Below are 52,789 nucleotides of genomic sequence, written 5' to 3' on the forward strand. Positions count from 1 at the left end.
GTAGTAAAGAAACAATCATGAAACCTTTACCATCATTGGTTATCGTATGTATGTAATCCTTCGTATGTGCAAGAATCATAAATGACTTATGGCATGGTTAACCATATAACCCTAATCCACCATTCATGTTGGTAATGATGTTTAATGGGGGTCATTGAAAATATCTTCTTCCTTGAGTCCATCTCGTCCTATACTAAGGGTGAATGATTTCTATCTTGACTAATCAATCACCTTCATGTACTTCTTGCAATATTCAAGCTAAGATTAATTTGAATCCCATGATAAGGGATTCATAGGCTATAGTTAAAATATAGCTGTCCATACACAAGATTTCTTTGGTGTCTTGGGTCTCAGGTCTTACATGATGATGATGTGAATCTATTAGACTGGTGTCTAGGTATATACCACTCAGGGATTCATATGGATCAATTTTATGAACTCTATCCCTGAATAACACTTTTAATATGCTTCCTAATCAAACCTTAAAGTGACTTCATTGTAGAATGATATTTATACTTTAATATTCATTCTTACCCTAAAATACTATTTTTCATAATTCATCATTTTTAGGAGAATCATCAAGAGAATAAATTATTTGATGAATTAAATCATAATGTGATCAAAATGATGAGAATTATCATCAGAATGATTTTTAGAAAAAAATATCTAAAGGAGATAATAAATTTTATTTCAGAATGGTAGCACTCATATGATTACTAAAATGCATCATCATGATATTCATAATTTCTTCCATATGAATATGAACTCATCTCATTATTAGAATATAATTGAAAGTATTAAGTGATTCAGCTTACTCTGACGTCCTTAATTAAATAATTTCGGAAGTCAATTTTTTTGAGAATGGACATAAATCACAAATTCACTAACTACATGTCATCTACTCCACAGATACAGAAACAAATAGTAAACCGGAAATTAAGATTAATTTATGTCATTTTAAGGCTTATGATTTATACAAAAACATTTATACTTTTTATTCCAAACACAGAGCAAGGGTTGAATCTATAGAGAGAAAGCTTTTAATAAATAAAATTTTACTTTAAATTTATTTTAGGATTTTTATAAATACTATCAAATTTATAAAAATCAAAGCTAGAGAAAATTAATCCAAGATAACTCTATGATGATGAAAAATATTAATCCTATGTAATGCAATTTATCCTAATTTTATAGAATGAATTTAGAAAAATTGGTTAAATTCTAGCAAGAAATGATAAGCATGTCTATTTAAATACCTTAGCTGACGCTTCATCAGCATTGGGTGATAGTTGGTGTTGATGGACTGAATAGAGTGGAGAAGATTAACGAAATACCAGCACTGACTGCGGTGGAAATGGTGCTGATATGCACTAGTCAGAGGAGGGCGGAAATGATGCGAATTTACCATCAATAGTGAGTCAAAGATGGAGGGGATACACACCGACAAGTATCAGAGCCAGTGGTGAAAACCTAGGCTATCCTCAATTATCATTACCGAAGAAAATGATAAAAATATGTGTTAAAATGAAGAAGATCACACAAATCTAATTGTGAAATCCCCAATGGGACAAGTAATGCTTTCTACTCGTGAGTCTTGACCACATCATCACTCCTTCAATCATTCACTCCCAAAGTGTAAGAATGAACCCAAACAAGATTTTAAATGAGAAAATCACTTTTTTGAATCTAATTATTAACAAAACTTAAGGGTGCCTTTTAAAAAATAATGGAGTGCCCTATTTGCATACCGAAGAGTATGGATGCATAGAGGGGTGAGAGCTAGAGCTACCCTCAAAATTTCAGCACAGAACTCTTTTTAGATCGTTAGATATCACGATTTTGAAGTTGATTTTCTCTCTTCTCTCTTCACTGTCTGAACATTTGAGATTTTACATGACCGTCTGATTTTCTCTCTTCTCCTTGATTCATGAGGCAGATTGCCAACATGGTACAATTTTTTTGAAAAACTGGAAAAATCACAATTATATATTCTAAAGTGTAAACTTATTTTGTTAATGAATTTCATGTCAAAAAATCTTCAAGATTATATAAATCAGAAAAAAATCATAATATCATTCTCTAAATATAATAAAAACCCATAAAGACTTAAATAAATCCAAAATTATATTTTTGGACTTTTAAAATTATTTTACTTTTGAATTTATTGTTAGGAAATTTTGACAAAAAATAGTATAGTATATTTAAGCTTAAAATGTTTTATTAAATTTTAAGGATGAAATCTTGATTTTTTTCCCCAAATTTATGGTATGCATGAAAAATATCCCATCATTTATGATGATCAGTGTACACGAAGAATGTGCTGAATTGAGTGATGATATTTCATGCCACCCGTTATACCAAAATCTATGGCATAAGCAGTGATGCATAAGGAGCTTGTAAATATAGTTTGCATTTTAGAAAAATATTTTTATTATATCTTATTTCACCATAAATCTTTGTGTTTACGGTACTCTGGTTAATATCCCAATATGAACTCTGATATTCTGGGCCCTAAAAATATGTGTGAATCATGTTCTAAGTTCAAACAAAATAGAAGGAATCTTTCAAATTTATGTGCATAATGTTCAAAATCTTCAGGATGATTCAAGTTTTGAACAGGTAAAATCTCATTAAATTAGAGGACATGCGGTTGCAGCCATAACATCTAATGGGAACTAAGATCCTGTAATTCACCCTGGGTTTTTAAAGTATATAAAAAAATGAATGGTATTTGTGTGTTTATATCTATGTAGATTCTGTCAACCCAAACGGTTAAAAAACAGGAAAAGTGACTGACAAGAAGTTTAAAGACTATCCACTTGTCCTGTACAGTACATATCCAGAAAGGGGGCAATTCATGATGGGTGACCATGTGGGAAGGTTGTTGACAAGACTCCACCAGTCCGAAAACTAGATAGATCATACAATGCACTAATATACCACTCCACAAGTAAAATCCCTTGTAAAAATGAATATCTTCAAGGAACCCAGAAAATTACAAAACATAAATCTAAAGAGGAAAGGATGCAATTCACGATGGGTAACCACGGTGTAAATTTGTCGATAGGACTGCAGCAGACTGAAAACTAGATAGATCACACTCAATGTACTAATATACAACTTCACAAGTAAAAGCCCGTGAAAATGAGTATCTTCAAGGAATCCACAAAATTTCAAAACAGAAGTCTAAAGGACGTAAGGAAGTTTGTTGACAGGACTCCAGCAGACCTAGACCCATATAGATCACAAAATGTAGTAATATACCTCCTTCACAAGTAAAAGCTCTTGGAAAAAAATGAGTATCTTCAAAGAAACCCAGAAATTTTCAAAATGCAAGTCTAAAGAGAAAAGGAAGTAGTTCAAGATGACTCTAGCAGACCAAACACTAGATAGATAATAGATGTACTAATGTACCACTTCACAAATAAAAGCTCTAGGAAAAATGAGTATCTTCAAGGAACCCACAAAATTTCAAAACAAATGTCTAAAGAGGAAGGGAAGCGATTCAGGATGGGTGACTGCATGGGAAGTTTATTGACAGGACTCTGGAAGACTGAAAACTAGACAGATCACAATGTACTAATGCACCACTTCACAAGTAAAAACTATGGGTAAAAGAGAGTATCTCCAAGGAACCCAGGAAAATTTCAAAACAAAAGTCTAAAGAGGAAAGGAAGCAATTCAACAGGACTCCACCAGACCTAAAAACTAGATAGATAATAAAATGCGCAAACACACCACTTCACTAGCAAAAACTCTGGGCAAAAATGAGTATCTCCAAGGAACCCAGGAAAATTTCAAAACAAATGTCTAAAAGAGGAAATGAAGCAATTTAACAGGACTCCACCAGACCTAAAAACTAGATAGATCGTAAAACGTACAAATACACCAATTGACAAGTAAAATCTCTGGGCAAAAATTAGCATCTCCAAGGAACCCAGGAAAAGTTCAAAACAAAAGTCTAATGAGGAATGGAAGCAATTGAACAGGACTCCACCAGACCTAAAAACTAGACAAATCATAAAATGCACAATACACCACTTGACAAGTAAAATCTCAGGGCAAAAATGAGTATTCTCCAAGGAACCCAGGAAAAAGTTCAAAACAAAAGTCTAAAGAGGAAATGAAGCAATTTAACAGGACTCCACCAGACCTAAAAACTAGATAGATAATAAAATGCACAAACATACCACTTCACAAGCAAAAACTCTGGGCAAAAATGAGTATCTCCAAGGAACCCAGATAAGTTCCTAATTAATGTCTAAAGAGGAAATCACCAAAACTTTCTAATTAATGTCTAGCTTACCCAAAACTCCTTTATAATCTAAGACAAATGTAACAAATGTCTACATATTTGAGACTACAGAGGCTCCTCCGATCGTCGTCTAGCTCGAGCTTCGGCCTGCAAGGCGATCGCGATGGGGGCGTCGGAAAACCCTAGGAGGAGGGTCGTGCTGGTGCTAATCGACGGGCTGGGCGACGTCTCCTTGCCGAGGCTGGGCCAGAGGACTCCTCTCCAGGCCGCCCGGCTGCCGAGCTTGGACGCCATCGCCGCGGCCGGCGTGAACGGGCTCATGGACCCCGTCGAACCGGGCCTTGCCTGCGGCAGCGACACCGCCCATCTCTCCCTTCTCGGCTACGATCCAAGAGTTTACTACCGCGGGCGAGGCGCCTTCGAGTCCATGGGCGCCGGCCTCGCCATGTCCCCCGGCGACATCGCCTTCAAGGTCGTCTACCTTCATCTTTCATCCTTATCTTTCCGGAAAACAGTGTGAAATCCTTCGCGCCGTCTTTGATCTTCATCCTGCCATGTCTTAGAAGATTTGCTCAATTATCGACACTGCATAGAGAAGGATTGTGCATTCTCTTTCATTGAATTTGGATTTATCTGTGTGGGATGAATATGGCGAATCGATATGTCATTGATTTCGGATGAATTTCAGGAAGATCAGTGAAAATGGTAAAATTGGTCTGAGCTAACACCATATTGTTAATGTGAGGCACTTGAAGAATTTTATGAGATTGAAATGATCTGGGTGTTCATGTGTCTTGTTCTTTAAGTAACTTTGCGACGGTAATATGAGATTTTGAATGACACCATATTGTTAATATGGTGTTATCGGTAATAACACCATATTGTTAATGTGAGGCACTTGAAGAATTTTATGAGATTGAAATGATATGGGTGTTCATGTGTCTTTTTCTTTAAGAAATTTTGAATGGTTGTGGTTTTTTGTTGAATTTTGTTGCAGTATAACTTTGCGACGGTAATATGAGATTTTGAATGACACCATATTGTTAATATGGTGTTATCGGTAATAACACCATATTATTAATGTGAGGCACTCGAAGAATTTTATGAAATTGAAATGATATGGGTGTTCATATGTCTTGTTTTTTAAGAAATTTTGAATGGTTGTGGTTTTTTGTTGAATTTTGTTGCAGTCTAACTTTGCGACGTTAGATGAAAAGACTGGGATTGTGACCAGCCGGAGGGCGGACCGGCACTTTGAGGAGGAAGGCCCTGTTTTATGTGAATCTCTGGATGGGATTAAGCTCCCTTCTTTCCCACAGTATCAAGTGAGGGTCAGGTAGGCAGACCTTTCTTATCCCACGTTGCCCTGAAAATTTCCTTGGTGACAAAAGAAGTAGAAAAATAATTGGCCGGTGTAAATAATTGGACGATCATATATAGCTAAAATGTATAGATATAGATTACATGTATAGTTGAATTGAGAGATAGATGGATGAAGGGATGCGTTTACAGGGTTAATGGGCACATAATGGTTGACTGGTAATCAGAAAAAAAGTACAAATCCATTGCTAGGGTAGAAAAACCACTGACAGGTAATAGACAGATGGATAGATAGATAAATACTTTCATAATTAGATAGAGAGATGGATAGGTCAATTGGACAAGCGTATGGAAGGCATAAAATGATAGATTAAATGTAGAGATGGATGCATGGTTGCATCAACAGGTCCGAGAGGCATATTATAGTCGACAGATGGACAGAAAAGTGCAAATTGATTGAAAAACAAACAGAAGGCAGAAAAACAAACAGATAGAAATTAGACAAGTAGATAGAGAGGTGGATAGATGAATGGATGCATTGCGAGAGAGACTATCAGATAGATAAATACATGGGTGGATGGATAGAGGGAGAGAGAGATACCTCCAGCAGTAAAATTCTCTGAAGCCAAAAGGAAACTCGTAGAAAAGGGTTAAGAGGAAAAGGGTAAGATATTTATTATCTTGGTTTTCTTATCCCTGAAATTGTACTGCGTCCACAGATATGCCACAGAGCACAGATGTGGTGTGGTGGTGAAGGGTCCAAACCTGAGTGGAAACATCTCTGGCACAGACCCTCTCAAAGACAACCGACCTCTTCTGCAAGCCGCCGCCCTCGACGACTCCGAAGAGGCCAAAAACACAGCAGCCGTGGTCAATCAACTCTCTGAGGAGATGTCTAAGCTTCTCATCGCCCATCCCCTCAACCATAAACGAGCCGCAGAGGGTAAAACCATTGCCAATGTTGTCCTTCTCCGAGGATGCGGAATCAGAATTGAGGTCAGTCTGTGATGACAACCAAAGATCCGAACCGTCCACTCAATCTATTACAAATCACCCAAATTAAGCATTGACCCAGAGTATTCCCTGGAAGAAAAAAAGAACATCAAAGCTATCTCTTGCCTTGATGACGATGAGGAAGAGCTGCCCTCATCATCGTCTGTGTCTAGGATGACGGATGAAACAGTCATTGCCATCCAAGCCACAGAAGAATGACGAGGTGGTTATTGACTCGTCATCTGAAAGAGTAAAAGTAAAGAAAGTGAAAGCAAACCCTGCTTGATTTGATATTTGCCTTTTGTTTAAGGTACCATCTTTTGTGGAGAAACATGGGTTGAGGCCATGCATGGTGGCTCCCACTAAAATCATAGCTGGCTTGGGCCTATCCCTGGGCATTGACATTCTTGAAGCACCTGGGGCCACTGGAGACTACCGCACTCTTCTCACCTCCAAGTCAACAGCCATTGCCCAAGCTCTCTCAGCTCCTCTGCAGCCGTGTCCACGTGTCTTTGTGCCGGGAGAGGACGAGTTAAAGCCCGGCTTCTCCGATGGATATGACTTTGGATTCCTTCACATCAAGGTAAAATGATCAATGGCATCTTTTCCTTTATCAGTTGCGCGTAGGATGGCTTTGCATGTCTTGACGATGTTCACAGCATACGATAGTGTTGACAGACGTTTGATTATTTGACAATGACACCATCAACGTCAAGGGGCGTTGATGTCAGTGTCAACTGTCCGTCCTCGTCAATGTCAACTACGTTGATTGATGTTGACGATAACAGAATTTGCCGGGTAGACAAATCCAGTCAACGTCGACATCATTGTCATCGACAGTAACCATTATCAATGTCAACGACTACATCAACCACCCCAAAAAGTGTCAATATTCTTGACAACGATGGGGGCAATATCGATGACGGTTGACGGATCCTAGTTGTGTATGTGGGATATTCATTCTAAGTCACATTATTTATCCGGTGCTTACCTCAGGCTGTGGATGATGCGGGCCATGACAAGGCTAGCTTGTACAAAGTCCGGGCCCTGGAAGCCGTGGACAGGGCGATAAGTCAGCTAGCAAAGTTCTTGTGGACAGCTGAATCTTCGGGGAGATTCGAGTATTATCTCTGTGTCACTGGAGATCACTCCACCCCTGTTGAGTATGGAGACCACAGCTTCGAGCCGGTTCCCTTCGCTCTGTGCCGTTTAGAGGACTTCGTCGGTGCCACCGGCGGCGAGGTGGCTGTGATGACCACCTCTCTTGATTGCTTCTCTCTTCCTTCTGTCAATGCTGGGGAAGAATTGGGAGAAGGTGGGCTGCTATTGCCTGCAGATCTGGGAGAGGAAAAGAAATCGTTTTCTTTCGACTCTGTTGGTGAGTTCAACGAGTTAGCTGCGGCCAGGGGCTGCCTTGGGCGATTCCCAGGGAGCGAGATGATGGGGGTGATTAAGAAATTCATGAAACAGAAAAATGAATAGACTGTGAATGAGCAATGTGGTGGTATGTAATAGTACATTGATCCTAAAAAAATAGGGCTTTTGCTGCCGAGATTCTGATTTATTCTCGTATATTTTACTGTTTTTTCAGGCCAGGTTGATATTCTTGTGGAAGCAAGAAATTTGTGATCTTTAAAAATGAATGGATTGTCGAGGAAGAAAAATTCGGTGGTTTAGTGATCATTTATCCTATTTTTTATGGGACCTTTGATGATGAGAATCTGAACATCTGCAGAGAATAAATCTACCCTTTTTATACTGTCTTTTCTATCAAACTTTGCAGTCTCATTGGAGAAAGAAATTTATGGAACAGAAAAATGAATAATTTGCAGGTACATTGATCCTAAAAAATTAGGACCGAAGAAGCAATGCCACTCGATTATTATCAAACTGACTGCAATCTCTTTGTTTCCTTGAACTAGATCACCAGAGCGCCTTCTACTTCTATTAGGCCATGAAATAGATCAGAATCATTCTCATCAAATCCAAATGAAGTAATACCATGTTCTTCATTGGGCCCAGGTGGAGACCAAAAATCTTGAGCAACCAATCCCGCAAAACAACTCAAAAGGTTAAGTATCATTAATTTCTTACGAAAGATAAATTATGGAAAAGTAAATAGATAGGAATGGAAAATGTTGTGATTTATTGTAGATCGATCCTAAAAACATAGGACCTTTGCTGCTGAGAATCAGAATATTGGCCAAGAATAAATCTCCGTTTCTATACAATACAGCCTGTTCTAGTTGCAGTCTCTTGGGAGCAACTAATAACTGAAACAGGAAAATGAACAATTATGGGTGGAAAATGTGGTGATTTGTTATACATTGATCCAAAATAGGTAGGACCTTCACTGCTGAGAATCGGAATATTGGCCCAAATTAAAACTTCATTTTTTATACTGCCTTTTCTAGCCATCTGGGCAGTCTCAGAGAGGCGTTCATGCCAAGTTTAGAGAGGAAGATTCCATAGAGAATGTGAAGTAGGAAAACCAGGATTCCACAGTTGATCATAAGCTGGTCACAATGAGAAAAACTTGATCAGATCTTACTCACGAAAGATCCAAAGTGGAACAAGGTTGTAACAAGATATTTACCAGGATCCCAAAAGTAACGTAGATTGCGTTCATGCTGGGGGCACTGATGCCGACTGACGCACACATGAATGCAATCGTTGCGTGCATGTTGATGGTGATCTAGATCTCAATAAATATACGATTTTACCAATCACATAAGATAAATGTACTTTTTTTACCAAAACATTTAGAGGGTTTATTTCATACCAAGGCTAGGATGTTTTCTCTGATCAGGAAAGAACTAATTAGGACAAAACCCACCGCGCCCAGGGCTCTAACCTGCAAAATTTATCAGAAATTAGGAAAAAAAGTGAATTCTAAAAACAAAAAAGACAATGTGTGCAACGTTGACAGGCAGTACAAGTGAGCATATCGCGATTGAGAGACCCCAGCTTGTCTGCATTCTGAGAGACAAGCAACGACCCTATCAGAATTCATAATTAATAATAAAGCTATAAAGAAAGCAGTAGAAGACGAAGGTAAGGCAGCCCACCTCCAAAGAGAACCCATGGCTAATCCAAGAAATCCATGCAAAAGCTGCAAGGTAGGGAAAATTTTAACATAGACGAATCCAGGACTGTAGAAAAGCCGCTTCTTGTTTAGGAATATTATTTCTAGAATTTTCTTTGTATAAAGACAATACAAGAGGTGGGGCAATAAAGATAGGGCACCATCTAGTTCCTCTGATAGGATCCTTGATAGAATCCTCAACCTATTTAGGGGTAGTTTTGTCATGTTAGCCCATAGGGGCATTTCAGTCATTTGGCAATTATGTATTTCCTTTAAAGAGGGACGCCCTTAATTTAGGAGGCCAACGAAGAAAGAAGAAGTCTCTTGTCTCCCCTCTCCAAGTCTAGGTTTGGTCTCCCTCTCTCCCTCAACGATCCCCTGCCCTCGTGATCGTCTCTTCTTCACCGCGTCTTCAGGCGGCTCGTCCTCGGCCGATCCCTACCCCCTCTGCTCGTCCTCCTCTCCAATCCTTCCCGTTTCACCTCTCTACCCCAGGAATTTCTACCTCTCCTCGTCCTCTACCATCCTTCCGATACGAGCCTAGATCCAGGTTCGTCAAGTCCTATCATCCTCCCTCTTGTTTCTTGACACGTTCCTGCCAAGGAACACATCGTGAACGAAGAGGATGGAGAAGGACTTGACGGAATGGACGACGCCGAGGAGGACGAGGACACAGGGGAAGTGGCTGAGTAGGCATCGCCAATGGGGTAGAGAGCAGACAGAGTGGACTTCGCCAGTGAGATCAAAATTACCAAAGCGAAAGACTTAATCAGACTTCATGCCCTGCCCTCCAGTGAGGAGGGCTAATATTTTTAAAGGGAAATGTGAAGAAAAAAATGCTCCTACGGAATAGATCGTAATATTTCTGCACTCGATCTCCTCCCCCATGGAACTTAACAGCTGAAAATCATTTTTTTCCATATTTCTCTTAGTTTTTTGTAACCAAAATCACAAATATACAGATGCTAATCATAATAAAAATATCATAGAAGAATACTCTGCGTACCAGATAAGTAGAAGCTTTCACTGGACCAGCCAATGTGAGCAATAAAACTGCGGTGGCAATCTAGTGGCGTTTCAAGATAGTAATTAATAAAAAAAATTATTCCGAAAAGAACAAGAGAATGAGGGTGGGCAGAAAAAAACCATTGTTTTCCTCCCAGCTGCGAGACCCCATCTCATTGACGAAATCACTATAGGCAGTGCGAAGAAAGAGCCAATATAATTCTGCAGATATAAGGTTCAATTCAGATGAGAGAGGTAAACGGTTTAAACACAAAAAAAACATTTTAAAAAACTTCCAATAGAGAAAATTCTCGTTTACAAGCTCAGTTACAAAATTCTCAAATTACAAGGCCATCCCATCGCACTCATAAATTGATACGGTCATATCTTGAACAACGATTTGATCCACAATGAGAATGCCAATTCCGTATCAAGAAACATGTAGCAGTTCAAGAACATCCAGATAGAGAGATACAGATCAAGAACGAGGGAGGTGAGAGATTGGTTAACTAGAAAGAGAAAGAGAGTTAAGATATGGAGATGCCATGGGGGAGATCCCCCCTTCTGGTCAGCAGGCCCGATCCTGCTGTACGGCCCAATGGTTGCTATGCATTTATCATATATTTATAGAAGAATAGGGATACTATTTCATATAGAGAGGCAATAGGGGAGTCAATTATTCTACAGAGCATGTAACTTTATTCAAATTTCCAAATTATAACATAAGAAACGGGGATTCTAAAACATGTTTTAGCTTTATAATTGAAAATACAAAGGAATAAGAAAAAGTTTGGATCTTGAGAGGTGGGCCAATAAATTCAGGTGTTGACTACCAGAGAACAAAGCAACGCGAACAGCACATTAAGTAAAACCAATTATTCAACCAGACCAGGTATATTTCCAAATTATAACAAAAGAAACAAAGATTCAAAAAACTGATTTTCAATTTACAATTGAAAAGAAAAAAAGAGGTTTCAGATACAGTTTGGGTTCTGGAAGATGGGACAATAAATACAGAGAACAAAACGAAGATCAGCCCTTCAACCACCAATGGAGAGTCGTCAAGGAAATTCATGATTTCATTATTTAACCAGAGCAGGCAAGTTCTATTCATACCATATTTCTCCAATTCATGATTTCATTACATAACCAAACAGAAAAAAAAAGTGTAAGACAAGATCAGGAAGCTGAAGAAATACATGTGAATGTATTAAAATCCCGGCGAAATTGAAGCCCAAACTAGTGAAAGCATTCCATCAGCTGACCTCAATGGCGAGCGAATTCCCCAAGAGGTAGGCTAGGGCAGAGACTGAAGCAAACATGGCGCACTCCACCAGCCGCAGCGTCTTCTTAAAAGTCTCCCCATCCCGCCCCAAATCAGCGGACTCAAATCGAAGCTCAGCGCCATCCCTTAGCACATTCTCAACCAATTCCTTCTCAGAAACATCTTCCTGGCCCTTACCGAGCGAAACCGACGGTCTTCGAAGGCGATAATTGAGTAGCCGGGGCGTTCCTCGAGGGGGAAGAAATCGAGACAGCGAAGAAATTGAAGAACGGCGAGAATTGGAGGATGAAGGGAGGGACGTGGGCGGGGGATTCGAGCCGAGTAGACGCAGAAAACTCATGCCAGCAGCACAGCGAGGAGACGAGGTTTAGGAATCGGGCGATGAGCAGACGACCATCTTCTTCTTCTTCTTCTTCCTCTTCCTCTTCTTCTTCTTCTTGAGCTTGGTTAAGCAGCAGTTTACTGTTTCTTTTTCTGTTATCACTAATCGAGGGTAGAATTTTCTTAATTACAAAGGTCGGCAGTTCTAAAGATTGGAATCTATATAATTCGATTGCAAGATTCGACTTTGGTCGAATTTTTTTTGGATGTATTCGATTTCTATATAGGGGTGGCCGCGAGGTTTGAAGTCGGTTGAGTGTGTGACCATAGGCCTAAATGGAATGGCTCAGACGTGACGGGACAGATGACGAGTGGTGATACAGGAAAGTGTGACTCCAAGTTTGTCGCGGCTCTAGTTCTGTCACGCGTCCTTGCATTTTGACAAAACCCGTCACAATTTTGTAACGGGTCATGGGCCTGCACATTCCATCCTCATCTTGGGGACGTGATAATCTCAATTTTAGGGTTTTAACTTGTCGTCGGTAATTGAGATTATTCAATGGATATATATACCAGTACTCACTTAGGAATATTTGGCTAGTGATGAGTATGCATCATCTACATAGGGAACGATGACTAGGGATTCAATATTCTCACTATAGTGATTATCTATATGAGAAGAGATAATGACGAGAAGATAACAGGCAAGATGGTGATATCGAGTCAAAGATTGTAGATAGTTGTAATTCATACTTGAAATTAGCAAAGAAAAGAGGAAATGAAAGAAGAATGATGTGAAGCGTTACATGAGTGAATTACAGAACGTGTTGGATATGATAATTATCGAGTGAGTGAATTATATGATGATAGAGAGACGAGATTATGGGGTTGTGGAGGTCGTGTGACAATGAAAGATTATCGTAGTATCGAATTATGCGACTGACGATGTTGGGACAAAGCAACGTAAGGCGAAGATGCATACCATAGATCCTTGTGTTTCGCCAGGATCACGGCGATTTTTAAGTGCCGGTGAGCTCCCCCTCTTCTCTACTTCTTCCCACACACCCAAGGCACCGAGAACACACTTGATGGATCTCAAAAACTCACTATCTTTCAATTATCCCACATGAGTAGGAAGCAAGTTCAATAATAAATTTCGCAGTAATCCAGGTCTCCATTTGTTTATCCGAGGGTATGGATAAAAAGAGGGAGGGGAGACAAAGCAATCCAGAAAATTTCACCTCAATTGAACCCGTACATCGTCAGATATCACAATTTGAATTTGGAGCAATCTTAGCCCTTAACTTTTTCTCTCCTCGTCATCGTCACTAATGCTTCTTCTTTTTCCATTTTGGTTGAGCTGTCAAATTGTCCATCTTCCATGTCGCCTCGTCTTTCGCGCTTGCACCTTCAAAGCTGTCACATGTACCTACAGGGGAAAAAGACAAAACAACACTTTTTATTATTACTTTATTATTCCGTAATGTGGAATCATGTCGTCGGGGCGCCAAGTCATGAAATATTATTCCCTTCTTCTCTTTTTATGCGAATGACGTACTGACATGTGTCATTCATGTCAAAGAAAAAGGGAAGATTTCCTTGTCAATGTCTGATGCGGCACATGTTTCAGCGACGCACGACAGCATTTTTTGTTTTTTTCTCTTTTTTAATGATTTGCGGTGGTACACGAACGCGCCACATGTACCATCGCAACTTTTGACTTTTATTTTATTATTATTTTTAGATTTTGCTTTCTCAATTCTCAGTAGCATTTATTGCGAGAAAAATGGCTCTTTTTTCATTAGGCTACATAGCCCCCTGCAACAAAACATGCGATCTGCGATTCCATGATTGTGCCTTTTCGCAATGATTAGTGCAGCTAATCATTGTGGAAGTGTGTGATTGGTCGCCATTCGACATATCAAATGGTGAGGCGACCACATTTTAAATCCAAAAAAATTTTAATAAATTAATTTAAAATGAATTCTAAGTCATAAAATATAATAAATATATATTTCAACTTTGAAAATTCATATCTCTTTGAATATGTCCAAAAACATTGTAAAAAATATATTCTGCATGGTAAAATTAATTTCTCTCAGAATATGACATCAGAAAAATCTTAAAAAATTCACTTAAATCCACAAAAATCAGAATATCAATCTTATATTAGATTTAAGTCTCTTAATCTTGATAACACACATATTTAATTATTTTAATGCATAAAACATGTAAATATCATAGAATTAAACTTCTAATTTGTTTGTTATGAGACCACCACCCTGTCACATGTGATCAAAGGACACGTGAGTATTTTTTACAGGTCTCTCTCTCTATTTCTCTCCCTCTTATTTCTCAAGGTCTCTCACTCCCTCTTATTTCTCTTGGTCTCTCTCTCCCTCTAATTTTTCTAGGTAGGTCTTTCCCTCTCATTTCTCTTGGTCTCTCTCTCCCCCGTATCTCTCTCATTCTCTCCCTCCCCGTCTTATTTCTCTCTGTCTCTCTCTGTCCGTCTTATATATCTGGGTGTTTCTCTCTCCCTCTTCTATCTCTCTGTCTCACTCTCGCTATCTTATTTATCTGGGTGTTTCTCTCTCCCTCTTCTCTCTCTGTCACTCTTTCTCTCCACACTTTCTGTTTCCTCTCTCTCTCTTGGTCTTCTATTTCTCTCCTTTCTCTGTCCCTCATCTCATTCTCCATCTCTCTTTATCTATCTCCATCTTCTCTCTCTCTTTCATCTCGGTCACCATTATCATCTGTAACTGTCGTCCCGTCATGTCACATGTCCAAGACCCTTTGTCGTCGTCACACCCCTATAAAATGTCAATCATCAGTGTCATGTCACCCATCACGCCTCTGTCACCATGACGGAGGATGTTTGCCATTCCCTAGCAGCAAGTAAGAGAGCAAGGAATGAGAGGGAGAGAGATATGTGCAACACGATAGAGAGGAGAGAGATGATCAAGGAGTGAGAGAGAAACACGAGAAATGAGAGGGAGAGATAAGAGATGGATCATCAACAGGAGAGTGAGAGATAAGAGAGAGATCAGAAACAGGAGGAGAGAGAGAGAGAGAAGCAGCAAGAGTTCAACGAGAAACAAGAGATAGAAAGAAGAGAGAGATGAGCAACAAGAGAGTATGAGAGATGAGGAACAATGGAGAGACGAGAAACAACAGAGAGAGAGATGAGGGACAAGGGAGAGACAAGAAACAACAAGGATACAGATGAGAAACATGAGAGAAATGAGAAATGATAGAGAGAGAAGAGAGAGATAAGCAACAAGAGAGAGACAGTAAATGACGTCGAGAGAAAGAGGAGAGAGATGAGCAAAAAACAAAGTGATGAAAAAAAACGAGAATCAATCAACTAGAGAGATACAAGAAATGACAGAGAGAGAAGAGCAACAATGGAGCCAAATGTTCCCAAAAGTAGTTATATAACCAGGTATTGTTAATGGAATCAAAGCATAACGGAATGGATGCCTAAGGCATCCTTGTTATTGACACGGTTTCAGTGTGGCTCAAGATATAGGAACACTTCTCTTCATGAACCTAACTCAACAAGGCTAAAAGATCAGTGGAGATCATTGGTGATTATCTTGGCACCTTCATTGTAGAGCCAGTGATTATCTTGGCACCTTCATTGTAGAGCCAATTTTAATTCATAAAAATTGTCTTAAAATTTTATAATAATTGGGAAATTAGTAATTCGAATTAATCTGATCTTATAATTAAAACTATCCTATCTTGAGTGTTTTGACTGAAAATATTTAAAATCAAAATTAATTTTTTACTTAATTTTGATTAATTAAAAACATAATTAAGTATAATTAAGGTTTATTAATTGCAGAATTAATTCATTCTTGAATTAATTTATTAAAAATTGGATATAAATTCTTTCTTGTTGCCTCCTTGTGGTTCGACCCCTTGCTTGCTCTATACACTGTATTTAGTGATTAAGGGTATTTATAAATTTTATTGCATAAGTCTAAAAACCCAATCAACGACGTATTTACACATCATTTTTAGGCTTATGAGGGCGAAGGGGAAATATGTGGAGAGAGAGGAAAATATGGTCATATTTATAGGGTGAAATGGAGAAAATCATTAGACGAAGTCATTACATCAAAATGGGACTGTTTTCCGTATTTCATGCAGTTGTTACATGCTCAGAATGATACTAGCTAATTCAAATAATAGGAGGGGTTATGTCTGACATTGATTAAGTGGGAGTTAACTTAAATCATGTTGGTTCCTCTTAGAGGGAATGTGTCTCCCTATGATTGACTAAAAGTGAAATATATTACTTTTCTCTATGTATGTCAAAAGGGTATGTTGCATTTTAAGTCATAGAGTTCAAATATTACTCTGTATCTTCTAGAGCACTAGGTGTTGTTTGGCACCTTATGGGATGGAAACTTAACCTATCGTTGGGTTAATTGATCCTTGATTAATTCAGTGATACATAAATAGTGTTAATTAACAAGATTGTGAAATTATTTTTATCAGGACATTGAAAATATCAGCTACATTTATGCATTTGACCCTTTAGGCCCATGTATCTATCTAGTTAAGAAACTTATTAGCCAACCATATTAATTAATTATATTCTCATATAAATTAATTAATCAAGGAGTATTTTAACCCTATCACTAGGATCCTTTTCTTACTTGTGGGGTGATAAGATACACCTCACACACTGTTACATATATAGTAGTATTTGAACTCTCTTATGGAACCTTTACCATCATCGATTACAACATATTCATGAAAATAAATGCGGCTCGAAAACCAATCACATGTTCCATATCTCGTTCTATATTCATTACGAGAACATATTCACTAAATGCAAGTGTGATGCTCACAATGAAGTCCATGAATATATGAACAGACTTAATGATTATAATGAGATCGTAAGATGAAGATCATAAGTTTTTAAGCATGTGTTCTAAATATTCCTATTTGAAGGATACTCAAGAAGGACATCAAGGTATCTAGATGGAATAACACTATCTAGTTTCACTCATATGATGAGTATGGCCGGTCCCGTAGCCATTAGAGTGGAGACACTAAATATAGATTGTGGGTGCTCTTTAGTGGAAAGAGTTCACTGAATTAACCTATACAAATCCTTTAATGGCATAATACCACTGTTAATCAGGTTGATTCACGTCATGGTTGTGTAAGTGGTCCTTAGACTTGAGACACCAAAGACGTCTTGTGGATGGACATTTGTACTTTAACTATGGCCAACGAGTCTCTAATCATGGGATTCTAAATGGTCTTAGTTTGGGTACATCAAGAAGCTCATGAAGACAATCGAGTGGTCAAGAAGGGATCGCCCACCCTCAATATAAGAGGTGAAGCTCAAGGAAGACGATGCGATGAAGTCTTTGGCCAAGGCAGTGAAATATCGGAGAAGAGTTCTCCGATGATTTCTAAATGCATCAGTACTAACTCAAATGACCGATTAGGGTTTGACAGTTGACCATACCCTAAGTCGTCCATGGAGCGTCAAGTGGATGAGGAACTATACATACATGGTAACCGATGATAAACAAATTCCATGAGTGAGTCAATACACACTCCTTTGTATCTTCTAGAACACAAGGTGTAGTTTGGCACCCTGTGGATTGGAGATTCAACCTATCAATTAGGTTAAATAGATCCGACATTAATTAATCTATATGACGATATTATTAATTAATTTGGAAGGCCAATAAATGTTATTGGGCAAGTGGAGTCATTAACTAGACTGATACATGGGCCTAGAGGGTCAGACACAAATGGTCATTTGGACGTCAAAAAATATTTTCTTAAGTTTTGGGTATTTTTCATGAAAAGTACCCACTTAGTATAAATAGGGGAAGGCCCTGAACAAAATTCACCCGTGCCAGATTTTTTTAGGGGCTGATGGAGAGCGCCAGCCTGAGATCGCTGCCACGTCTTTGAAGTCATCAACATCGTCATCGTCTACCCCTGTCGGCTCACGTCCCACCGGACCGGCATGCCAAGGTGCAAGCACAGGTGCTCGGGTTCAAATCCCCCGAGGGAGAAGCATGTCTGTATCCTTCCCGTATTTTGATTTCATCTTTCCTTCGTTGATTTCATCTTCGTCATCGTCTTATCATCTACGTCTTTGTCATCGCCTTCGTCGATTTTTTTTTTTGTCATTGCCATCTATCATCAAATTGTTTCTTTTATTATTGTTCTATGGAGGGTCCTTGTGTTAATGGACCCTCCATGTTGGACCCTTTAGAATGGGTTAATGGAACCTCTTCTAAAGGGCCCATCATGGCCCTCTATAAGGCCATGATGGACATTCGCCAAATCTAGATTTGGTTTTATCATTGTGGAAGTTACGTTCCTTTCCAGATCTCACCAGGAAGAAGAGGGGGAAGGAGAGGAAGAGGAAGAAGAAGGGGAGGGAAGAAGTGACGAGGAAATTCCGAGTGTTTCCATTGTCATAATGTCAGCCGAGGGCTAGCCCTTCCAACGCCGTTCTTCACTGCCGGGTATAGTGAACCGACGCCCTACCTCTGCCTAATCACGTAGAGGTGCAACGTCCACCCCACTGCACAACGCTCAGCCCACGATCGTAGAGTCGGTCAACCTCCACAGCACCGTCACTCATCTGTGACGCCTGTTGACTGCGTAGCCACATCGTGTCCACCACGCGGTCGAGCGATGATGTTATGTGTTACTCCACATGGTGGACCGGGACGCCAGTCTTTCGCGTGGACATCCCACCCGCGCGACCGTGTTAGCGCCTCCGTCGCACACTGCCAAGATCATCCAAACTCTCCCAAGCGATCTAGTGTGAGTTCTTGATGCTTGCTTGAGCGCTCGCCGCGACCCCACGATCCAGCATCAACATCTTTCCGTGTTGACCTATGGTCGCCTCAACCGGCGCCATATATCTGCCCTTGACCGTAGCCCATCGTGCTTGGCTACCGCGTTGAACGTCCACGACGGCTGGGTCATCGGGCTCTCACACGCCTGGTCAACTAAGGCGTTCCATCTTGGGAACGCCCTATGAGGTCAACCATTGTGCTTACGATGTGCGGATTGCTTCACCACTGACCCCGTGGCGCTCTCTACTCATTCCCATCAGCCGAACGTGACCTTCCAGATGAACCCCGCAATAGTCAGTCGGTCTCCTCGTACATCAGTCTATTGCATTGTTTGTACGGTGACCTCAGTCACGCGTGCATAGCAGATCGTGATCGCCATCCAGAACCTGTCCACATGTGACCCTGGGGCATCACTCATCAACAAGACGTGCAACTGCGATTTGCTCCACGGTCAACAGAACCCTCCTCGTGGCAGCCGAGCCATTGATCCCGACTGGGCCGAGACTGCGCCACGAGTTGTCCAGCCTCATGCGTCCCAATTGTTCAGGCGAGTGCCCCAAACTGTAGTGCTCGCTACTACACCAAGCCACCGAGTTGTGTCCACCGGACTCGACTGCTGCACGAGCCGCTTAGTGCTGCACGACACTGTCGCCACTCAAGCCAAGTCGTGCCCGACCACGGCATGCCATAGCCTACTTGCCTGTATCGGCCCGTGCTTGAAGAAAACGCCGACGACAAACGCCGCCACCGACGAGATCCGTTGTTCCCTTTGCTCGTCAATTATATTATGTCTTTCGGTATATTTTTGGCTGCACTCCACCACGCTCGGGTTAGTTTAGGTGAGAGAAATTTATCGAGAAAACTACGCGTCGAGTGATTTATTAGGTACAGGTCGAGCCCGTCCGTTACGTGCGAGCGTCAACGTAATTATTCCGTTCGACGTCGTAGTCACCATCGTCGCTCCGACGAGGGTCAGAAGATCATCGTCACCGGTTATCCATCCCCGGAGCTTGGAGCTTGGCGAATCCCTACGAGTTGGACCTACACGTACACTCCCCCTAGGACCTTGAGCTCACGTAGTTACATTTCTCCTTACGGAATTTATCCTTCGGATGACGTCTTCGACGACATTTGGCATCATATTGGTATCAGAGCATCGTCTCGATACCCGACCAGACGATGTCATCGACAACGTCTGGCATCAAAAACCTTCCCCTTTTTCTCCCTTCTCCCCACACCTCTGATCCTCTCCCAATGCGATTCGGACGCCATGATGACAATGATGGAGGTTGAACAGAGCTTGTCTAGGCAAAGGAGGAGGTTTGATGATCTAAGGATCGCGTGGATACATCTAGAGCCTGCACACATGAACAACTTGACTTGTCTCACACCAGGATTCAAGAAATTACATATGCGATCTATGCATAGGGGCTTCATTTCATGATTTTCTGGACAACTTGATGTCCATCTTGAGTACCCAATAAATAGAAATAATTAGATTCCATGCTTGAAGACTACTGATCTCTGCAATAAGATATTGTCACAATTCACTGAATCATTGTGCACATTTATAGACTTCATTATAAACATCACATGAGAATAATACTAAACAAATATTAATTTGAATCAAAATAAATAAATCATGGTGGCCACACAATATCCATTAGGGTATGTGCTTCTATCTATTTGCTTTTAGTTGTCTTTCCTATGAGCCAATTTTTTTATATCATGTTAAGTTAGGTTGACCCGATTAAAGGCCTGGGTCAAGCCTGACCAATATATGCATTAGTTTTTCTATTTGCAGACTTGCAATTAAGTAAATTCAACCCCAATATATGCATCGCAAAATATTTATATAAAACTATAGCATTTTCTTGACTGAAATAAAATTTATGCACGGGTAAATATCTCTACTGTCGATTTTTCCCTTGATACAATTCCTAAATTTTAAAAAAGAAAAATCCTATTTCATTGATACGACGCGCGGTGAAATCACGCGCGGTGAGATTATCCGCGCCTGTTCCTGCAACGATCAAAAACGAATTTGCAACATCCTCTTCATCTTCGTCATTCATCCTCTTCATTTGATCGATCGGACGAGGTAGAAATTCAACTCCAGATCGCGAGGAGTGAAGAAATCCCTCATCATGAGGGCAAGTTCGACGTCGGTAAGGACCAGCAATCTGCCTCCGTCGCTCATCGCGAATCTTGAGAATGTTCTGAGAGGAAGAAATGAGCGTGAAGAGGTGCCTCAGCCCGCGCCGGAACCGTCTTCTGGTTCTGCCGATCCAGCTAAGAGAACTGCTTTGATCGCTGAACCGAAACCTATCGTTCTTGTGACAAATGGTGACGGCATCGACGGTCCAGGTTTGATCCCTCTGATCGAGGCCCTTGCCAAGGCGGACCTGTTCGAGATCCACGTCTGTGTGCCGGAATCGTAATGTCTTTTCTCTTATTAATTATCATCTGTCGATGAATTATTTCTTTTTACCTCTGAATTTGGCCGTTCTGGTGTATTGTGTTATTTAGTGTATGCGTCGAATGCTGTATTTTGAATTTTTTTGTTTACCTAATCGTGTCGCTGGCCGCGTTTATCTCTTTCGGTAGCTTCATCTTCTCGTTATGATTTGCGCGCGAAAGTGGTGGTTTTGTTTAATGATGATTGAATTAACGGCAGGGATAAATCTCTATCCGGACATTCTGTTAGCGTCAGGGAAACGGTCATTGCGAGTTCCGTGGCGATCAACTGTGCCTCAGGTTTTGAAATTTCCGGTATGATTACATTCGATACCTGATTTTTCTGTCGGAGAGGAGTCTTCTAACTTTTCTACTCCAATGATACGCTTTTTCTTTATTGTAAATGTCAGATTTTCTGTGCTCAAACCCCTTTTGTACCATCTTTGCCGCATTGAACAGGCACTCCGGTGGACTGTATCTCTCTAGCGTTGTCTGGAGCCCTTTTTGGCTTCTCAAAACCGACACTGGTAAGTTTTTTTAATTAATTGGATTAATCTGCAACAAATTTCGATCATGATCTTGACGTAGAGGCTCGAACAAATCAGGTTATCAGTGGAATTAGCAAGGGATCTAGTTGCCCCAATCATTTGTGAGTACTTGTAACCATCTTACTCTTCCCACGGATTGAACTACTGTCGCTTATTAATTTATTTCCGAGAACCCTTTAGTAAATTGTAGAAACATTCCTTAGATAACCGTTAGAGGTACCTCTTTCTTATTTATCTTGAATTTCTATCATATTTTCCGTCGAAAATGATATATTTATCATAGTTTTCCATCATATTGCCCGTCCAAGCTTCTGTCTCTCTTCTTTGCAGATTATATTCGGGCACACTTTCTGCTGCTCGGGAAGCTTCAATGAGTGGAATACCTTCTCTTTCAATATCCCTGAACTGGTCTGGCCATGTTTTTTAGACTTCTGTACATTCATCCGTCTTGTTCTCACATTAGAAACCTTTTTGCTTTTTCAGGAAGAAAGATGAAAGCCGTGACAGTGATTTCCAAGCTGCAGCAGATTGTTGTTTACCCTTAATTATTGCTCTAATAAGAGACGTAGACAAGGGTGTTATACCCAATGGCTGCTTCCTTAATATTGATGTTCCTACTTCCCCGAAAGCATTCAAGGTACGGTTTGAACACATTTACTTCAGAAATTCCTATTCCTTGTATCGTCGGAAGCTCATATTTTCTGGCTCAATGTGCCTCAAACTTAAGAAACTATGAATAGAAATAATATCCTTGAAATATTAGCTTTGAGGGGAAAAAGGACTTTTTGGATATCATCTTCCTTGGTTTGTCGTAATCACTTTTCTCTTTATTAATGTTATTCTTTTTAAAACTTTCCAACCTAGTCCTGAAGGACCATTGAAATTTTGTCTCTATGTCACTGAATGCATCAAAAGAGAATTGAATCTGTAGGAATATTTTCTTAGTATCTGAAGCTACAATTTTTTTCTTTGAATTTTATTTTGTGCTACATGTTTCAGCTAATCCTCTAGTATATAAGGGCATCTGTTGTCACTTCCATTAAGGTTAACAGTAGGTTCTGGGAGAATTTGTTTCTTCTTGTGAGAAGGATCTACTACCTGTCAGAAAAACCTGATAATTTACCTCGGGTTATTTCGATATCTTATCGGAAGCACCTGAACTGATAGATTTCATTGTCTAGTTGACAGCTTGACAACTTCTTTCATGACAATGCTGGACACTTGCAGAATGAAAGAGGTGCTGCCTGGATCTCCTCGAGGTTTCTGCCATGGGGCTACATTCATTGACTTGTTGAATGTGGTGAACGCTTTGAATTAGTTTTTTTTTTAAACAAAACGCTTTGAATTAGTCAGGAGAAAAAAGAATCTTGCTAGCTCTATCTTTTTCTGCCATCTGATCCCGTGTATAAGTCATGGAGGGCAGAATAACCCATAATTTGATAGGATCCTCATCGTATCTAGAGGCATTTTGTCTTTTTCAGCGCACAACGTACATTTTCATAGCTTCTCTCCACTATCTCCTAAATAAATGTAATGCTCGATAGAGGAGGGTAGAGAATTTTCATTTGAATGCTTGGGTTCTCTCCATCTCTCCCTGGTCGTGACCGTTTCATTATACCCGCCTGTGCTGAAGATCTTTACTGGCATCCTCCATCCATTCCATGTGAAGATCTAATTTCTCGAACGTTCTCTCTCTCTCTCTCTCTCTCTCTCTCTAATCTTTCTATTTCCTTGAACTTGGTGCAAAAGACATTCGAAACTGATATATATTCCTATTCAAGAAGGTTACATCTTGAAATCATTCGGACAAAACGAGGGTTGTATCATAATGCAATGTTGAGTATTGGATACAGCTCCCCCCTTAGATTACCGTTGTTCTTCTGGACATGAAGTGAATGAAGAATTTACCCATGGCTCTCTGTAAATGTTGTTTGAGGAAGAGGGGGGGGGGCGACATTATGAATAGGCAAGGGGCCATGAAAATGATTCTAGTTGAGCTAAAAATGTACATAAAATATGGAAATATATTTGAGTGAAAGCCACATTTCACCAGAGCAGTAGTCGAGGTTTCATCATTCCCAGTTTTGGATGTTGGATCAATCGGGATGGATTAAGTCGCATTACTAATCAGATGATTCCTTCAGTTTATGTTGCTGGGCCTTTTAATTGGATCACAGTGGACGTCTCAAAAATGTAAAAGTTTCAGCGAGATGTGTGTATGTTTTGAAAGGCAATATAAAAAGTTTGGTGATTCTAAGTTAGACTTTATTATTTATGTCTCTTTTGATGATCCATGTTTATTTTTCAAAAACTTGATATGACAGAAATGACTACTTCTTTTCTGTTTTTTATGTTTTCTTTATTCAGGGTTTCAAAGCCAACCGCCTAGGCATATGGAAGCCCACTCTGAGCTGGCAGGCTGTGTCAGGATACAAGCCTCCAGCTGGCCAGTTTATGTCCAAGCATCAAAGCCTTGGCATACAACTTGCGCAGCTTGGCCGAGATGCATCTGCCGCGGTCCAAAACTCATATCATATACTTTTTTTTTAGGCGCTAGATATTTTTTTTCCTTTTACAATTTAGACAAAGCCTTTTAATTGAATTTCAGGGAGCTGCTCGGCGCTTTAATACCCACAGAGAAACTGTGGAAGTAGAATCAGTCGCAGCTGCCGGGAAGTCAGATTCCCAGAGTGGAAAGATCAAGAAACACTTTAGGCTGGAGGTATTAACAATACTCATATTATATTTTAAGAACTCTGGGATGCATATGTAATCATCTTGTTAACAACAGGTTCAAGAAAAAGATCATGAGGGAAATGAAGACCTAGAAAATGGCTTTGTGAGTATACTCTTTCATTTATTGTGAAAATTTCCCTCTTGGTCTCTCATCTTACCCGTGTGTATTCTCCATCTCTCTCTCTCTCTCTATCGTTTTCTCTTCTGGCAGGTTACTGTGACGCCCATCTATTTGGCTTCTCATCTCGAACCTGATTCTTCAATTACATCTCTCTCAGAGTGGCTGTCCAATGCGCTATCAAACCAATTATGATCCAACTGAGTTCTTGCCATTGTCATATCTACTTGTTCACATGATTGGATATGGAACTATTTTACACATTTTATTTACCACTGTTTGTTTCTCCTTGGTTGCATCCAAACAGTCTTTTATCCTGGATGCAACTTCAACGAAAGAGGAGGAGCCAATCCCAGCGTATCCTTGGGTTTCTACTAACAGTAAGTTCTTTAGAATTTTCATGTTTTAAAATTCTTATCATAAATTGAGAAACTGTTTTGTTTGTTTTCTTTGAGCTGAATAACCCAGTATGCAATGCAACCCTTTAAAATATGAAAAATGTGGATTGGGATAAGCTTGATTGAGGTGAACAAGTCAGATCAAAAAATACTGGTTGTCGGGTTTTGGCAATAAAAATATAGAAATTTAGGTTGGATCTGTTGCTCTGTGTGCTCGTTCTCGATGCTACCGTTCTATACTCGTTCTCGGTGTTAGCTCTCTGTACTCATTCTTGTTACTTTCTCTCTATACTCATTCTTGGTGCTTTCTCTTTGGTGCTATCTCTCTGGTGATCTTTCCCTCTCCCTCTTGTGCTCTCTATCTCACTCTGGTGTTCGTTCTTCCAAGAAGGTTCATTTATGTGCTTCACTGATGATGAGAGAATAATTCTTCTTAATCTGGATTGTTTGGTTCACACCTTCTCCAAAGTCATGATCAGTATGACTGACTTTCATTTTCTGATAATTAGAGATCATTGTGGGGATATTTGATTTTTTTCTTTCATATCCCGAAGTTTATGCTAAACTTTATACTCTGAGATTATTGACTCAAGTTAATCATCATTCAGCCTTGAAAATTTAAGATCTTTGAATTTCTTGACTGGAATAAAAGTTAACATATACAATTTTTGACTGCCTTTTAGTTTTTAATATTTCTAAAATTTTCACGACATTCAAAATCTAACACATCTCTGCAACTTCCAACAGTCTTGAAAAAGTAAAAGTTCTCTGAAAGTTTTCCAGTAAAGCTGAATTTTCTGTGAATTCCCCATTGGAGACCTTTACATCTCTCTCTGCAGTTTTTTAAAGTGAGAGAACTCTGATTTTTTTTGAAAATTTGACATCACAGACCATTACAGCTGTCTCTCTGTCATTTTGTAGAGTAGTAAGTTTCAAAATTTTGTAGTTGTTACTAGAATAAAACAAAAAAGTCTTTGCGAAAGTCGAAGTTTACTCATATTTAAGTCAAAATTGTAATGAATTTTGAATAAAAATATGCCGAAAAATATATAGAGTTAAATTCAAAATTCTATATCTTTTTAAACTGAAGAGCTACATAGAATAAAAATATGCTGAAAACTTCTTTGAATGAATTCAAAATTTTACAACCATTACATAATACGTCAAATGAAATATTAACTTTGCAATGAATGGTTTTGGGCTTGGATGCTCTTATTTAGACATCTTTTCTAGGCTTTCAAAAGGTTATTTATATGCAGTCAAATGTTTTACATATTTTATTCAAATTTTATACTGAAGATCTACATAGAACATTTATTTTAATGCATTTTTCAAAATTTTAGTACCATTTGTTAAATTGTAATGTTCTGAGATAAAAAAAACATAAACATTTGCGACAGTGTACATGTACCTGAATGTTCTTATTTGGACGTCTTGTCTGGGATATTGAAACTGAAAACCTCTATTTTGGGAATTATTTCTAACGTTAAAGAGAGAACTAGGAGATGTGTAGTGATAGACTACCACACTGACATGTAAGGTTGAAGCATTAAGGTTCAGAAGACCAATCTTGGCGAGTCTTCGAAGAGGACTGCAGATGTAGGATCATAGGAAACATATTTATACCCTAAAAAATTGTAGTTAAAAGTGCTCATGGGGAAGTCTCAAAGGGAAGAGTTGAAGACTTTCCCATCCTAGATTACATGATATATTGTTAGAAGAGAGATGTGAGTGCAAAGAGTACATATTGACTCTTTCAATTACATGATATGTTGGTTTTGGGTAAAAATCATTTAGAGTCTTAATGATTAATTTTAGCTGTATTTTGGAACCAAGAAAGTTGGTTCTTGAACATGGTAAAATATTTTGTCATAGTAAGAAGAGTTGAGAACTTAAATCCTGGAATATAAAACAATAATTTAGAAAAACATACAAGAGTGATATCTTAAAACACTAATTCAATCCTTGGTGTCTTCCACAATCACTTTTTTCAACAATCAACCATCCATTTCATATGACTGAGTAGATAATGCTAGGATCTTCGAGAATTTATATGTATGTCTCAAATATATTGCATCATATGACAATTTAGATGCCCATGATTAATATTCTTAGTGTAGATGTTCCACCCCCTGGCGGCGGCAGCAGCGGCATTGGCGGCGATGGCAGCTCGGAAGAGGAGAAGATTAGGGAAAATTTCTCAAGAAGAAAACTTCAACTCTTGAAATAAAATTCACCAAGTGTTTCAAGCAACTTTTGCCTATGTATAGGCTTTGGAGGAAAGACAAAGTAAGAGAAAAAGATGACGTGTCGACGTGTCACGTCAAAGGGCAGTTCTGGAGTTGGTAGTGACAATGTGTCATGACACGGGACGTCTCATGTGGAGGTGGAGGCATGTCCGGTTCCAATGTGCACTCGTGGTTGCCACCATAAACATTCAAATAAAACCAAGGGGAAATACCTACGAGCAATATCCAAAAATCCAAACATGTAAATTTAGAAATGCTATTATCCCCTTTCATTCTCATCTCTTGATCACAAAAGTTCTGCTGAATATGGGCCATACCTTGACAATTTTATCTCCTCACCTACCTGCATAAAACGTGTTGATGATGCAATATGCTTGGATCAAAATTACAATGTGTGTGTGGGTATATGTGGCCCACTAGTCGCAACATATCATTTGAGTTTGCAGACTATATATAGTCCCAACATACATCACACCAATTGATTGTGAGTAAATATCATCATGTTTAAAGAGGGATCGAGAGAGATAGAGTCAGACAGTGTGTTGAGGACCTCAGCATGGTATGATAAATTATTTGACACCCATGTGTGAAAAGTGGACACAACATGACATTGACGGCAAGCAACATATGGGGTGTGAGTCAAGTTCGTAAGTGCAAATATGCAACATGGGGCTTGTGATACTAGGATGGCCCAAGGTGAGAATGCACATGGTGCTGATGTCAGCCATTTCACGCAGAAATAATGGTCCAATAATGGTGCAAATATCATGCACAGAGATACAACATACTTCACCATGTTCTCCTAATCTTGTGTATTAGGAAATATACACAGACGTCACTAGGAGTGTACCGTGTGATAAGTCTTAGCCTAAAATGTGTGAAAATTGAATAGTAGAAATGCATTGTAGTTTAATTGGCTGCAATTTCTTGTTTTTCCGAAGTAATAAGGGGAGGCCAGGCATCAGTAATGCATGTAACTGATTTCCAAGTTGTGTTTTAAGTTCAAGCACATGTAGGATATTATGCCTGAGATACTGAAAAAGGACCTCCGCCATATTTATATTATCTTGGGTGAACACAAAGCATCATTCGGAGGTCCACATTGAAAAAAAGAAATTTGAAAATGCCGTAGAGAGATTAGGATAAGACTTCTTGCCAGAATGCCTTTGTCAAGAGATAGGTTGACATCCTTCATGATAGGGGATTTCCAATTTAAGGACTCCAATGATTTGAGCCTTAGTTCTATTCATCCAGAGAAAGGTTGATAAGCAGTATACACATGTTCATGGATTATCATAACAGAGGGTAAATGATGCGTTTTGGGGAGTTTATCCATAACTTTCACCTATGTTTTTTCCAAGTGAAACCAAGATATGTATATTGCTGTGCTCAAAGAGTTTTACACCTCAATTTTCTACAATTGAGGCCTCCACATGTGTCTTATAGTGTCTTCCAAGGTTAGTAAATGATGTGATGGTTCTCCAAGTGTTCAAAGAGATGTATTTGTGAGGGGTATGATTATGACTTGTAAAATATATACTGAGTTCAACTTCGTTGCATCCCTATTTAACCAAGAGTCGAACAAAACCTTGGTCTTCAAAATGGATTGGAATGTTTACTCTGCCACAGCAGTTGTAGATAATATTCACCCCATCTGTCCCTTTCTCTTAGTTTCCATTATCCACACCAGCTTTTCACCCCTTTTTCAAATTATCATTCAGCTGGTAAATCTTGGTAAATTCTTTTTTCCCAGTTCATGAGAATTCTGAGATATCCTTGTGATGGATCTATTTGGATACAATAAAAAATAAAGAAATAAAGAAATAAGAATAATACAATACATTTAAAAATATTTGTGTTGTCATTCCCATGGATAAATGTGAAAAAAATATCAAAAAATAAAAATAAAAACATAAAGCCATAGCAGTTTGCTTGAAATAAAAAAGTTGGCCTACATGCACATCACCATAAGAATAAAAAAAACAAAACATCCACTGGCAGAAAGAAAAGTGAAATAAGTCAGGTTCTTGAAGAAAAAAGGATCCATAGAAGGCTATTCTAGTGCCCAAATCAGAAGATAAATATCTTAAAGACCTGATGAAGCATCATAAATAGATATCATTAAAAATTATAGTATGTTAATTGATCTGTATGGATTTATTTTGATATTAGAAATAAAATAATAAGGAATTGTTATTCTCAGATACATTTAATTTTCCATTATGCACTTTTAAACTTTCTAGCTATTTTTGGGAATTTTTTAGAGATTTTAATGAATAATGAAATATAAAGTTGATAGAGTAAAATTTAAAATCCTGAATTTCTAATGTCCATACTGTATTATTGAAATATAAATTTAAAACCATACAAGATTAATCAGTCACAAGGATGAACTCATCGAAGGAAAATTTTACGGTTTTTGCATCACAAAATCTACGAGGTATCTATTTAGTTCCCAATGGCTTGCATTGAAAAAATTATGATAAAATTTTAATTTAAAAGTTAAATTGAATGACATTTATTGAAATTCTCACTTGAAGGAAGAAAATCGAGATTCCTTTGAGACATCGATTTGAAATATTCTATCAAACTAATTTTAAACCAAAGGTATTACCTGCTGCATGGAAATTTTGATGCATAAAACAGGAAAAAAAAATGGTGTAACTTGAGAAAATGCATGAAATATTTCAGTGTCATCAAGATCACAATTTTCTTTGAATCTACTCTCAACCATTTTTATTAAATTATCACAAATCTTGTGGTAGATATTTTCTTTTAAATCACATTAGTTGCACACAAATATTGGAATTATTTTAAGAAATATTTTTTTCAGTCTGGAAAGAAACATACACTTAGACACCTCAACAAACCCAGTGCATCATTATCCATGCAATTTGTGGCTTTCACGTGGCCTTCATATTTATTTCTGTGAAATATCATGTGCATCTGGTATGGCTGTCTCATATGTTTTTAAGTGACCGTAATGATAATTCAATGATAGTTACATCTTGAAATGTACCAGAGAGGATGAAGTATCATAGAACTTAATAAAGTATATGTGAGCTTGAGAGGCATCTATGATATCACATATAATAAAGTATATGTGAGCAGTGACAGAAAACAATTATCCTCAGACTCAAGCTCAAGTTAAGAAAATCTAGAGTTGAAAAAGGATTGATGTTTATGAGTGATTGGATAGCTTTGCCTTCATTCAAATGAAATATTAACCAATTTAGACATACTTTTATGATGTTAAGAAAAACTCAATGGATGATATGAAAAACTGATGAAACTCCATAAACATATTTGTAAAGTGTGTAATTAGAAACATTTGAATGAATATGGTCCCTATTATTTTCTATCCATTAATAATCCAAAAAATCCATGATATCTCAAATCGGCGTAATATATATCTGAAAATTCCTTAGTAATTTACATTTCTCTGGCTGATTTGAAAATTTCTGGTGGACCTTAGCCACATATCCGTTACATGAAGGAACTCTCCTTTGTCTAAGGAGGTACCCATCATGGCATAACATAATGCATCATGAACAACTCGCAAATCTTGGCTCACATTTCAGAAAGCTAGTTTGATTCACAAATAACTTTGATTGAGCCTTTGTTCTAGACATCATCAATTTGGCTCTCTCTGAACACTTTCAAACCTTTAGTTTGAATTTCCCATGAAACAACCCATGGGGACGAGTGAGAATGATAGGAACCAAGGTTTTTCCAATCGTGCATGGACTGCAAGGAAAAAAGATTGTTCCATGTGCCTTTCACGACTGAACTGAAAATTATAGCTTTCAATTTCACTTAAATAATTCACATTATCTTCATATTATTTCTAAATGCTTCTACTTAAACTGTAGACAAAAATGTATGAGTGACTCTAATACAGTCAACAATATGTATTTTAATGAGATAACAAATCATGAGTCCTTCTGGAACAGTTTCTATGTGGAATTAATCAAATAAAGTATGATACAAAATAGTGAAATTGTATTTTACCCATGGTGACACATGGTGGAAGGTAGCTAAGGTTTGATTCATATTGTTCGTCATCTCTTCATGGATAAATTTGAAATATTCTCTCTGATGGATATTATGTATTCGTTAAGCTAATCACACTTCCATGATTTATTTAAGTTAATTGATACAACTATTTATTCATGATTATTCTCGTGTGATTTTATAATGAAGTCGATATGTGTGTGTAATGACAACGAATTGGGATGAGATCATGATACACTGATCACTAATATTCAAGTGTATATTCTAAATATTCATATTTGTTGGATACTCAAGGCAGGTATCCAGGTATTCAGATAGAATAGCACCATTTGATCCTACTTACATAATAAGAATAACATATCCATGACCATCAGTTCCAAGATGATAAAGCCATCATAACCTCTCACACATGAATGACGATGTTTTCATTAAGATGTACGAGTCAATCAAACCAAACATAATAAAAGTCTTTAACTTAGACATAAAAAGAAATACACAAATGTGATTGAACGGTCAAGATGAGACCATACCCCTTCAGTGTAAGAGGAGACTAACTTAAGGAATAAGATGCATCAAGTCCTTTTCCAGGTGAATAGGGATATGTGAGACATCATTATCTAATGATCCCCACTATCCAAAGTTATAACTGAATGACAGATTAGGGTTTGACGAGTAACTGTACCCTAAGTCATTGGGGGTCAAGTATTATACATATAAGGTAGCTGATGATGATAAAGGTTCCATGATAGAGTTCAAATACCACTATGTATCTTCTAGAGCATGAGATGTAGCTTGGGACCCCACAGGCTCGAAACATAACCTATTGATTGGGTAAATAAATTTAAATTTATAAGTTGATATATTAAATTAATAATTTTGGCCACTAAATTTTATTAGGCCTAGAGGATCACTGATGAATCCAAATTGATGCATGAAATCCCACATATTTAAAGACTACATTTGACATCAGTATATTGATGTTATCCTCATTTTAAGAAGAATTTGCATTTCATGGATTAATTGAAGCATTTTTAAGAAACTACACTTTTATTATTATTTTACATTAAAGTATCAATAAATTATAATTCAAATTTTGATTGAGCATTTTGAATTTTAATTGGTTGGAACAGGTTTTTGGTTTAATTATTCTCTAGAGCTGTTTTTTGTATTTTAAAGGGCTGAGTTTAGATGAAAAATATTTTTGCTGAATCACTAGTGACCGGCTTTTATTGTGTCGCTTAAGTTATATAATAATTCAAGTCACCCTCTCTCCTGATATTTCGTCAAGTCGAGCGCCTCCACAATGACATCTACAAATATCAGGGTGGACTACGCACCCCACACTTCCCATTGTTATGAGGGTGCCCCCAACTCCTGCTGGCACGAGTGACCATCTCCCGTCCTTCACTAGGTAACACCTATGTACCTTTTTATTTCCGGCAACATGGGCGTGGGTGAGTAGGGTCCGTGTGTAATTGGGACATGCACGCTCGCTCCACGCCTAAAAATGATGGAAAACAGTGTCCAGGGCACGTATGAATCGGTCTACATGCACAACCACAGGGTTGGATGTACCCGGCACCGTGATTTTGCCAAAAAAAATTCAGGAATCCAAGAATTAAGAATGACAGGTTTTTATTACTCAGAATAAAATAACCACTTACATTTTAAAAACAGATTATATGTGTCTAGAAATGCAAAACACCATTTAAATTATAGAAATCTTACCATGATTGTAATTTTAGAGACAGGCGAAAGTACAAACACAGTTGGCTTGTTTCTGAAACTGGGTAACCAGCACTGGAAATTATTTTTACATTGGATGTTTTGGTGTTTTGACAATGCCTACCCTATTTGCTGCAACTTCTGTATTTATTATCACCTTCATTGACACTCCTCTTGCAGATATTGATGGTATTTCTAAATCTGTTTCTGGATCTCTACTTTATGGAAACTAAAAGAATTATAGAAATTAGTTCAAATGGAAGAAAAAATCTGTTGATAAATGAATATGTTGAAAATTACTTATAAGATAAGGTCTTGTTCTATAATGTGGTTTGATTTTTTAGTCCAAATAATCCTGTACCATGATGTATCTGAAATAGTATTCATCAATAAAAACCAGAAGTGTGTTTCTTGGGACTATCATTCAAAAAAATTTAATTATTTTTATTTTTTTCCAGCATCTAATCATACATGTATTACAACAAAGACGGAAACACAGGTTAGTTTTTATAATAACATTCCCTGCTTGTGCTGATTATTCTAGGGTTTGCGTTTTTAGCAGGTTTTTCTTGCATAACCTTCATTGATCCCCCTCTCCCCGCATTCGGAATTTCTGGTCAAACCTTTTTCAATTAACCTTTTTATTATAATTGGTGTGGAATGTTATTTAATAAATGATGAGATAAAAAGAATTATATGTGAGTTGTTTCAAAGTAGTGGCAAGGAGCTGAGCCCCATAGAGGCCCGCATAGAGGGCTAACATTAGAGGCATAGTACACAGATCGAACTTCTCACGTGCGCGGGGAGAATGGTTTATTTAATTCAATATGGATATAAGAATATAATTTTTATAACACGAATTGTTTTTAATTTCTTCAATATGGGCTAGCTACCTAACAAGTTTCTTTCATTTCTATGTTGAGCTGGTCTGACAAGAGGAGAAGGATTTTAACCCATTGAGCCGTGATCTTAAGCAAACAAGAAACAAATCTGACCATGCTTTGAGTTAACCCAGCTTGAAGCTCTAATCATAACAGGCCATTTTAGTGACAAGAGTTTGATAATTAATCATACCCTAAGTGCTCCTAAAAATATCAAGCATTTGACGGACTATACACAAATCAGAACAGATGACAGAAAGGTTCCATGAGTGAGTTAATGAACTCCTTTGTATCTTCTAGAGCACAAGGTATCATTTGGGACCCCATAAGTTTGAAATTCAACCTACTGATTAGGTTACATTGGTCAATGATTAACTGATATTTTTGATGACATAGACAATTTGTAAAGCTAATAAGGATTATTGGGCTACTAAAGTCATTAACTAAACTTATACATTGGCGTTGAGGCTCACATGCAAATGGTGTTTCAAACACCAATAGCCATATGTACTTTTAGGGGTTTTAAATGAAGAAATCCTTCTAAGAATAAAAATAGAAGTCCCTTAAAAAAATCAATAAGGATAAAGTCTTTCAAGTGTCTCACCCTCTAGTATAAAAATAACTAGGCAATCAGACAGATCAGTCAGAACAAAAGTCACTATGGACACTATCGAAGCAACATAACAAAGATGATGAAAGAAAATTACTGGGACTCATGAAGATAAAGGAGGAGAATAGACATTTTAGTGATCATGTGAATAAGTCTAGAAGTTGAAAACATTGAAAACTCGATATGTCTCGTTAGAGGAATCAAGAAATCATGGATACAATCCTTGCACTAGTAATTCAGTCATTAGTTTAATACTGTTATGAGGATTTTATCATTTGCTTTCTGATACATGAATTTTCTAGGTTTCATCTCATTCAGGTCCCTAGAACTCAACAAAAATCAGTTCTAAAATATTTTACTCTAATATCAAACGAAAAACAAATTCTCTCATAGTTTAACAATATAAACATAATCGCATTAAATTTACGTGCCTAAATTATTACAAAGACTTTTATTTATCACTTATATACAATTATTCATTTTCAATATACTCAATTCAGCTAAAATTGTTGTCTCTTGTCTCCTATTAAGTATAACTCACCATATCCAAATATACTATATTTTCCATATCCTCTAATTCATAATTATGGTAAAATAATAAATGTCATTATAATGATGAGTTTATTAAATAAAGTCCCTTTATTCATTTAATCTATGAATTTCTAGGCCTATTTTTTTCATTATGATTTTAGCTTATGATTATCTCATTTTTTCACCATGCACAAGGTTTATTACCCTGGAAATCAAGATTTGCTGGCAAAAGTTGTTTTCAATAGATTTTGTTTATCCAGCTGTTTTTCAAAAAGATATCGTGTGAAACTTGTCTGGAATATTTGTTAAAAATAGATAGAGTGAGGAATTAAAAGACATAACCATTTGTTTTCAAGTTATTACATGTGGGATAAGAAGACAGGGAAAGTTTTAGGCATTTTAGGATATCAAATATTGGGACGGTTCCTGGTCGTCTGATAAACATTACCCTTTTTAATTTGTTATATAGACGTATAGTAATGTTTTCTCTTATGGACAAATTCTCACATTATCTCTAGGGACGATTTGAGTCTTTATTCCTAGACAAAATGGTGATGATAATCTTATCCAAAAAAAAATCACACCCGTTGACATTATTGTAAGATATTAATTAATCTATATAGCACGGAAGATGTGAGTACTACTTCCATCATATCAATATATTCTGATTTATTTTACAGTTTTTAAAATTAATAATATGATAAATACTCAATTTAAATAAAATTAGCCCTTGTAATCGATAAAATCGCTCTTATAATCTATTATGTCTAATTATTTTTGAGTGAAAGTATAGATTTTTTGTGAGCATCAAATGGGAATCAGATGATATAAAATATTCGAAATAGTATTTAAAAAACTAACGTGGTTACACATACAACCATGTGAGAATTGATGTTATGGTGCATTGACCTTTTGCGTTCAATTATAACATAATAAAAAATGAATTTGTAGGAAAATTATAAGATATAATCGTCATAGCTGCCCACATTATAATTTTTATGGAATATATTATGAGATAATTATAGATTTATAAGACTTTAAAATAAAAGTTTTCCATATATTGTGTTTCACATTATGTTCATAAATATGAGATAACTAAAAAGAGATTGTATGCGGGGCTTTAGGACAAAATGAATTATTACTATTTTTTGTAATGATTTGGGCACTTCCCTTTTACAATACAATACATATTCTTCTCCTTAAAACGGCGTGTAAAAGAATTTCCATGTGAGGATTAATTGAGAATGTATATCACTTGAAAATAAAATCACTTCAATAATTTCTGCGTTAAGAAAACAGAATGAAACTTTGGACAGGAAAAAGAGAAATATAGAGCCATTGTGAAAATACAGAATCTAGCACATAATGATAGAGGAAAAGGGTTTAAACCACAATAACTGAGTTAATCTATCCCATTGTGGTCATGAAAACTTATATTCATGAAAAGAGTAATTTTCTTATGATATCAAACCATCCAATTAGAAAATGGAATAAGAAGTTTCGTCTCTTTAAAAAGGCCAGCCACATGGAGGTACAGTCTCAAGAGAACCTTCATTGAACGCACAAAGCATCCATCAAAAAATTGGTTTCATGAACATGCGGAAAAGTTTATCATTGAGAATACTATCTTGTCTCGGCCAGTTAACAAAGACTCATACTAGTTTTAAGTACTGGTGTTCCGATATTAGCCTAATTTAAGAGATTATTGTTGAGGAATTAAAATCATATTCTTCCATCCAATCAATCAACAATTAAATTATTGTTAAAAACATTATTCAAGGAGGTAATATAAAAACTTAAGAACATAGGCAGTTTCATTGGGTTAATGGAACTTTTACTTTCCTGTTAACTCGTATAAAAACTACATGCAATATGTGCATTCGAACACCCCCGGAAATACAGTTTCAACAATGTTGAAACAGTCTAACAAAGTACATCTGAATTGTTTCAACCTTTTTCTGAGTTATTTACATGCATTTTTTATGTAAATAGCTTCAACCATGACCGTCTTTGACGACTCTTGAGATAAACTCTCAGTTTGTCACAGACCTCCCAAGAGAGCACATTAGAATCGACTCCCGCTCGCTCTGCTCAATCGACTCCAACATCAAAGATCACAGATCAATCACTGTTCATAGAGTGATTGATAATCAGGCATGCATGAAGATCGTAGCGCGAATCAAACCCACTTCTCTGGTTATTCTCCTCGCCAAGCCCATCTCCATGGCCGCCCAGACAGCGACAGACCTTCCCCTTCTTCCTGTTCCTCGTCCAAGGAAGACGATCATCTTCTCCGGCGTCTTCCAAGAGAGCGGCGCCAGAGAAGACCTCCGCAAAGGCAGGGGCGCCCACGCCGCCATGATCATCTCCGGCTTTCTCCCCACCGTCTTCGTCGTCAATTGCCTCATCCACATGTACGTTCGCTGCCATCGCCTCGACTCCGCCCGCCAAGTATTCGATCATTTTCCCCACTGCGACACCGTCTCCTGCAACATCCTCATCGCCGCTTACTCCCGCGCCGGCGCCATCGCCGAAGCTCGAGCCATCTTCGACGCCGCCCCCTCCCTCGACGTTATCTCCTGGAACTCTCTCATCTCAGCCTACTCTCCCTCTTCCCCGATCCAGTCCGTCGTCCTCTTCGCGAAGATGCGACGCTCGGGAGTAGGCCCGGACCGGACCACCGTCGCGGTCGCGCTCAAGTCCTGCGCTTCTCTCGGAAGCCACGACCTCGGGCGCGAGCTTCACGCCATCGCGGTCCGGGCTGGGCTCGGCCGCGACGCCATGGCCGGGACCGCGCTCGTCGACCTCTACGCCAAGCTCGGCCTGCTCAGCGCCAGCCTCTCGCTATTCCACCGTCTCCCCGAGAAGAATCCCGTCTCCTGGAGCGCTGCTATCGCCGGCTGCGTTGTTAATCTTCGCTTTGAGGACGCCGTGAAGCTGTTCAAGACGATGTTGCGGGAGTCGTCTTCTCCGGCTAGCCAGTCCGCCTACGCCAGCGCGTTCAAGGCCTGCGCTTCCTCGTTTGATCTCTCTCTCGGAATGCAACTCCACGCCCACGCCATGAAAGGAAAGCTCGCCGAGGATGCCGTCGTGGGCACTGCTATCGTCGACATGTACGCCAAGTGCGGGGATTTGGAGAAGTCGAGCAGGGTTTTTTCTCTGTTGCCCGAGCGGAGAGTGCAGTCTTGGAACGCTGTTCTCGTTGGCCTCGGTCAGAAGAACCAGCGGTTGCAAGCTATGGAGCTCTTCAAGGCCATGAAGCGGGAGATTGACGAAGCCCCCGACGAGATCACCTTCTCTAGCGTGTTGAGAGCCTGCGCTGTCCCGGGCGGCTCCGCCGAAGGCCGTCAAGTCCACGGCCTTGTCTTGAAATCCGGGTTTCAGTCGTCTTTCTGCGCGGCCAACGCTATCATCGACATGTACGGGAAATGCGGCATGGCGGACGAAGCTACGGCGAAGTTTAACGAAGTTTCCGAGGGAGACGCGGTGTCCTGGAACGCGATTATCGCCGCTCTGGAGCAGAATTATCGGCACGAGGAAGCCCTCTCTCGGTACGAACAGATGCTCTTTCAAGGGTTATTCTCTCCCGACGAGTTCACCTTCGGCAGCGTTCTCAAGTCCTGCGCCGGGTCTCAGTCTCTCTCCACCGGTAAGAAGACCCACGGAAGAATCATCAAAGCCGGGGAAGCGGAGAACACCTTCTTGGGAGAAGCCCTCGTGGACATGTACGCGAAGCTGGGGATTCTCGAAGACGCCATGAAACTTCACGAGAGAGCAAAGGCTCGAACGAACGTGTCGTGGAACGCGATAATCTCGGGGTTTTCTCTGCAGAGAAGGAGCGAGGAAGCCTGCGGGCTCTTCTCCAGTATGCTAAGTCTCGGTCTCGAGCCTGATAACTTCACCTACGCGACCGTTCTCGATATCTGCGCTAACGAAGCGACGTGGAGCCTGGGGAAGCAGATCCACGGCCGGACGATAAAATTAGGGTTACACCAGGACATGTACGTGGCCAGCACGGTGGTGGATATGTACGCGAAGAGCGGGCTATTGCATGAATCCTCGCGGGTTTTCGAGGAGTTGCATGAAAAGGACGTGGTCGCGTGGAACGCGATGGTGGGGGGGTACGCTCAGCACGGGCTCGGAGAAGAGGCGCTGAGCGTGTTCGCGGCGATGAAGGCGAAGAATGTAAGTCCCAACAGCGCGACGTTCGTCGCGGTTCTGCGAGCCTGCGCCCACGTCGGCTCGCTGGAGGAAGGAATGGCGCAGTTCCGGTCCATGGCGGTGCGGTTCGGGCTCGAGCCGCGGCTCGAGCATTACTCTTGCGTGGTTGATCTGCTGGCTCGGTGGGGGAGGCCGAGAGAAGCTATGGAGCTCGTTCTCGGCATGCCCGTTGAAGCCGACGCTGTTATTTGGAGGACGCTTCTCAGCGGGTGTAAGGCGAACGGCGACGTGCGAACCGCTGCGCTGGCCGCGGAGATGGTCTTGAAGCTCGATCCGGAGGACTCTGCTGCGTACGTTCTTCTGTCGAGCGTTTACGCTGAGGCGGGGAGGTGGGGGGAGGTGTCGAGGCTGCGGAGGACGATGAAGGAGAGAAGGTTGAAGAAGGAGCCGGGCTGTAGCTGGCTTGAAATGAAGGGAAGCGTTCTGGTGTTTGTTGTGGGCGACGAGGATCGAGTTTGTGGGGATATGCGCGATGCTCTCGATGCTCTGTCCAGGGAGATGAAGAGGTGTGGGTATGAGAGGAGCTTGGATCCCTTCCTCCTCGAAGAATAGGAACGATAATTTTGTCCGCGGAAGTTTCTGTGGGTTCTCTTCTAGCAAGAAAATTAAAGAGAATTTCAGGAGATTATGGCGCCGAGGTCTGAAGAAAACTATAGGAGCTCATCCGCCGAGTGTAAGGGTTAATTTGTCCGCGGAAGTTTCGGTGGATTCTCTTCTAGCAAGAAAATTGAAGAGAATTACAAGAGATTAAGGCGCCGAGGTCTGAAGAAAACATTAGGTGCTCATCCGTTGAATGTAAGTGGGTTCAAGATTGCTCAATGCAATAACAGGTGGCGTTTAAATGGTTCTGGATCATCGGCCCACTCCAAAAATGCTTCGAACAAAGTCTGCCTTGGCAGCTTTCTACGTCTCCGACTGTCCACCCGCTCCACGGTACCTTCAACATGAATCAAACGCAAAAAGTGTTTTAACCTCTCTACACTCATGATCTTGATCGGCCATATCAATACCATACACGAATGTAATTCAATTTTCCACGGTAATCCTTGTGAGGACTTCTTGACACAGTGTTCTTCAGCATGAACAAGAACGGCGAATGAGGAGGAGAGAGCAGGGAAGGACATGGTCGGGTCTCGGTCCAGTTTTACAAAAAACCTAGACCTGATGTTCGGTTCAGTCTCGGTCCGGTCTGGTCTAGGTTGGTCATGTTCATGTTGACTATTCAATGTGAAAGTTAATGTTAGGTTGACTTGGTCTACTCACTGCACCTAACTAGATGCCATCAAACTGTCACCTCAGGTGCCAAAGTAGTGTTCTACAATGAGAGAGTGAGAGAGGGAGAGAGAGAAAGATTGACATGACTATAATTACAGAATGAAAGAGTGTGAGAAGGAGAGGGAGAGAGTGAGAGAGTACAACAGTAATGAGAGGGAGACAGAGGGAAAGAATGAGAGGGGGGACAGAGGGAGAGGGAGGTTGAGAGGGAGATAATGAGAGAGTGAAACAGGGAGAGAATGAGAGTGAGAAAAGGAGAGTGGGAGAAAGAGAGAGGGAGAACGACAGAGTGAGACTGAGATAGTGCATGATGGAGATAATAGGGGAGGGAGAGAATGAGAGGGTCAGTTAGAGGGCAAGACTAAGAGAGAGAGTGCAAGAGTGAGACTGAGAGTGGGTGAGTGAGAGGGTGAGACTGAGAAAGAGTGTGCGAGAGTGAGAGAGGGGGAGAGTGTGTGCTAGGGAGAGATTGAGAGAGGGACAGGGGGAGAGTGAGAGAGTGCAAAAGGAAGGGACTATGAGAGGGAGGGAGGGAGAGTGGCGTAAGCTGACATTAACTATAATACCTCTTAATATAGTCTGAATGGCAACATGTTTCCAACAATCCGGGCTTTGACTGGGCTTGCCCCATTTTTGGTAAAGCACAAGCAAAAACTACTGAAGTCATGCTCTTAGCAACACAAGTCTGAACAACGATAAGATAACGGGGCAGGACTTGTTGAAACGAACTCGAACTACATACGATTATACCTGGAATAGAGATAAACCGGTGCAAGACCCTCACGCTAGGAGGAAGGAGAGTAACCTGGCGACTCGGAGAGCTTTGGCAGACAGAATGGTGATGACCATCAGGGAGCACAGAGAGACAGTAGCTAGATCAGGGAAGAAAGAGTTCGTAAGAAGAAGAGCAGAAAGTAGAAATTGTTCCACATACTTCACCCTTCATGGTTTGTATGCTATTTAAAGAAACAACGACTAGGGTTTAGATAATAAATAGGCATGGTTTCTTACCTACCGATAAGGCCCACATGGAAGCTTAGCTCCTGTCGGCAGAGGACGTGTACAATACGTCAACTCCCGCAGGGGTCAGAAGATTCAACTCCGTTGAAGTGATTGATATCTTTAGCATAGTCTGTCCAATGATCCCTCTAAAGCAATTACTTCATGAGCCAACCGTTACCACTACCCTCAGCGGGGGGTGGGGCTATCTCTGGAGCGTTGTAGACTACAGGCTCATCTCGGAATGGCTGAGCAACCATCGTGCACACTTCGAAGACCATCTCCTGAGAAAAGTCATTACCGTCCCAAAAGAGCGGATCCCGGAAACATTCCTTAGGTACCTCGTGGCGAGTGTTGAGAACCCCAGATAGGAATGGATGTAGGTGCGTGAGTATGTGGCTTATACTTTCATCAATTAATGCGTGTTGGCGAGGCATCCACGTTGGAGCCTGGATGATGGGTGAAGGAAGTGGCATAGCCGGCAGAGGAGTTGGGCTGTCGGAGTCCGAATCAGAACTGATGAGAAAAATGTCTTCATTCAGATGAGGGTACGCCAATCGCTTAAGGAGAAAATGAACACTGCGATGCGTAAAATGTTGACTACGCCAAGGTTGATCTTCTCCTTGCTCGGGTGACTACAAAGTGTCAGTGCTGGATGAGTCATGACCGTGGGTGGGGTTGATGACTCAGGGTACCTGCAAAATACTCGTCCCACAAGTGTGAAGTGAGCGTTAAAGCATCTGTTAGGGAAATCCAGGTGGCTTTCGTGGCGGGTAGACCCTGGCACTGAACCAATATGTCGATGGACGATCGTTCCTCCGATTGGGATCTAATAGCTTATATCTTCCTTGGCTAATGAGTTTTGATAACATGCAAATAAGAGCTGATAAACTATTAATTATATCATATTTTGTGGCTTTTAGTGCTTATAAACATTAACTTTTAATGCGTGTTATCATGATTTTTGGTTAACAGAAGAATTTTTTAAATTTCAAGTTAAATAACATGTTTGATAAATAATTAGGTCAATATACATTTTAAACATTTTTAAAATGAATTTTAAAATAAATTAAATGCTTAATTGACTTATTTCTATAAATAAAAATAAAATAAACAAATAAAACAAATTTTAGAAAGTAATAAATCATTTTTTGGCATTAATAAATATTTTTAGATTTTATTTTAAGTTTTTTTAGGTTAAAAACCTTTTTTTAATAAAACTGGCCCTTATTGGGCCAGTTTAATCGCCAATCGTGTGTTTAGTGCGCAGGGAAACACACCAAGGAGAGCGTGGACCAATCAGAAGCCGCGCTCAGCCTTCGGTGCATGACATGCACGCACGCGCATCGTGTGTGTTGCGCATCACGTGTAACACGGCGCACACAACATGAATCGCAACATGGACGAATCAGGTCCGACTTCACTTGTACCGGTGTGGCGCGTCGTGGACCAATAAAAATGCAGATCGAGAATGAGCTGGCAAACTTTCCTCAGTGCGTTCCATACGCACGCACCTCCATGCGCAAGATGCCCACCACGCAACGTGGACCAACCGGCGTGCACCGTGCAGTCCGCTCGCAATGGGAAAAAGATAGAAAAAATAACGGAATCGGAAGAACATGTTCTTTCGATTCCGCGGCAATAAAGGGGGGAAACGAAAATTTTAGAGGTATTCTTGATTGTTAAGCTCAAGGAGAGAACACCTAGCTCCCTTGAAGACTCGAGATTTAACAAGGAATGATTTGGAGCTCGATTGGGGCAGGAATTTTGCAGATCCGTCGCTGCTGTTTTTCATCAAGTTCAAGCCAAATCCGTGAAAATTTCGGTGTTCGTTGCTCGGGATTTGCTCAAATCGACTCCCTGATAACTCCTGATATCTCTAATTTATTTTGAATTCATTTTGGAATCAATTACATGTTCAATTCTCTCAATTTCATATTTCATTCATGTCTGCCATTTTTTCTTAATTTCCGATTTTAATCATAGTTATTCGTAAATCTTACCTTGTTTTTTAATCCAATCAGTACTCCTAAAGTAGCAATTAATAATTTTGAATTATATCCATATCTTAAATCATCCAAATTAATCTATTATTTCTTAAATTAGCAAATCGTGAATCGTACTCACGATCTGCTAAGTTGGGTCATTTCTACAATTTCGAGTCAACTAGGATAACTTAAAAAATTGAATAAAACCTTTCCTATTGTCCCAAATCCATGAGAATTTGAATTGGATTTTACTAAAAATTTTCATACATCAATTTGAATGCACCAAAATTGCTTCAACTAATCATACCAATTTAACTATCCATTTCAATTTAAACTCACTAAAACATATTAATCCCACTAAATCTAATTAGCTAACAATTCTACGATTACTTAATAATTCTTACCAAAAATAGTTCACTAATCATACATCCGAAGCATATGTTTTGATATGATGATAGAAGAATATAGAAAATTCATTTCCGTAATTTGATATGTTTTAGCTAAAAAAACTGTAAGGTTGAATATATCTTACAAGCACTCTATTCATTTGAAAAAAAAGATATTATCTTAACAAAAATCTGAATTTAAACCCTACCTTGCTCAAAAGTGAATTTTCCATATTGCCTCCCTAGGATTCGACCTGTTACTTAAACACTAAGGGATAAAATAAATATTATTGCTTAAGTTCGAAAACCCTTAATAACAACATAAAAACACGTACATTTCGAACTTATCAAGTTTCTATCACTGGGATCTGTGGCAGTTCAACGACTGCCCTTGTGGGGTGAAGGAAAATGCCTTGATCCACCGGGTCAAGAGGAATCATTGGCTCACCATGATAACGGGTAAGGTTTGAGATGTTGAAAGTAGAGCTAATATTCCACTACGAAGGTATATCTATCACATAAGTGTTAGGACCCAGTTTCTTTATAATTCTGAATGGCATCATGCTCCTCTTTTGTAATTTGTTGTGAGTCAAAGAAAGTCGGGTTGGATGCGTACGGATCATGACTTGATCCTATTCTTGGAATTCTATGAGACGACGATGGGTGTCAGCAAGAGTCTTGTACATTTGATTGGATAGAGCAATTTTGCGAGTAACCTCGTTGTGTAGGGGGTGGATGCTTGTCGCTAATGGTTCTACGATGATCTGCCAAGTCTTTCAAGAGGAGGTAAGTCAATAAACTTACGAGGTTGATGACCATATAATATCATGAAGGGACTATTGCTGATGGATCTATTACTGGTGCTATTGAAAGTAAATTATGCATGAGGTAACAACTGATCCCATGGGATAGAAGCATCAATCACAAGGCATCGTAATAAATTGTCTAGGCTTTGGTTAACAACCTCGGTTTGTATGTCGGTCTGGGGGTGAAATAATGATGAAAACTGTAATTTAGTGCCCATGTGATGCCATAAAGTTTTCCAAAAATAACTCATGAATTTTGGGTCCCGATCCGAGACGATTATCTTAGGAACCCCATGGAGCCTGACAACTTCAACAAAGAATAGTCTGGCTACATGAGAAGCATTGGAAGTTTCACGACAATCCAAAAAATGAGCCTTTTTTTGAAAACCAGTCTACTACCACGCAAATGGAATCCACCTTGCTCTTTGTCTAAGGAAGCCCCAGGACAAAGTCCATGCTGGCGACCTCGCACGGACGTGCGGGCACAAACAAGGGTTGGTACAGACCTTGATTAGTTCTGGCGGATTTACCTTCAACACAAGTACAACACCTCTCGACAGTTTTGTTGATGTGGCACCCCATTACAGGCCACTAGAACCACTCTCGAATAACTTCGTAAGTCTTCGTCCTCCCAGCATGTCCCGAGAGGCCCCCTTGATGTTCCTTACCAAATAATGAATTATCTCATTGATGTACGTTGAATGCATAAATGCTGATCTTTGAAGAGGAAACCATTAGTAACGCAGAATGAGGAAACAATGTGTGCTGGTGTCAAGGTGAATTCTGCATAATTTTTTGAAAAATTTGGGCATTTGTGATAGAGGGTAGATATACCATCGAATTCAATAAGTAGGTGGAGACAACAGATAATAAATGCCGATGATGGCTGAGAGCGTATGCAACTTTGTTGTTGAGCCCTAGCTTGTGTTGGAGGCAGAATTAAAAGGACAGAAGATATTCTGCCCATTTAGCATGTTTCGGGTGGAGATGTCGTTGGGTGTGCAGATATTTCAAGGCTTCATGGTAAAAAAAAAACAAACTCGCGCGAGATGAGATAACATCGCCAATGTTTCAAGACTTGCACTACTGCATAGAGCTCCTTCTCGTAGGTGGAGTACTTTGGTCTGGCTTCATTAAGTTTTTCACTATGGAAGGCGACATGATGTCCCCCTTGACTGAGGACGCCGCCGAGCCCAGTGCCTGAAGCATCACATGCAACCTCAAAGAGGACTTCAAAGTCTGTGAGTCTTAAAATAGGAGTACTGGCAAGCGTCGTTTTAATCTGCTTAAAAGTTACTTGAGCCCTCGTATTCCAAGAGAATTCTCCTTTGCAGAGACAGTTGGTGACAGGTGTCATGATAGTGCTGAAATGCTTGATTAACCGATGGTAAACGTGGCTAACCCATGAAAGCTACAGAAATCATGAATATTCATAGGAACAGGCCAATCGACGATGGCGCGTACCTTCTTAGGGTCGACAGAGATTCCTTATGTCGAAATGATGAACCCTAAGAAGAGCACCCGATCTTGAAAGAAGCTGAACTTTTTAAGGTTAGCCATAAATTGGTGCGAGTGTAAGATACGGCATACAATACGGAGATACTCAAGATGATCGTTGACAGTTGGACTATAGATGAGGATGTCATTGAAATACACAACCACAAACTTTCCTAACTGCTCAAGGAAAGTATGGGTCATAATTCTCATGAAAGTGATGGGTGCGTTCAAGAGGCCAATGGGCATCACTAGACATTCGTATAGCCCAGCTTTGATCTTGAAAGTCATCTTCCACTCGTCTCCTGGGCGAATGCATACTTGATGATACCCACTTCGCAAGTCAATTTTGGAAAAAAATGTGGCCCCCATCATCATATCAATCATGTCATCTAATCGAGGGATAGGGAATCGACATTTTACTGTAATTTTGTTGATTTTTCTGCAATCAATACACATCTGCCATGATCTATCCTTCTTCGGGACCAGTAAGGCTGGTGATAACATGCATGTATGGCACTTTAATATGATCATATTTACATGTATATTTGCATTAAATCACTCATATTTGCATGTTATCAAGCTTAAAATGATTAAATCTATTTTTAGACTGATTTTCTAAATGTTATGCATTTTTTAGGATTTTTTAACAATAGATTCTAAAATAATATAATTTGGGATATAATAAGATTTTTCTAGAATTTTTTACGTTAAATTTGGAAATATATGATTTTTATAAGTTGAAATATATATTTATACCTATTTTTGTGCTTTTATTTTATTTGATATGAAATTTTAAAGTATTTTTTGCTTTTTTGGCGTAGGGTAACGTGGTACGCTCATGTCCACTCATTCAAAACAAAAGGAAAAAAAGAAAGAAGAAAGAGGGTGACGTGGCGCGCTCACGCACCGCCACATCATCTTCGAGAAAGAGTTTTTTTTAATTTTATTCCTTTGTTTTTCTTTGTCCTTTTTCCAGGTACATGTGGCGTCGAATACAAAAAGCGCATGCACGGAATACTAAAAGCGCTGAATCTCAAGCGCTTTGACTTATTTACGGGTATGAAAATGAGGACGTTGAAGAGAAGAGAGAAGGAAATCAAGGACTAGGATTAGCTCAACTTCAAACGGCCATAATTTTATCTACAACGCTGATTGAGCTGAAATTTTCAGCATTGCTTTGTTTTCCCCTCTTTCCATCCATAACCTTTGATCTATAAATAGAGGCCTGGATCATTGTGAAATTCATCTTGAACTTGCTTCCTTCTTGTGTGGGTTGATTGAAAGATAGTGAGTTTTGAGATCCATCAAGTGTGTTCTTGGTGTCAGGGGTGTATGGGAAGAAACATACGAGAAAAGGGGGAGCTTACCAACACTTGCAAATCACCGTGATCCAGGCGGAACGTAAGGATCTAAGGCAAGTGTCTTCACCTTACGTTGTTTCCCTCCCAACATCATTGTTATCATAATTATAGTTTTTTATCAACTTTTCATTTATTTTTTCACTTACGTCACCATTATCTCGTTTCTATCTTTATCATCATACCATTCATGCATTCGATCACTATAGTATACATCACACCATCCACCTTATTCATGTAACACTTTGCGTAATTCTACTTATATTTTTCCGATATCACTATCTCGCCTCTTCTATTCTCGTATTTATCTCTTCTCATACCAATAATCACTACAGTGAGAAAATTAAATTCTTAATCATCATTCCATTTGGAGACGATCTGTACTCACCACTAACTAAATATTCTTAAATACGGTTAGATAAACTTTTATTGAATAATCTCAATTACCAACGAAAAAATTAAAACCCCAAAAATTGAGATTATCAGCGGTACGTCACATGGACTAAGGCTTTCTCAGATGAAACCCTGATCAAGAAGGTCTTGTACTTGTTTACGTAGCTCTTGATGTTCGGCCCGTGCTAAGCGGTAATGGGGCATAGTAGGTAGCGAGGCTGTTGGGTGCAAATTGATGAGATGTTGCATATCCTTGAGGGATGGGAGGGTCGAAGTGTTTGATTCTGTAAAAATATCAGGAAACTCACCCCGAAGTTTTTATTCATGTGGTTCGCAGAGGGTTGACTTTGTTTCCATCATAGTCAGCACCTTTTAGAGGAACTGCCTCCGTAGAACTTGTCAGAGTATAATTTGCATAGGCATGACTTGTAGTTGTAGGCCAACGACGGTGGCCATAGCATCTGCTTTGGGTTGAGGTCAGAAAGGCTTATTTACCACTCTTTTTTTCCATGAACAAATGTACATTTGTTACTTCATCCTTGCAAAGTGGCGTATGTATCATAGAGCCACAGCCAGCCGAGGAGCATGCTACTGACTTTCATGGGTAGGACATCAATTCACACCATCTCGATAAGACCAAATCTGTAAGTTGAACAACCACCGGTGAGTCATGGGTATAGATTGAGAGTTTACACATGCCACTTGGTACAGAGATGGGTGCTTCTAAAGGGGAAATTGCATTTTTTGGACAGCTTCCTGGGAGATGGCGTTGACATTGCTTCCATTGTCGATAATCACCTTGTAATGTTGATCTCCTACACAGACGTAAGTGCTCAATATAGAGTTACGTATCGGGTCGACAATTCGCATTTTTGTTGGTATAAGGGTGGCAATAAATGGAGTTCTTCTACTTCTTCATTAGGTGCAACAAAGTTGGGATCCAGCTCATATTCTTCTTCCCCCATATCTCTTACCGCTAGTAGAGGATGTTTTTCGGTTTCTGCTTCCAACGACGTGTCTTGTGTAATGACTAAAGTTCTGTTGGGCCAGCACCCTGAAGATGACCATATCCCCCACAAAGAAACAACGCTGACTCAACGTCGTAGGGGGTACTTGAGGACCGGGTGGCGCTTCTAATAACCCTCTTGTTTCACAAGGTAGAATGGCAGGAGAGACTATAGTTGATGGCCTCGCACCAGACGCAACTTCCTTATCTCGAGCTCCGACTGCTTGACTTCCAGGAGTACTGTCAAGAACACCTTTGGTAAATCGATTTGAACTGTCAGGAGTCCGGTATATACTTGGGCGTGACCATCGCAAGTCGACCACTTGAGTCTCCATCACGGGCCCGAGTGGTTTTTCTACCAAGAAACTTCATATTCTAGAGTCGTGCGGTAAGCTTCCTCCAAAGTCCTTACTCGCATGAGCCCAAGTTCTCTTCTAATAGGAGTTCTTAATCCCATCCAAAAGCGTGATACCGTCAACGTTGGGTCTTCGTAAAGTGCACAGACTAACATCAGAGCATTGAATTCTTTAATATACTCTCTAGAGCTCTGATTACCATGTGAAGTTCGATGTCATCTGTCCACAATACGTGAATGATATCCTTTAGTACATACTTTTCTCGCAATTTCATCTTGGCAGGTTTCCACATAACAATGGGTCGATCTCGTCGTTGAGCCATTACTTTCAAAATATTCTTCCAAAAGACTTTAGTTGGTCCTCGTAGTTTAATATTTAACAGCTTCAGCTTGCAGGCCTCGAACAACTCCACCCAACCAAAATAAGCATCCATGGCGTCTTCCCAATCATAATATTCTTTGGGACCTTGTTCGCCATCAAACGTCAGAATGTCCACTTTGACACTTTGATAATCCCATCCACTTCAGGTCTCGGTGGTGGTCGACCTTGTTGAGCAAACACCCGCAGTCTAGCATGTAGAAGGTCTTTGTCTTCGTCGTATGCTGACAGCTAGGGTGATGTCGGCCGATGCTCTCCTAACACAGATAGTCGGTTACCCACATGTCGCAATCCATTTGTAACAACTTGTTTTAGCATGCGAGCCCATGGTGGTATAACGTCTTCCACGACTATAAATGGCATCGGGTTACTTGATGACTCTGGCAGTTGATATGGCGTACTAGACTGTAATGCGAGTATGGGTTGGCACCCCCTCTCATCACATTTTCCTTGGGATGTCATTGGATCTGGTACCACTTGACGTAAGCTGACGCTAACTGGAATACCTCTTAATATAGTATGAATGGCAGCATGTTTCCAACAATTCGAGCTTTGACTGGGCTTGCCCCACTTTTGGTAAAGCACAAGCAAAAACTACCAAAGTCACGCTCTTAGCAACACAAGTCTGAACAACGATAAGATAACGGGGCAGGACTTGTTGAAACGAGCTCGAACTAGATATGATTATACCTGGAATAGAGATAAACCGGTGCAAGATCCTCATGCTAGGAGGAAGGAGAGTTACCTGGCGACTCGGAGAGCTTTGGCAGACAGAATGGTGATGACGATCAGGGAGCACAGAGAGAAAGTCGCTAGATCAGGAAAGAAAGAGTTCGTAAGAAGAAGAGCAGAAAGTAGAAATTGTTCCACATACTTCACCCTTCATGGTTTGTATGCTATTTAAAGAAACAACGACTAGGGTTTAGAAAATAAATAGGCATGGGTTCTTATCTACCGATAAGGCCCACGTGGAGGCTTAGCTCTTGTCAGCAGCGGACGTGTGCAATACATCAGAGAGAGTGCGAACATGAGAGATGGAGGGGAGAGGGAGCAGGAAAGAGGAGAGAGTTTGAGAGGGAGAAGGGGAGAGAGAGAGGGAGAGAATGAAGGAGGTAGAGAGTGAGAACGGGAGAGAGGGATAGCGTGAGAGGAAGACAATAAGAGACAGAGAGGAGAGTGAGAACATGAGAGAGGGAGGGGAGAGGGAGCAGGAAAGAGGAGAGAGTTTGATTGGGTGAAGGGGAGAGAGAGAGGGAGAACAGGAGAGAGGGAGAGCGTGAGAGGAAGACAATGAGAGACAGAGAGGAGAGTGTGAGAATGAGGGGGAAAGAGGGTGAAAGAGGGAGGGAGAGAGGGAGAGGATGAGAGAGAGAGTGAGAGAGGGAGAGGGAGAGAGAGAGGGAGGGAACAACAGTGAGATAGGAGAGTGAGAGGGTGAGAGAGAGTGAAAGAGAGAGGGAGAGAGGGAGAGAGCGAGAGAGGGGGACAGATGGAGAGAAGGTGAGAAGGTGAGAGGGTGAGAGAGATGGAGATAGGGAGAGGTAGAGAGGCTGAGAGGGGGAGAGTACGCGACGGAGAGAGGGTGAGAGAGAGGGAGAGAGGCTGAGAGAGGGGGAGAGAGAACGCGCCGGAGAGAGGCTGAGAGAGAGGGGGAGAGAACGCGATGGAGAGAGGGAGAGAACGAGACAGGGAGAGGGTAAGAGAGGACGAGATGGAGAGAGGGTGAGAGAGGGGGAGAGAGAACGCGCCGGAGAGAGGCTGAGAGAGAGGGGGAGAGAACGCGATGGAGAGAGGGAGAGAACGAGACAGGGAGAGGGTAAGAGAGGACGAGATGGAGAGAGGGTGAGAGAGGGAGAGAATGAGATAGAGAGTGGGAGAGTGGGATAGAGGGTGAGAGAGAGAGGGAGAGAGTAAGAGAAGCAGAATGAGAGTGAGAGAGGGGGAGAGTGAGAGGGGGAAAGAGGAAGAGTGGGAGAGAGGAGAGTGAGAGGGGGAAAGAGGAAGAGTGGTAGTGAGGGAGAGAGAGAGGGGGGGGGGACGAGGAAGAGCAGGACAGAGAGGGGGGGAAGAGGAAGAATGGGAGAGATGGCAAGAGAGAGAGAGGGAGAAAGAATGAGAACGAGCGCAAGGGAGAGATTGAGAGAGGGTAGAGGGAGCGGGTGCAGTCTCACTTTTCTCCTTTTCTTCCCCAGGAGAGAGAGAGAGAAAAGGAGAAAAGTGATTGATTAAGATGAAATATAAAATGGTTAAGACGGTTTATTCTGCAAACTATTTATATTCTATAGTAGTGTAATAATATAAGGTATGAAGTTGTTTTAATCTTAGCCACTATAATTGGATTGGTTATAAAGACTAGACTTAATTGAATATCAATCATTAGTTTGTTACATATTTACAGTTTGATCCTGACCTTGTACATTTCATTTTATATATGTTTGAACTTAAGTTTAATCCTGGCCGTTATTTCTCTCAACGAGTAGAGTGTATGTGTCATGCTTTTTTCTAGGTAATCTTTCTATTGGTGTTCCTATTGGTTGATGCTATTGCTGACCCGTCTGACGAGTTGTTGACTGTGAGATCTGTCTCAGCCTTCCTCAATAATCCTAATCTCAAGCCAATTGAATAGCATTTTGACTTTCAAAAGTACATAACATTTGCATTGTAGTGACAAACAGTCGGTCATTTGATGAACAAAGCTATGTCATGGAACCAATAGGGATGTTGTAGTCAACCTGTCGGTG

General features: G+C 39.9%; 4 protein-coding genes across 5 annotated transcripts; 3 read left to right on the forward strand and 1 right to left on the reverse strand.

The window, feature by feature from the left end:
• Positions 1 to 4,350: 4,350 nt before the first annotated feature.
• Positions 4,351 to 8,132, forward strand: LOC144712799 (uncharacterized). The gene is made up of 5 exons (XM_078587122.1): positions 4,351 to 4,727; positions 5,446 to 5,591; positions 6,295 to 6,571; positions 6,879 to 7,151; positions 7,565 to 8,132. Exons 1-5 carry the CDS (start codon positions 4,419 to 4,421, stop codon positions 8,048 to 8,050), a joined length of 1,491 nt encoding a protein of 496 aa, XP_078443248.1. The 5' UTR covers positions 4,351 to 4,418; the 3' UTR covers positions 8,051 to 8,132.
• A 621-nt stretch (positions 8,133 to 8,753) lies between these two features.
• On the reverse strand, positions 8,754 to 12,412 carry LOC144712800 (uncharacterized). 2 transcript variants are annotated; one of them, XM_078587123.1, is made up of 8 exons: positions 11,924 to 12,407; positions 10,800 to 10,880; positions 10,660 to 10,719; positions 9,637 to 9,680; positions 9,505 to 9,547; positions 9,351 to 9,422; positions 9,165 to 9,263; positions 8,754 to 9,084 (listed from the first exon to the last, which is right to left on the reverse strand). In XM_078587123.1, the coding sequence occupies exons 1-8, from the start codon at positions 12,281 to 12,283 to the stop codon at positions 8,965 to 8,967; spliced, it is 879 nt and encodes a 292-aa protein (XP_078443249.1). In that variant the 5' UTR covers positions 12,284 to 12,407; the 3' UTR covers positions 8,754 to 8,964. The 2 variants fall into 2 exon arrangements, with proteins under 2 accessions (XP_078443249.1, XP_078443250.1); XM_078587124.1 differs by lacking the exon at positions 8,754 to 9,084 and having other exon boundaries at positions 9,165 to 9,269; positions 11,924 to 12,412.
• An 8,712-nt stretch (positions 12,413 to 21,124) lies between these two features.
• LOC144713031 (Survival protein SurE-like phosphatase/nucleotidase) lies at positions 21,125 to 25,275 on the forward strand. Its single transcript, XM_078587513.1, has 10 exons — positions 21,125 to 21,555; positions 21,796 to 21,890; positions 22,035 to 22,102; positions 22,181 to 22,224; positions 22,454 to 22,531; positions 22,607 to 22,760; positions 24,491 to 24,640; positions 24,732 to 24,845; positions 24,915 to 24,962; positions 25,071 to 25,275. The coding sequence occupies exons 1-10, from the start codon at positions 21,266 to 21,268 to the stop codon at positions 25,170 to 25,172; spliced, it is 1,143 nt and encodes a 380-aa protein (XP_078443639.1). The 5' UTR covers positions 21,125 to 21,265; the 3' UTR covers positions 25,173 to 25,275.
• A 12,006-nt stretch (positions 25,276 to 37,281) lies between these two features.
• LOC144712843 (pentatricopeptide repeat-containing protein At3g02330, mitochondrial-like) lies at positions 37,282 to 40,587 on the forward strand. Its single transcript, XM_078587191.1, has one exon. It carries the CDS (start codon positions 37,546 to 37,548, stop codon positions 40,156 to 40,158), a length of 2,613 nt encoding a protein of 870 aa, XP_078443317.1. The 5' UTR covers positions 37,282 to 37,545; the 3' UTR covers positions 40,159 to 40,587.
• Positions 40,588 to 52,789: the final 12,202 nt, after the last annotated feature.

This window comes from Wolffia australiana, chromosome 15 (assembly GCF_029677425.1).
Source record: "Wolffia australiana isolate 7733 chromosome 15, ASM2967742v1".
NCBI classification, from domain to species: Eukaryota; Viridiplantae; Streptophyta; class Magnoliopsida; order Alismatales; family Araceae; genus Wolffia; species Wolffia australiana.

Excerpts from the sequence above, each read along its gene's own strand:
- LOC144712799 (XM_078587122.1), top strand. The coding sequence starts at position 4,419 with ATGGGGGCGTCGGAAAACCCTAGGAGGAGGGTCGTGCTGGTGCTAATC. Across the intron at positions 4,728-5,445 it reads CCGGCGACATCGCCTTCAAG|TCTAACTTTGCGACGTTAGA; the intron begins GTCGTCTACCTT and ends ATTTTGTTGCAG. Across the intron at positions 6,572-6,878 it reads GATGCGGAATCAGAATTGAG|GTACCATCTTTTGTGGAGAA; the intron begins GTCAGTCTGTGA and ends CTTTTGTTTAAG.
- LOC144712800 (XM_078587123.1), bottom strand. The coding sequence starts at position 12,283 with ATGAGTTTTCTGCGTCTACTCGGCTCGAATCCCCCGCCCACGTCCCTC. Across the intron at positions 10,881-11,923 it reads GGAATTCGCTCGCCATTGAG|AATTATATTGGCTCTTTCTT; the intron begins GTCAGCTGATGG and ends TTATATCTGCAG. Across the intron at positions 9,423-9,504 it reads CAATCGCGATATGCTCACTT|GTTAGAGCCCTGGGCGCGGT; the intron begins GTACTGCCTGTC and ends TAAATTTTGCAG.
- LOC144713031 (XM_078587513.1), top strand. The coding sequence starts at position 21,266 with ATGAGGGCAAGTTCGACGTCGGTAAGGACCAGCAATCTGCCTCCGTCG. Across the intron at positions 22,532-22,606 it reads CTTTCAATATCCCTGAACTG|GAAGAAAGATGAAAGCCGTG; the intron begins GTCTGGCCATGT and ends TTGCTTTTTCAG. Across the intron at positions 22,761-24,490 it reads CTTCCCCGAAAGCATTCAAG|GGTTTCAAAGCCAACCGCCT; the intron begins GTACGGTTTGAA and ends TTCTTTATTCAG.
- LOC144712843 (XM_078587191.1), top strand. The coding sequence starts at position 37,546 with ATGAAGATCGTAGCGCGAATCAAACCCACTTCTCTGGTTATTCTCCTC.